Raw genomic sequence first — 72,089 nt, 5'->3', positions numbered from 1 at the left:
CAGTAATACCCATTAAGAAAATGTTGAGAGACATGCATGCATGACACTGGCCTCTTAATGTGATCAGATGAACAAACTCTCCAGTTCAAGCTTAAACAAATTCATATTATGGAAATACTCGAATAGAGAGATGGCCTCCAGAAATCAATGAAACATGTGACTTCAATTTCGGAAAACTGAACTACGGTATCCACGAAAGTAAGACTTTGCTATAATTATTTGTTGTACAAGTCTCTCTAACACAAGATCTCCTCCTGTGCAACTCTGGAGTTTAATAATGGTCAAAATGGGGCAGGTTTTGCTCTTTATGAACATTACACAAGCTACAACGAGAAGGCTAAGCTCCAAGACCAACCTATCAATCAAAAATGTAGTTCTTTTACGTGCACAAAAATCTTTGTAAGCTAAGACAAACTCAAGTTCAGCCTACCGGAATATGAATTGTTGGTGCTCCTCCAAAAAAATTTGAAAATAGCTCAGCATTCAGAGTAGCACTCATTAAAATCAATCTCAAATCTTGACGTCGTGGAAGAAGATCCTTCAACACAATCAATAAGAAGTCTGGTAGATAAGAGAAAAGGCAGAAATGTTAATAATTGAAACAGAATGATTCTCTACAAAAGCCCAAATGTTCAAGTAAATCAATTTAAAACTGCACCTTCGTTCATGCCTCTCTCATGAATTTCATCAACAAAAACATGCGTAATACCATTCAGGTTGCGGTCACTCAAGAGTCGTCGAAGCAATATACCACTAGTACAAAAAAGCAGATGGGTATTTTTCCCTTTCATACCCTCCAATCGAACTTTATAGCCAACCTATCAAAAAATCTCTGTTGTTGAATGGCAACTAGAAAAAAGAAGTTACAAACGGGCCAGTGGCCTAGCGGTATCAGCCTCTTACTTCCCAAAGGGAGGTCAGAGGTTCAAGTCTCAGAAGAGACAAGTGTGTGTGAGTACCAACTAGGAAAAAAACCTAGAAAAAAGAAGTTCTGAATTTGAAACTAGTTTTCAGCAAAGAAGAAATCCATTGCTCCAATGACTAATTAAAAACACAGAAAGTAAATGAATGAAACACGGAAACAGGCTCACAGATTCCCCAAGAGGCTCTCCCCTCTCTGTAGACACTCTTTCTGCAACAGCCATGGCAGATATTCTTCGAGGCTGAGTACAAATTATGCTACAGAATGCTCCACGACCAGATTCTATTTCTGACTCCAATATATATTGAGGAAGTTGGGTGGTCTTACCACAACCAGTCTCCCCGGAAATTACTACAACCTATCATTGTAAAAACTGATTAGAAATGCTGGAAATAAACATTAACATACATACAGCTTACTTGAAAGTCGATAATTTATTTACATAAATTAACAGAAAAAATAATCATTTCACAAGACATGAGGTTCACAATATACATAAAACTACATATAAACTTAGGCATGCGTGTAAGCATTTCAGAAATTACACTACAAAGGTACACACCTTGCAAATAATACACAGATCAAACCAGTGGTTTCTTAAATCCCAGCCACTTCAGGTTGTCCAAGCACTGGGCATTATGGCACAAAATAAAAGCACTACAAAGAAATGAAATCATATAACTTGTAGGAAGGCAGTTGCAGGCCTTCAAAAGTAGCACTCAGATCAGACCAGAATTTTCAGAAGGGGTTACATGTTGTTAGTTCTCCTCCTGTGAGCACTCCACACAGAGTCTTAGTTTAATAAGTTAAGCTCATTCTAAAAGTAACTTACCTTTAAGATATGGTTTAAGAACACTGCATATGGTTCTTCATAAGCTTGTCAGGCCGAGTTAAAAACCATTAGATATGGGTGAATAACCAATACCAGTTTTGGTCTTACCCATGCAGATGCTAAGATGGTAAACTATATTTTTTCCTAACCTTTAGCATTATTTTTCAAAAAGTGGCCAAGCCCGAGAGTTTACCATTTCAATGTTAGACAAGGGATGTGCAATTAAGAGAGAGAGAGTATGTTCCCTGGGAAGTAATGAGTGCGATTTTGATGTCAATAAAATCCACATGAATTGAAAGAAATGTGACAAGACTCTGATAAAGGATGTGGTCTATGTAATGTAATACCAAGAAGAACTTCCTTTCAATTGAGCTTTTATGTGCTTTGATCTCTACGAAAGATAAAGGTTCAAACTTCAAAAATGTATAAAGAACTCAAGTATAGACTAGATCTCAGTTTTAAACCAGGACCACTTGATATACAACTAATCCAACACTTGACTCTATTATATCCTTAATGACTAAGGTGTTGTTTGATAACTCAATTCAACACTTAATTCTGAATAAATTAAGCACTTATTCAATTAAGTGTGTTTGATAACGCAATTTGAATATCGCTGAAAACAATAAGCGGCACTTAAAATGGGGTAAAATTTTAAGTGACAAGGACATCACTTATCACTAAATGTTGAACGCTGAACGCTAAAAATTCAAAAAAATATCAATAAAAATATTTAATTTTTAATTACCACTTAAACACTTTAGTACTTAAAATTCAGCTCTTAAAATTTTCAGTACTTAATTTTCAATTTTATGCACCTGAATCCATGAGGATTCTTCCCCTTCCAATTCTGAAAATCTGTGGCTTAAGATAAATTTTATCCCTAGGTTTTGAAGTAGTTTAACCTGCTCAAACACAAGGGTTCATCGAGTGTGAGTTTCTATTTCATTTCAAAACTTGAATCCTAAAAGGAAAATTGGAACAAACACATTTCGGAGATGAGCATATTGGAGGAAATATCATCGCTTCTTAGAAACAAATAAATGGGAAGGTAAAGAAAGAGCGAAAAATGGGAAGGCAAAGAAAGAGAGAGAGAAAAAAAAAACTATAAGAGAATTCCTTAAAGGATTACAAGTTCTGTGCCAAAGCACAATAATCAGAAGATGAAAATTTAGAAGAAAGGAGGGGGAAGAGAAGAAATTCCTGAGGGTTATTTTTTGTGTTCAAGGCTCAAAAACGATTGGGAGGAGGGAGGAAGGGAGAAGGAAAAGGAAACAAACAAGGTGAGTTGAAGTAGATTTCCAAGCCTCGCGATCAAAACCCGAGGGAGAGAGAGCATGCTCTTTCAATAATTTATCAGTGAAAATAAAATATCATCTCAGAAGTGCATAAACTTTTCCCAAGAGACCTATATATAGGTTTAACAAAACACTAGAAACTAAAAATTTATGAAGGTAACAACTTCTTTGTAGGTAATGCAAAATTAATGCTATCCCCCATAATAACATATCAAATCTTTTGGCTCAAGTGGTATCCCCTCCTCCTTCCAAGTGAAAGGTTGAGGAATCAAGACCCCTTAGGGGCAATAGTGGATGCGTGTGAGTTGGGTCTGTGAGTGCTTACTTACCCAAAATAAGGACTAATACCTTATCCCAAAACCTATAAGATCTGAACATAAGAAAAATAGAAATTCCAAATTTAAAAAGGAAAAAGACCCACCCTCATTACAACTGAAACTTTTTTTTTTTTTTATAAGTAAAATGTATTAGAAAGCGTTCAAAAGGGGAACGCGTCCCGAGATATACACAAAAAGAATCTATGAACTCAAAGAACCCAAAAAGTCCACAATGTCCTCTAAAGAAGAATAATCCCTCCCCCAACCCCAACAAAAAAGGGTACAAATAATAGAAAATTTCAGCTCTCCAATAGAGGACTCCTTCCCATCAAAAGATCTTTTGTTCCGCTCTTTCCAAAGACTCCACCAAACGTGACTTTTCCACCCTTGGAGAGATATTGCTTTTTCCAACCAGCCAATCTTCTCTCGACCCGCTCAATCACCAAGTCCCAACTTCCCACCCTCCTTGCCGAGTCCCCCAGCGGTAGACCCAAATAAGAAATAGGGAAGCGTTGCGTCCCACAGCCTAAAACAGCAGCCAGAGAATCCACATCCTGCACCTCCCCCACAGGGACAAGCACACTTTTACCCACATTGACTTTCAGACCAGAGACAGCCTGAAAACAAACCAAAACACATCTCAAATACTGCAACTGGGACACCTTTGCCTCACAGAAAACAATAGTATCATCCGCAAAAAGAAGGTGAGAAATCTCCATCTGCTGAACCAATTCAGGGCCGAGCTTGAAACCCCTAATAAACCCCAAATCCACATCCCTTCTCATCAACCAACTAAGGGCCTCCATAACAATAATAAACAAAAATGGGGAAAGAGGTCCCCCTGCCTCAGACCTCGAGAACTACCAAAGAATCCCGTAGGAGACCCATTAACCAAAATCGAAAATCTGACAGTGGAAACACATGTAGTAATCCATTTCCTCCATTTCGCACCAAAACCCATCCTCTCCAACAGATACAACAGGAAATTCCAACTGACATGATCGTAGGCTTTTTCGATATCCAGCTTACAAAGAACACCAGGAACACCACTACTAAGTCTAGAATCCACGCATTCACTGGTAATGAGAGCCGAGTCCAGAATCTGTCTACCCCCAATAAAGGCATTTTGGGACTCAGAAACAACTCCATCAAGCACCTCCCTCAGCCTAAGCGCAAGGACTTTTGCAATGATCTTATAGATACACCCAATCAGACTAATTGGTCTAAAATCCTTGACATTAGAAGCACCACCCTTCTTAGGAATAAGGGCAATAAAGGATGCGTTCAGTGATTTCTCAAATCTCCCCGTGGAATGAAACTCATGAAAAGTGCTCATAATCTCAAGCCTAACCACCTCCCAACTTTCCAGCAAAAATTTCATAGTAAAACCATCGGGGCCTGGAGCCTTATCGCCATTACAACTCTTGAGAGCCTTCAACACCTCCTCCTCCGAAAAAGGAACCTCCAGCCCATCCCTTTCCAAAATAGAAATAGAGTCAAAATGAAGGTCATCAAGCCTTGGCCTCCATCGAAGAGGCTCGATAAAGCCTTTGGTAGAAAGAGACAATACCATTTCGCACCTCAACCTCTGTAGACAGGACCGTACCATCCACACACAGTCGCCCAATATGGTTGCCCCTCCTATGAGCATTAGCAGTTCTATGAAAAAACTTGGAATTACGATCCCCCTCTTTGAGCCATAAGGCCCGAGATTTCTGGCGCCACGAGATTTCCTCCAATAGAGCAATTTCTACACATTTTGCCTGACAAGCTGCTCTCCTAATGCGATGAGACTCAGAAAGAACACCCTCCCCTTCCATTCTATCGATCTCGGCAATATCAGCCAAAGCCCTATTCTTCCTCCACTCCAAATTCCCAAACTCCTCCTTATTCCACCTTTTGAGCTTATTCTTCAGGGGTCGAAGCTTGCTTGCAAGAATGAAACTGGACGTACCCACCACCGGGTTCTCCTCCCACCAAGAAAGCAAAGAAACCTGGAAATTATCCGCTCGAAGCCAAATGTTCTCAAATCTAAAAGGAGTGCAACGAGATCTCAAACCTCCACAATCCAAAACCAAGGGGATATGGTCCGAGGTAAACCTAGCAAGCACAGCTAGAACAACATCCAGGAACTTCTCCTCCCAGTCACCGGAAATCAGAAATCTATCAAGCCGAGAAAAAGTTGGCTATTCCCTCCCGTTGGACCAAGTAAAAGAAGCTCCCTCAAGAGGAAGATCAATAAGCTGATGACCATCAATAAAATCAGAAAAATGCATCATAGCTTTAGTCCACGAACCACCTGTAGATCACTCTGCCGGTGACCTAACCACATTAAAATCACCGGCAACACACCAAGGAAGAGACCACCTCCCCTTCACCCCACTCAACTCCTCCCACAACCCATCCCTCACACCATCATCAACCGGCCCATACACCCCAGAAAAACCCCAAGAGAACCCATCCTCCTCCAACTGAAACTACTGATAACAACATAACTTATATGACCTTCATGCCACAAAACTTCAGGATATGTACTTAGGGTTGTGTCCACCATTATCAGAAAGTTATGATACAAGCAATCGTCAATACATCACAAGATGAGAACCATAATCCATCTCCTTTACAGGGAAAAATTATGAGCTGCTCCCTGTAAAATTACAAAATAAACAGTGTGCCCTCCTGTCAGCAAATGGCATGGGTAGACTTTGTAGAAGACAAGATCCTAGGGAGTAACTTTGAGAATCAATGACTTACTACTATTGATTGCCAAAAAAAGAAGAAGATTAGGTATGTGTCGTATTACTTTAACAACACAAAATATTTTGGGGCTGTCATTAACCAACTAAAAAGGTAATTGCAGTTGTCTTTGCCTTCGGCAACAATTCCGTAACAACATGGCAAGTTTCTCAACCAACGCTTCTGCTAAAACTCTACCATAAAGCGCTATAGGATTATCTTTTCATTGTGAGAGAGAGAAAGAGAGATTGCATGTTTCCAAAATTCTAATAGAAGTTGGTATTACTTATTAGACAGTGCATAATAATCCTAAAAATCACAAATAGTAATTAAACAGTGCTAAATCCAAACCATAAATGAGTTTGAAAAAAAATAAACAGGTACACTTATGTTAAATCTTTTTCAAATAGCACAATGAGAATGCACTTCGTTTGTTAAATAAATACTTAAAGATGTAGTGGGTAGAAGTAGGGCTGCAAAGGAGCCAAGCTTTCGACAAACAGCTCGAGCTCGGCTCGTTAAGAGGTCGGTTCATGTACATTTGTTTAGTAAACGAACCAAGCTCAAACAAAATTTATAGGCTCGTTTATTAAACGAGCCAAGCTCAAACACCTCCATACTCGACTCATTTGTTCATGAACACGTTCTTGAAAAAACTCATTTAAGATCTCATTTTAGGCTCGGTAAAAGGTGTTATATATAAGTGTATATATATTATTGAATATATATATATATATATATATATATATATATATATATATATATATATATTCAGCCCCATACAAAACCTCAAAACTTTTAATCTCTTAGACATATATGAAGCCAAACCCAAACCAAATAACTTTTAATCTCTTACATATATATGAAGACCAACCCAGGGTTAAAAAAAAAAAACACAACCCAAATGATTTGGTCCCTTTTAAGAACAAAACCCCTACTAATTTAAGCCCATCATATATATATACATGGGTGTATCTAACCCTAATCACTTTCTAGATTCCACTGCCTTTACACAATTAAACGATTCAAACTCTAGCCGCAGTGAGTCTATGACACTTTCGTCGCTGATGGCCACCGGTGATTGCCCATTCATTTTGTTCACTTCTCTCTCTATCTCCCTCTTTCAAGAATTTCCAGGTACTGAGATTACAATTTATTTTTTGCCTTTCATTCAATCACCTTTTTATTCAATCTGGATATGGGGTTTCATTTAAAGTGATTATGGGGCTTCCTTCAAAATTTTGTGCAGTGTAAAGATTTGTTCTCTATGTCTATCAACTCTCAGTTGTGTCAGCATCGGCGTCAGTGTCTTTCATCCAAGTTGGTTATGAGCCAGATTAATCCTTTCTGTCTGTTCCATTTCTCTGTCAAAAATTTCTCCCTCTCTTACTGTTCAGCGTCCACCAATTTTATGGAGCTGTTGAGCCGAGCTCAAGCTCCGCGAAACATAGACAGGCCGAGCTCGGACATTACTTTTAAGGTTCAATCCGATCTCGAGCCGAGCTTAATCACCTTTGCCGCCTGACCGACCCGAGCTCGAACACATCACTATTCGACTTGGCTCGTTTACAGCCCTAGGTAGAAGTGAACCTAAAAACAACTAACCATTGTTTTCTTCTTTGGATAAGGTAAGATTTTTGAAGATGTGCAAGGATAGGATCAAGTAAGTTACCCAATGGCCTTAGTAGAAACAACTTAAGAAATAACAATCCACAAAGCAAGACGGTGTGCTATAAGAAAAGTACAAATTGATCTTCTAACCCAAATCTAAACAGGCATAATTGGATCAAGCTTTGAAATAGTCTTGTCGCTTCCAGACACACCCACCCACACACAAACAAACACACACACACACACACACACAAAAACCCATAATTCACCACTCAAAAACAAATCAGAAGATTAAACCCCAAGGAACTCCCCACCAGGAAAAATAAAAAGGCCATAACTTCCAAGCAGGACCATAACCTATATAAGTGGGGAAATTAAACAAAGGTCAGGAAAGTACTAAGCCCAAAAAAAAAAAAGAAGTCCCTGAAGTACAAATATCCATACTAGATTAAGTTCATTTGCAAGGCTGAAAAGCTTGATAGGAAAGGGTGTGATTCCTAAGTGAAACCTGATTCCGTGCAATTGATTGAAGCAGCCTTTCCTTCTCACTGAATGCAGGGAGAGATTTCCGGAAATCTAGCATCTTCTTGCCTTCAGGTGATTCCTGTGGATAAAAGGGCACATTCAATTCAAAAGCAAGCATATCAAGTGAAGCAAACACAAGCTGCAAAAACTACACAACTAAGTAGTGGTTTGTTATTGAAGAAAAGCAATCACCAAGACTCTCAATTATTATCTATATTGAAAAGAATAATAATAAAAATAGTATTAATCAAGTCTGTCTTTATTTCATGTACTCGTACACATATTGCAGGTGATTTTAAACTGTTGGACCTTCTTGAACTCCAAATCCTTAGAAGCTCATGGGGATCGTTTAGAACAGAAGATAAAACTGAAAGTAAAAACACAGTCAATGGATCCAATCGATATTCTTCTAATCTCTAATAAACAAATCACCATATTTTCTTCACTAATCTTCGGAGGTGAATTACATATGAATTTTCCTCCATTCCTATCCACATTCAAATAGTTAGTGACACTCCTTTTTTGGTATACCTAATCCAGGTGAATTTTTGAAGTTAAAATCATGACATGAGCCTAGTTAAAATTCCAATCTAACCCAACCTGAATCGAATATGATAAGCTTGTGATATACCCACAGTAGGTCATGCATCACGACAAGGCATACGTGGAACAATTAGCTTTACTTGGATGAGGCGAACCTAAGCCCCAATGGACTAGCCCAAATCTCAAACTGAGTTGCCAAAAACTAGTGAAAACATCTCAAAACTAGACCCCTAAATCTTGCTTGGGTTAAATGGATTATGACAACTTAACAAGAATAATAACTCCAACGAATATTTTCGTAGTGTCGAACTATAATTCCACAACTCTGGACAATTAAAGGGCTTTTAATAAATCCAAGAAATTAACAGCACAAAAAGAATAAATATAATAATTTTGAGAGTTTAGTAGGACGGGGGCCAAGATGTTATTTATTTATTTATTTGATAAGTAAGATTTTATTGAAAACGCTCAAAAGGGAAGCGGAACCCAAAGTAAACAAGGGCCAAAGGGTGCCTTAGACCTTCAAAGAGGCCAAAAAAACAATAATCTCCTCCATAGATCTATATTCTCTCCCTAAGACCCAACAAAAAAGAGTGAGACTTGAACTCAAGCATTTAGACAGGGGACAAGATGTTGTTCAACCTTCTTTTGAGACTTGAACTCAAGCATTTAGTTCTGCGACCAATATGCTTATGACTATATTAATAGGCGTATTCTGTACTCACTTTATTTCACAGTTGCAGCAAAGTGGATGTCAAAACGAGGTTGATGACTCAGAAGATGAATTTGTTTTTGTGTTGCCTAGACCAAGTCAAAGACATGATGCCATATTCGTTGTTGTGGATCATTTTTCGAAAGTGGCGCACTTCATCTATTATTCTAAGACTTTCGTTGCTGTCCACATTGCCAAACTTCTTTTTCAAGAAGTTGTCCGGATTCATGGGTGGCACAACACCATTGTTTTTGATCGAGATATAAAAATTTGGAGTTATTTTTGGCGGACAATATGAAAGTTGCTGAATACAAGGCTGGAAATTTCTTCTTCTCATCCACAAACTGATGGACAAACCTATGTCATTAATCATATCTTGGGTGACTTGCTTCATTCTCTTGTTGGTGACCATATTACTAGTTGGGACCAGATTTTTCCTATTGCTGAATTTGCGTACAACAGTTCTGTAAACAGGACCATTGGGAGCAACCCCTTTGAGATTGTGATAGGCTTACATCCTAGGCAGCCAATTGACTTAGTACCTTTACCAATTGAGGAACAACCTAGTGCTGAAACTGATGCTTTAAGTAAGCATATCCAAGATATTCATGCTGAAGTTCAAAGGAAGATTGCAATAAGCAATGACAGTCACAAAGCACAAGCTAATTTTCAGCATGGTTATCAAAAGTTCCTTGTTACATGGAGGGACCACCCATTTTTTTTATTGTACTTTGATTGCTGATAGTGAGTTCCAATATCTAGCTCCCAACCTTTATGAGCAATTTCATCCCTTAAACTCGTCGGAGTCGAGTTTTTCCAAGCCGGAGAGAACTGATGGAGATCAATGGCAAAAATATGTAAAGGTGTATAAAAGGAGCCAAAAGGAGGATTCGAAGATTCGAGCTGGCATAGGCTAGATAATATGGGTCCACATGGAGTTTGAATAATTGGGAAATTTGGTCAACTTTTAGTTACTTTAATTATGCTATTAGGTAAGTATTTATTACCTTCATTATGGGGTAATCCAAGGGTCAATTGATTGCCTCAATTATGGGGTAATCCTAGAGTCAAATATTGATTACCCTAATTATGGGGTGATTACTTTTATTATGTTAGAGTCAAGTATTGATTGCCTCAATTTGGGGTAATCTCAGGGTCATAAGTTGCTATAAGAAGGGTATGATGTAAACTTAGTGAGGCAGTTAATGAATGAATACCAACAGGCCTGTGGCCTAGCGGTACCAAGCCCCTACTTCCCAAAGGAAGGTCAAGGGTTCGAACCTCAGTGGAGGCATGTGTGTGTGAGTACCAACTAGGGGAAAAAAAAAAGTTAATGAATGAATAAAAATATCTTTGAGATTTCTTTGTGAGTGATTCACAAGATATGAGGGTGTGAGGCCTTCTCTAGGTATGAGGCCTTCTAGGTTCTTATTTTCTATTGGTGTGATGCCAATAGGCTTTTTTTTATTTTCAAATCCTTTCTCTCTCTTGAACCATAATTTGTTTCTCTGACCCTGTTGGTGTGATGCCAAGAGGCAACTCTTATTCACTTCTCCTTTGTTTTTCTACATTTCTACTATCAAACCTCCAATTTTCAGCCCTAGTTCTTTGGACTTTCAGCCTCTGAACTCTTTAGTTCTTAGCTATTTAAGGCTACTCTCTTGTCCTAAATCATGGCCTCCCCAAATTGAATTTCTGAAAAATAAAATAAAGGAATGCCCAAAAAAAAAAAAAAAAAAAAAAAAGGAGTTTGCTGAAGCCATTGTTTTTTAATTTGCCAATGCATCCACCAATACACCCAAAACTTAGTAAGTATCAAACAAAATCCAAATAAAATAAAGTATATCAATATAATGCTAATATCCTTCATATCATAGATATGGTGAGAGCAAAATCAATAATACTCGCACTATATTTCAATTCATAAATTCCAGAAATTATGTTTTCCCTTTGTTGAGATTGTTATTGTTTCTTTGTATTTGGTTTACCATGCATGTATTTCTTGTTCGTTTTAATGCCCATTGATTCCTTCTTTTCTAATTTAATACTATCTCTACTTCAGCACTTGAGTCAATCTTTGGTCTTTAATGTTGTAAGGTTCTTTGTCATGGATGCTAGTGTCGATAGTTCTCTCTCTGATTTAAATTAAACTTATTCTTATATTTTTGCCTATGTATTTCTTATTTAATGTTTTACCTTTCATTGTTTTGTTCAAATTGCAGATTTCTTATTGATACATTTTTGCTAAAAGGTTGGAGAGATGTGAGATCCAATTAAGAAATCAAAGGTAGTGGCAACGGCTTCAATCAAAATATTGCTATTGACGGTGCTAATGATGATGCTTAACACCTTGGAACGTCAGGTTTGGAACTTGGCCTTTCCTATCTGCCAACAACCTCTTTGTGTGGTTGGAAACCACTCATTGTGCAGTTCTATGCATCCTAAGCTGACACATCACAACAAACATTTGAAAGCTTAAACATTGGTGAAAATTAGGAAGTGTGCAGCAAGCTAGCACCTACAAAGGGCTCGTTCTAGAGATCACAGAGCATTTAATCAAGAACCAATCCTTACATAAACTCTTCGATGAGCATGAAGTGCACGCATTAAATATACAAAAAATCGTTATGAGGATGAAAAGTGTGTAAATGTCTAGATAGCAAGACGTATATAATAATCCAAGTTTACTTTAGAATTCAATTTGACATCTCTTATGCCTCTTTAATCTCATGTTTGCTTCAGATGAGTAAAGTGTTCCAAGTTGAACAACTAATATTGCATAAAAACATCATTTTACCCAAATAATGAAAAGAAAATATTAAAAAATATGAATTTTTAGCTATGTCCCGGAGCCCGGATCTCCTATTCAAGTCTTGATTCAGTGAGAGATGCTGCACTCGTCCTTCATTTGGGCCAAGTCCTCCTTGGACTGAACACTTACAAATTCTTTATATACCACTGACGGGACCTCAACTTCAACAACAAAAGAGAATTCAGACCTAACCCTTAGATTTGTTCACAACCAACCCAACACACGTATCCAAGTTCATGTATAAGCACCCCAAGGCACCATGAGTAGTTTCATGCCGTAGTAGGTTCTGAAAGGGAACAAACATGTGATTAAGATTCCGTAGTGGTAAAGAAAATTCAAATAGACTTAAATGACTATAGTGATAAGATTAAATCAAAGCTAAGCATTAGTCAGGAGGCCTAAATCAAGCCAGGAAGACAACAGCTTGCAAAAATGGAATTGGGTAAACCTTGTGGCACAAAATTCTATCATGAGAAGAACTATAAGCCAAGTGGGTCAAAAATCATCTCACGTTGTTGATCGAAAGAAGAAGGGAGTTACATGAACTGGAAAGGGAATTGCTATTTGATCTAGAAGTAATCTCTTACTGAAGAAGGGAGTTATATCAACGGGAAAGGGAATTGCTATTTGATCTAGAAATAATCGCTTACTAACAACCAAGTCATTATTAGATTTTTTAAAAATGACGCTTCCACGGCTTTGTGGAACATGATTAGTATTATGTCATTCCTACAAGTGACCCTCCATTTAGGAAAAGGACAGCATCAATACTTTTTTCAGGTATGGCGGCAAGGGTCATAAAGATTTCCAACACCATTGCCACAAAGGGATTTAGGAGAGCATTATTTAATAAGATGATGATGCATCTGAATGTGAACACATAGAATACAGTAATAATGAGTAGCGAGCTAGATGATATGGAGTTTGAGTACCACTTCCATCAACAAAGGCCGAAATTGAAGATGTATCATGTTTAGCATGTTAAGAGGGGCAAAAAGTAGTGCAAGGTTATGATTGATAGAGGTCGCAGGATTAACCTGATCTCTCAAAATGGCAAGCTAAAATTGAATGTGAAGCATGACATTCAATTTAATTGCACGGGTGGCCAAGACCACCATTGCCTCGGCATCATCTAGTTCCAATTCTATATGATAGTCACAGACAATGTTTTGCATGACAAATGCCTAAGAGTATTATACGCATTCACCCATTCTACTTGGCTTTTCTTGACTTTATGATCAAGATGTACACCACTGTGACCAGGCCATAGATATTACTGGTTATTCAAAGAGAATAGAATTATTTTAAGGCCTAAGCCAGCTGATTACTAAAAAGGTGCAGCAAACAGAAGTCCGAGGTTGCTAATTCTAATAAAAGTTTGAATTAGCTTTCTGAAAGAGCAATTTGAAACCGTGACCGAGGAAACAGGTGCAGTGTATATTGAGGTATCAAAAAAATAAAGCCATCAGTATATATAATTTCTGGTGTCCATAGAGGTCCAAGAGGTGCTGGCCAATTTCTCTTTTGTACCTCCTGATAAATTTACCTAGTCAATAATTGCCCCTGCACAATGTCTAGGATGCACAACACTTAATCCCGCAACTCAACGTCTGACTCTGCCAAACAATACAATGAAATCAGTGGATCATGTTAATCTAAAGCACCACGTGGATGAGTTCCTAAGTAAGCGTATATTATCCAAGAAAGTTGTGCAATGCCCGCCTTCTTGGACTTGCACTTGAAAGGGATAGGAGTTGGATGGCGTGCACTGAGAGCAGATCCATTTACTTGTTACTATGAAAATATCATTTCTCAACCCAGAAATTTAGTGGATTGCTTAACACGGGACTGATCTATCTTCTCATATATATATGCATAACATGTCTCATCAAATAATGACTTAGACCTAGACATGAATGGAAGACGGCCTTCAAAACTAAATATGACTCAAACCTGTCAATGAATGGAATAAAGCCTTCAAAAATAAAATTGGCTTGCTAAGCCATTTTGTCACACTAATACTCCCACAAGCTTCATGATAGGTGTGAAGCAGGTATTTAATCCCTTTACAGAATGTTTCTAGTTCATGACTGTGTGAAATTCTTGTGTGCAAACTCCACAAGGAGCATATATCTCATCTAGTACAAGTCATAAGACTTTTATGACTGGAAAGCTATATAAGGGTCATTACCCTCTGTGGTCCTTATTAACCAAGATGTTAGGAGGTGGACGAGATACAAACCTAACATTTGGCATTAATTGCATAAAATGGATGCTCTTACAATTCAAACCCACATTCTCACACTTAACAACCACAGAATTTTACCAGTGCAGCAAAGAATGGCCCCTTTATGACCAATAAAATAAATGCTTCTTTACGACTTCTAGTGTTGTCTTTCTTGAGTATGTATAATCATCCAGGGGAGTAGATCCAAGATTTGATGTGTGTATGTCCTTTTAATTAAAAGTTTCTGGATCGAGTCACATTATCCATCAAAGCCTTTCACTAAAATTCCAAACTATACTACTTCTTTTCTATATGATTTTCACAATGTTGTCATACCAAATAGGCACTTGTATCTCTCTTCAACAAATTCAGTTCAGTTAAGTCTCGATTTTTCCTCTAATCAAACCTATCCAATGTTTAAAAGGCTTCCACATCATTTCTGCAATAACTTTTCATCTAAGCAGCCTAATATATGATTAAAAGTGCTTCCATGGCATTTCTGAAGTATAAAATTCATTGTCTTCAGGCCAACAAAGACTCACTCCGACTCACTCCCAAGTCCCAATATTAAATTTCAAGCCACATTCAAATTTCCCTGTGATTTATGAATGAAAAAATAATGTTAGTGAGCCACCATGACCTTTGGCCCAATCTTGGGACATATGTGAATCTTATTAATGGTAAAAAGGAGAAGATTCACAATAAGGAGTAGAATAGTAGTATTTGAATCTTATAACCCCAAGAAGAGTAGCATTGACAGAGTGCAAATCAACTTCATTCAATATTGGCCAGTAAGAAAGAAAACACTAGACGCTTGTTGTAACAGGTTGGGTGTTTGCCATCCGACCCAAAGCTTAAGTGGGGTAGTGCTGCATACCCACCCTTTTGAACTCGCAATGCCCTTGTTGCGGTCGGACCACCCTGCTTACCTTTCCCCCCTAATGGCCCGAGAACTACTAACAACCTATACCCAGACGCCACCTAGGTGGGTGCTTGGCGTGACTGCGGATCAAAGACTGGGCTCTGATACCACTTGTAACGGGCCAGGTGCTTGCCCACCCAACCCAAAAGCTTAATTTGTTGGGTAGTGTTGCATACCCACCCTTATAAACCCAAGACATTTTCCATCTGGATCTAATGTCGGACAAGAACCCCTAACACTTGCCAAGATGACATAGCACTAGAATCTAGTAAAGGAGAAAACTATCATCTGACATTGACTAAAAATAGTCAAAATGTGAAAACACCAAACAAGTCAAAGCTGCAAAGTTAATGTACCTAATGTTTAAGAGATGTGCCTGACAACTAATAAATATTCATAATAGCATCGTAAAAAGATAATAGCAAAACATACCTGCCATGATCTCTGCATATTGCGCATTCGCAAGCTCTGCCTCTGAAGAACTTTTTCCATAACGGACCTATCTAATAAAGAATCTGGATTTTCATCCGGATTTACATCTTCTACAGGATCAGTAGCTGAAGTCTTGCCAACATTTTCAGAACTTAACTGCATTCTGTCAAGGTGTTCCTGAAGTAAACCCTCTACTCTCCTTTGTAAGCTTAGTGGAATAACCACCTGCCAAATGGAGGATAAAAGTGTCAGAATTTTCATACAATGACAAAATTCCTACAGGTGACATAGAATGAAAAGGCAATGGAAGGCAGGAGTTATTACCTCCCTTTGAGGCCGCTTGTCATCAAGATCTGGCCGGTAGTTGGGAAGAGGAACCTTGCTCGCGACTACCACTTTTCCATACAGTTCACTGAACATGGAATAAACAGTGTGTAAGGTGCATCATATCATCTAAATAATGATCAGACACAATAAATTTAAAGGCATGTTGATTGAGTGCTTACCAGTAGAGCCCCATCCTTTTGGCAAGGTTAGAAATTTGCTCATAGTCTCTCCTGTCTCTTTTATCTCTTGACACGATTTCTTGGTCATTTTCATTGCGCAATAGCATGCTGAGTTTCCATTTCCACTCATCAATGTTGGCAATGGAGGATGACGCCTACCATTGTCACATACTCTTATAAGTTAAAATTTTGCCACATTTTATCCTAATATCTGAATTCAGAACTGATACATGTTTAGATATATAAAGTAACATTATCTGCAGACATAAATAAATGCATGTGTCCGTTAGTGTGGGTGTGTGAGGGTGTGAAAAGATCCAAGCAACTTTCGTGGGTTTATGAATGCCTGATCTATTTATTTTGTTGCTATAACCCTTTGTTTCAAAGACAACCCACTGACACTCTCACATCAAACATCATAAATTCAAATAACTCCTTTACAATTTCAATTTCTATAGATTATTTTCATCTCATTCCCTGAATAGGAAAATATGTATTACAGAAATAGATATAATCCTCTTGTTTTGTAAGTTTCCATCATCTGAAACGCCAGAAAACATAAAACCTTAACTGAACCTAAAACAATTGATTCACTCAATTACGTTGAGCTTCCCATTTCCAAAAAAAAAAAAAACCAAAACCCTTATCAATGGACCAACATCTTTCACACCCCATTTCCCAAAACAACAAAACCATAGCATTCAAAATCTCACTTTCTCAGCAACCAACCAGTAGACCCGAATTATCCTATTATTTGGCTTAGTTCAACTGAGTAATTCAGAAACAGCAACAACCACAATGACCCAAAAACCCAATTTTTCTTCTCTTTTTCAACATTTTCTCAAGAAACTAAATTCACACCTCGACTTTCAAGTGTTAGAAAAAATAAATATTGTAAAGAACAGATGAAAAGCATTTTGTCGAACACCTTGTGGTTATCGTAGTCACATTCGTACTCGTCATCCGAGAACTGCTCAACAGCATATCCACAAAAGCTCCGGTGTCCCAATCGTACGAAATTCGACAAAATTCGGCCTGAAAACCCACCGCTAGATATCAAAATCCTCCGGCGTAACCTAGACAAATCATTATCTGCGGTTGTAAATCCTTGATTCGACGAAATAGTGTGAATTTTCCGGCCACATGCCAGAAGAAACCTTGTCTTAGAATGCATTGCAGCGATGGAGCTTCGAGCATTGAAAGGGTTTGATTGAATAAACCAGAGAAGAATGTTCGATTCGATTTGACAGCAACAAGAGCACTGTAGAATCTATTTTGTGGTTTTTGTATTGTAAGGTTTGAATTGAATTGACGTCATAAAAGTTTGTGAATTGTGATCAGCGAGTGTAGTTCATGGAAGGAACTGGAGAGAAGAGTGATGGTCTAGAGGTGCTTATAATAGAGCTGTTGATGCACACCACACGCAGAACTGAAAATGAAGGGAAGAAGAAAGACTCGAAATGTGGGGGTACGGGCGCCGTCTGATACTGGACCAATGTTGAAACCCGACCCAATTTTTTATCCGATCGGTCAAGTCCATGATTCTTCCCGATGAATACTAAAATATATAAAAATACAATAATAATAAAGAATAAAGTACACCAACACTCCTAAAATTTGGTACAGGGACAGCTAAATGAAATGAAAGTTGTCTTACTTTTAAACAATTACACCACTCAAGTTTGATAAAAATGAACAAAGACATTCTGATAATGATGAATTGACTTTATTAGCCTTTGATATAAAATTGACAAATACAATTACTTAAATACTCTTGAATCAGATAAGTTAAATGGGTTATTAGACAAAACCCATATGATAAATTCAAATTTTATGTATCCTTGTTCTTCTCTTTCCCCTCTCTCAAACAAGTAATATATATATATATATATATATATATATATATATATATATATATATATATATATTATCTGTATAGACACGCGCGCACATATATCATCACCCGCACTGCCGCATCGTCATCGTCCCTCAACATCATCATCATCGATTCATCACGGTGACGAGCAAGGGGAAAGAATTCAGAGGATGAAGGCTTGCAACTCTAAATTAGTGTTATTTTTAAGAGAGAGAAAGAGAGTGATATATATATATATATATATAAACCTATATATATACATTTATAAAATTTTAGGGAATTATAGAGGGAGAAATGTTGGCAGTGGTTGGGGGTGAAAGAGGAGGAGCAGTTGATATGGAGAAGGATTTTGATTCAAAGCTTAGGATTCAGAATGATTCATCCAATGTTGGGAAAGTACAGATATCTAGGAGCTTTACATTCAGGGCACCACCGGAGAATTTTACCTTCCATGACTTTGAATTGGGCAAAGTATATTGGGTTGGTTCTTATTCCAAGGTTAGGTTTTCTATCTCTCTCTTTCTTTTTGGTCTTCTTATTATTTATATTTTGTATATAGTGATTCTCTTTTGATTTTGATTGTATTAATCTGATTTTTGCTCATTATAGATTAATGGTTTGTTCTGATTTGAGAAGATTTACCTTTTAGTATTTGGGGAACTTCGAATCTGTGCAGTGGAGGTTTGAGGTAAAATTAGAATAAATGATAGAGAAGATTTGTTGTTGAAGATGGTGAGCCGTTCGACGGCCAGTGGTTAGAAGGTGTGGAGGTGGTGTCGTGGCCGAAGCTTTCGGGTCTAACTTGGGAGTGGTGGTGACTATTGTGTGGTTGTGTGTGTATATATATATATCTATATAGAGAGAGAGATGAAAAGGGTAATTTGGTTATTTAAGTATTTTAATATTTTATAATTAAAATTAATAAAATAGTGAAGGGTAAAATAAACTTTTCACATGCTTTAAGGCTCTGATTGGATGGCAAATTTCATAAAGAGTGTGGTGGTCCAAAAATAGGTAAACTTTCATCTGGTGTTCTTTTACAAACCTCAGAGGATGTCTTTCTACTTTATCCAAAATTTAGTTATAGTCTCTTTTTTTCCTTTCATTTTTTTTTATAATAATTTTAAATTTTAACAATATTTTTGTTATTATGATGATAAATTTTTTGTCCATGCTTAAATTACTTAACAAAATTTATCCTAAATGTTATATATATATATATATATATATATATATATATATATATATATATGGTGTCCACTAGTATTGAATTAATGGTGCAATAAATAAGAGTTAAATGCAGTGCAATAAATAAGAGTTAAATGCACTTGGTTAACGGTGCATTAAGGATGTTGACTAAAGTTTGGCTATAAATATGGATTGTTCATTGTTATATCGATGTACTTGGATTTAAGATAAAGTAATAAGATCTCTCTCCCTTCTCTCCATTATTCTCTCAATATTGAAGATATAATTTTATGTTCTATATTTTCTTTTAGATTCACAACAGATTCATAACACGTTATTAGTACAAGTCTATAACCAACTGAGATTTGAAAGAGAAGCTCTCATTCCCTCTCTTTATATCAACTCATATATCTCACTTGTAATATTAATTTTGATAATTTTTTTTGTTCCTAAATAATTTTGATAAATTATTGGGTTTGTTTGCTTCTCTAAACACAATAGAAAATTTTTTATTCTCTTCCTTACCTTAAAGAATAGCCGATAGAGTAGAGACGAGAGAGGTCAACAGAGATCGGAAATAGAGTAAAGATAATAGAGGTCAAAGGTACTTAGTGCCATGGTTGATCATGAAACTTCTTCAATATGGATTACCATTACTCCATCAGGTATTAATTGCTTCTCATTAATAACAGCAATTGATAGTATATATTAAGATAAATTATATCAATAATTGTGCTTTTATCTTTACATATTGGATTCACCAAATTTTCATAATTTGAAAGATTTGTTGATATTGAATCAATTCTTATTCTCGCACAAATAGATTTATGTATATATTATTATATTGTTATGAGGGGATGTATATGTATAGTTGAGAGAAAGACAGAAATGGAGTGATTGGTCAAGAAGAGTTGAAAGTGCAACTAGTGTTCATGAATTTAGTAGCCTTGTTTGATTGGTGATGGTGACAAAAGTAATATGCCATTAATGACCTAAACCATTGTAGTTCTATCTCCCAAAATGGACAAATTAAACCTTCAAATTTAAATCCCATTTTTCTTTCCCACGAAAATAAATTAAATCCAACTTTATGTTATAGTTGTTATAGATATATATGGGATTCACTCCGTATTAATGTGTTTAGTGCATTGTCCATATAATTGTATGAAGCATGTATAAGTAGAGTTATTTTTACTGGGCATAAATTATATATGTATACGTTTCATATGTGATATATAAAGTAATTTAAGTGGCTAACATAAAGACTCACCTTATCATATATATTTATATATATATATCAATGTGCGTATATTGCGGGTGATGTTTACTCAGACAATTCATTTATATATTGATCTTTAATGGATAATATTTTAGTTATCCCTAATGAATCATATATTGTTTGATCAATTATAACGTTTTTATTATTAACAGATTATTTATATAATATAACAATCAACTAAGCATATATATATATATATATACTATTTGTGTACATAATCAATAAGGTTGGTTTTTACTGTCTTATTGCTCTATGACAAGTGATGTGTCTCTCGTAATCGAACGATATCGTGTAGGATAGTTCTACGTAGAGAGGATGTCTAACCCACAGGGAGATCAGATTGGTACTCAGTTTTCAATTTAGTTTTATTGGTTTACAGGTAACTGGTTGGGAAAATTGTTGGTTGTCACGATTTAACAAACTAAAATTATAATGCAGTATTTAAATAGCACGAATTAAACTAATTTAAATGATAGAGAGAGAAAGTCTTAGGGCTTTGACTTCACCACAATCATCATATTATAGTTAATTATACTAACTCTGGGAATTTAACAATGATATTTTCTAAAAGAATTGAACTCAATAACATTCGTTCAATTCGGGTTTTAAAGAAAGATGTTTTACAAGATTAGCTAACTATAACCTATCTGCGGTTAGCATGGACTATCCACCTACCTTATCTACCTATTTTAACTACTTTGCGAATGAACCACCTTTCCTAAGTGTAGATTATGAAAACATTCTTTTGTAAAAAAACATTAACGTACCATTATATGACCTCTATTCTTGTGTCCGGCAGGGCTCCGCCAGATACCGTACAACAAAGTAGGTTGAGAATAGAGAACAAACTATTACATCCAAGACAAGGTAGTAATAGTTTATAATCTACTAAAGCATGAGAGCCACTTGAGTTGTCTCAAGTGCTCATAGTCATATAATCAAGAAAATACATCTATTAAAATTAATCCCAGAGTTAAAACAATCAAACCGTAATAGTAGGTTGGGTTACATCAGTGCCCTAAGAAAGGGTTTAGCTACTCATGGCAAGACTGGATAGCATCTGTGTTGAGTTTATCTCCATCATCACGGACTGCACTTTTCTTCTCAGGATCTGCATTTCTAAGGTTATAGGAACCCTAAAAGCCACCACACCTTCAGCCTTCTGAATAACGCCGTAAAAGAGATTGAAATTTTGGACCCCTTCTATCAAGGCTTGCGCCTTCTTTTATAGAAGAAAATAATATTTGGTGGGCTTTAGGTCTTTCGGCCCAACTGGGATGAGATACAGCTGATAAAGAGAACAATCCCGTACTTTAAATGTGACATGTCATGGAAGGCTCGAGCTTCAGGAACGGATGTTTGAGCTTTAGGGCTCATACTCAAGCATAAGGAACAATGCTAGAGCTTTTCTGGATAGATGCTCGAGCTTCAGTAAATGGTGCTTGATCATCACATTGACACTTAGCTAATTTTCTTCAACTATTTTCTGAAACGTCTTTGTCTTTAACACTGAATATTTTCGGGGTTGAACTTCATTAACATTGCTCGATCCAAGCTTCATAGGCACGAGCACTGGCTACCGGGCTCGAGCATCTGGGGCAAATTGTAATACCCCTAATTTTACAAATGATAGTCCTGTAATTTCATTAATTATTTAAGTGCAATTTTTAATGGTTATCTGTTTAATTGCTTAATTCGTTGGAATTACTTGTTTTGTTTGAATGTTATGTCAGTTTACTTGATTATTTGTGTAATTATTTTTAATTGCATTCATTGTTTAAGTTAATTAATTAATTGTTCTGTTCTAATTAATTGTCGTAATTATAGATTTAATTGTTTTATTTAATTATTTTAATTGGATTAATTTTGTGGGATTTAATACTTTAATTGTTTTAAAATTAATTGGTTTAAATGACTGGATTTAGTTAAATTTAGTTAGTTCTCAACGTGACTGTTATATAGCTTTTCATTGGGTTTATAGTTTTCATAGGTAGCCGTCATTGATTGTAACCTAGGTTTACATAGGGGCCCAGTTATATATGGATTAGGGTTTAATGTTTAAACCTATATATATGTATATTACGATGGATTAGGGTTTAAAACAACACAAAACAAAATGTAGGTTTTCGGTAGAACAGAGATACAACGAGGTATTGAGAAACACAGAGGAAGATAAAGAGAGGAGGTCTAAGTTTTGGTCTAGACCGAGGTTGGACCAAGAAAGAGGAAGGAGAGGTGTTTCTGGGTTGAACCAAGGCACTGGAGGAGCAGATTTGCAATTTAGGACACAAACATATCATACAGAGACGGTGAATTAGAATTTCAAATCTGAAATTCAATAGCAAGTTTCTGGTCTATTCTATCCCTTGAGTCTGTGTTATGTGCATGCTTAGATAGGCTCTAGGGATTTAATTAAGTCTTGAATACAACGCTTATGCATGTTTAATCTGTGTTTAAAAATCATTGAATGAATCTGTTCTTCAGTTGATTAAAAGTTTAGTTTTAAATTTACTGCCGATGCTTAACAACTTGTGTTGCAACTTAGGTTTTTGCTTGTATATTCTTGTCTTACAATCAATCTAGAACATAAATTGAGCCTTAGAATAGGTATTTAACAAACTATATAGACCTGGGTATCACCGGATGTGAGGAGGATGGAGTAGGAAAATTGCAGAGAGCCTCGGAGAGAGAGGGAGAAAGCTCCCTCACCAAGGAGCCGGCTCCAAGGAGCATTGAGCTGGCTCCATGCTATCAAGAGCAGGCTCTCTAGTTTAGGGAGCCGGCTCTCACATTAAAAGAGCAGGCTCTCAATTTTGAGAGAGCCTGCTCTCACCCAAAATGTCCGTTTTTGGTTTTTAGGCTGTGTTTGGGGCTGTACACAGTTTTGATACTTTGTCTAAGTGGTTTTAAATGATGCATGCTATTAGTTTAGACCTGTAAGAACATGTTTAAACAAGAATTCATAAAAGGATTAAGGAGGAGGCAGTGTACAGTTAGGGAAAGAACTTACAGGTTGCGTTTTGAATGTTGATCAGTTTAATTTCTGGAACTTGGAGGATTATGTATATGTGATTTAATTTTGATTAATCATGTTTAAATGGGCTTATAAGTAACATGGATTACTTAAATTTAACCATGCTTGTGTTGAACTAAATTAATGTTCATTTTGTTAATCAACTGCATCAGTTTAGGGACTAGTTGGAGAATGTGAATGCTTCTGTTACTTATTGTTTTTGAAGTTTTGATGACTCTGCAAAATCTTAAATTGAGAATCATATTTTCAGCTATGTTTTAAGCATATAGTAATTTAAATATGTGTGTGCTTAAATGGAATTAACTGGTGTTTAAATCTGTTATACAATGCATTAGTATGGTACTGTTTGGAGAGATAGATTGTGTAATTTTGTTTTACCAATTTAAAGGACTAGAATTGGGATTCTAAATCTGTTATTGGATGCATGATTTAGTTTTATACATGTGGAATTGTGTTGGTGCTTATTCTGGAATGTAGTTGATAACTATTTATACTATTTTTGTTAACTATGGTAAATAGAGGATAGTATGCACCGATATGGGATGGTGGCATACTAGGTACGGATTGGTTCAGAAACTAAGCCTACCTAAACTGGATTAAGGTTCGGATTAACAATAAAGGTTAAGTCCGATTTCGGTTAGTGTCAGGTCAGTAAATAACTGAATGACCTATTTGGATTTATGGGATGAATTGTTATATAGATATCCAGCCTCTATATCAGATGGATGATATTCTGTATTAGGAGGATACGGACTTTATATATTTATGTTATGATGCCATGGTATGAGCTTGATTCTCATAACCATGGTTAGGGTGCGTATATCGCCTAGGATGGATAGCTGGACAGTAGTTGTTGTTCCCTGGTAGGTCTAGGTACACATGACCACATTATGTGCGATTTGCATGGTATCTTTACTCAGGCTGAGACAGACCTATTGGACTAGTGAGCGTCCTATAGTGTGTAATTATACATATATGGACTACTCTAGATATTGTTGAGTCTATCTAAGATGTATCTGCGTATCGGATTCCTGTTTGGATCGTAGTAGATCAGGACTTGCATGTGGGTCTGACCCACTCTTTTATTATTTTCAGGTGCTCGTCAGTTCCAGGGTTAGAGCTTTGTTGTGCAGAGCAGATACATACTTCTATTCCACCGACTACGTAGGACTGCTTACTTATTAGCTTTGGATCTTATTTCAGTTATTTTATTTATAGTTGGGATTTTTATTAGGGGTCCACTAGATGGATTCCCAAGTTGTTAATTAAATTGGAGGTTTTGGAGTTTGGATTTTAATAATTATATTTTAAGGATTCTCATTAGAATTTAATTCAGCTATTTTTATTTACTTCTTATTATTACATCTTGTATTCTGTGTTCGGTTACATATTGATTGTTGGATATTTCCTCGGTGGGCCTGGGCCTGATCAACCCGTGTCTCGGATCCAAGGGGTATCACAGTTGGTATCAGAGCACTCCAGGTTCAAGTGTCCCTAGGATTCTATCGTATAAGACTTCCGCGTAGCGTTCTCTATTGTTTAGAGCTTTAGTTTAGGATTCTTTGTATTCTTTACGGTTCGGTTTAGTCGTACTGATGTCTGTCTTTCTGTGTTGACAGAATGGCTAACGCAAAAACCAGACGGAACAATTGGCAACGAAAGGGAAGCGGCCCGTAGGCAGTGTCAGGAGGATGAGGGTCAGTTTTATGAGGAGCAGGAGGAAGTTCAACAGACTCGAGATCAGGGAGGAGATCTAGTGTATCCTCCTTACCTCAATGATCTTATTGCTCGGGCTATAGAAGCGGGGGTAACCGCTGCACTTCAGAATCAGCCTCAGGTACGGCCGGTACCGTTACTAGCACCGGTTGTTTAGACTGATACTTGGGAGAAGGCCAGGAGTTATTTCACAAAGGGGAGCCCACCTGAGTTCACAGGTTCCACCGATGCGAGAGCAGCTCACCAGTGGAAACAGGACATCGAACGACATCTTCGTTTGGTCACGGAGGTTCAGAAACAGATGCTTGCTACTTTCAAGCTAGTTGGGGATGCACTGCAGTGGTGGGAGTCAGTTACCACCATATAAGAAAGGATGGCATTAACTTATGATGAGTTCAGTGCACGTTTTGAAGAGAAATACTTCCCTTATGCAGTCAGGGCAGCCATGAAGATTGAGTTTCTTAATCTACAACAGAGAAACATGACAGTAGCAGAGTATGAGCAGCAGTTTACACACTTGTCTCTCTTTGCACCGGAGGAGGTGGATATAGAGGAGAAGAAGCGCAACAGTTTCGTCAAGGGACTGATGTGGTCTATCAGGAGAGCTATTACAGGTAGCCCAACCTATACTACCTATGCTCAGGTGGTAGACACCGCTCTACAGCAGTACTAGTTGACCGTGGACGTCAGACAGGCCAAGGGTGAGAAGCAGGGTGACAGAAACTCTGCTAATCAGTCAGCTGAGAAAAGGAAATGGGAATGGACACCGACAGAATGACAAAGGCAAATTCCAGGGACAGCAGCCTTGGAAGAAGCACAAGGGTGGTTCAGATGCTCCCAGGGATGTGGCACCTGTACAGCGACAGCAGAATGAGGGACCACAGATAGGACAGGGTCAGCCACAGGCTAACCGACAGATGAGGCCATTTGGTACTTTCCAGGGTAGTTGCTACACTTGTGGAGAGTATAGTCACACTTCCAGGCAGTGTCCTACAGTAAGACAGGGACAGAGGTAGGGACAGGGACAACATGTGCAGCAGGGGCAGAGGGTGCCAGTGCCTTTACCAACTCCACAGGTTCTACGGAGTCAGGGACAGACTTATCCGGCTTTACCAGCGCCGTCGTAGCCTCAGGGACAGGCACCCCAGTAATTACATTATAGCAGGGTGTACAACCCTATGCCACAGGATATGAAAGCACCTCAGGCTGTTGAGGGTAAGTTTCCTATTCATGGTTTACTTGAACGTGTTTTAGTTGATACGGGTGCTACACACTCATTTGTAGCTAGGACTTTTGTTGCTTTAGCTGGGATGATGACTCGGGTATGCAATAGACCTCAGGGTATTTCTACACCATTGGGTGATACAGCCATTCTTCATGAGAGTGATAGGTCTGTGACACTAGATATTGGTGGACTCAGATTTCTAGCTAATCTATTGGTTCTGGACATGCACACTTATGATGTGATACTTGGGATGGATTGGTTGTCTCACTACCATGCCCAAATTAATTATTTTAAAAGGTCTATTGTGTTTACCATACCTGGTCTGGACATGGATGTCATCGCTATGCCGCGTTCTAGCGGAGTCACTAGCACCTATTTATTTCATGTGGAGGAGGAAATAGATGAGGGAACTACTGTATCATTGGATAGCATACCGATTGTACATGATTTCCCGGATGTATTTCAAAAGATTCCAGGGTTGCCACCTAGTCGCGAGATCGATTTTGTGATAGACTTAGCTCCAGGCACTACGCCTATTGTTAGGGCACCTTATAGGATGGCACCGGTGGAGATGCGAGAGCTGAGGGATCAGATTCAGTAATTACTCAGCCAGGGTTTTATTCGTATGAGTACTTCATCCTGGGGAACACCAGTTCTGTTTGTGAAGAAGAAGGATGGCTCACTTTGGCTGTGTATAGATTACAGGGAGTTGAACAAGGTTACAATTCGTAACAAATATCCTTTGCCCAGGATTGATGACTTGTTTGATCAGTTAAAGGGAACTACCTATTTCTCTAAGATTGATCTGCGGTCTGGGTATCATCAACTTCGGGTTCAGGAGCAGGATGTTCCAAGGACAACATTTCTCACTAGATATGGATCTTATGAGTTTCGTGTGATGCTGTTCGGGTTGACTAATGCACCAGCAGTTTTCATGGATTTGATAAACAGAGTCTTTAGAGCTTACTTTGATCAATTTGTCATTGTCTTCATAAATGACATTTTGATTTACTCGAGGTCAGAGGATGACCATGTTAGACATCTACGGATTGTGTTGCAGACACTTCGTGACCACCAATTGTATGCCAAGTTCGAGAAGTGTGAATTTTGGCAACGGGAGGTGAAGTTTCTGGGTCACGTGGTGTCAGAAAGGGGAATAGCGGTGGATCCGGCTAAGGTTTCAGCGGTGGTTGAGTAGGGACAGCCTACTTCACCTACTGAGATTCAGAGTTTCCTCGGTCTGGCAGGATATTACATGAGGTTCATTCAGGGGTTCTCAAAGATAGCGGGACCACTCACTCATCTGACTAAGAAGGGTGTATGGTTCTGTGGGATGAACATTGTCAGAAAGCTTTTGATGAGCTGCACCGGTTTTGTCTACCTCACAGAGTGGAATAGAGTATTTGGTCTACACAGATGCTTCGTTGCATGGTCTCGGATGTGTTTTGATGCAGGAGGAGCGACCGATTTTGTATGGATCTCGGAAGCTTAAGCCTCGCGAGCTTAATTATCCAATACATGATTTGGAGTTGGCAGCTGTGGTCTTTGCCTTACGGATTTGGAGGCATTATCTATTGGGTGAGTCCTTCAGGTTGTTTAGCTATCACAAGAGTCTGCAGTACTTATTGACTCAGCGGGAGCTGAATATGAGACAACGCAAATGGTTAGAATTTGTGAAAGACTATCATTTCTCTATACAGTACCATCCAGGGAAAGCGAATGTGGTGGCGGATGCACTCAGTCGTCGACCTGTTGATAGTCTTTTTGCTCTATTTGCTACTGAATGGAATGCGTTGAGGATGGTGGATGAGTTATCGGATGCTTTCATGGCTTGTATGGTAGTTACACCTTCTATCATTCACAAGGTTTTAAAGACACAATTCGCGGATTAGCAGTGCATTGACAAAGTTGCAGAGATAGCTTCCGGAGAGGTTCTATTCTACTATGTTGGGGTTGATGGAGGTTTGAGGTATAAGGGACGGTTAGTGGTACCTTTTGCTGATGATTTGAGGAAGGATGTGATGACTGAGACTCACCACTCTGAGTTTTCTGTTCATCCAGGAGGCGACAAGATGTATCAGGATATAAAGCGGCAGTTTTGGTGGGCAGGTATGAAGAGGGACATTGCTCTTTTTGTCTCGCGATGTAGTACTTGTCAGATGGTCAAGATTGATCATCAGAGGCCGCCAGGAGCTCTATAGCCACTATCGATACCAGAGTGGAAATGGGAGAGCATTTTTATGGACTTTGTGGAAAGGTTGCCAAATTCTTTCAAGGATCACAACTCCATTTGGGTTATTGTGGATAGATTGACGAAATCAGCTCACTTTTTGAATATTCGCATTGACTTCACTTCGGAGCAGTTGGCGAGGCTTTACATTTCAGAGATTGTGAAGTTACATGGCATTCCATTATCTATCATATCGGACAGGTATTCAAGCTTTGTGTCAGGATTCTGGAAGAGTTTTCAGCAAGCTTTGGGTACAGAGTTGCATCTTAGCACTGCTTATCATCCTCAGACTGATGGACAGACTGAGCGGGTGAATCAAATCATGGAGGATATGCTTCGGTCATGTGTGCTTGATTTCAAGGGCTACTGGGAGGATTACTTACCGTTTGTGGAGTTTGCTTATAACAATAGTTTTCAAAAGACTATTGGGATGGCACCATTTGAGGCGTTATATGGCCGACCGTGTCAATCGCCTGTTTGTTGGGTGGAAGTTGGCGAGAGTAGATTCTTGGGTCCTGAGTTCATCAAGGATACTTTAGAGAAGGTAGCTTTTATTAGGGATCGCATGCGTACTGCTCAGAGTCGGCAAAAGAGCTATGCTGATCGTTGCACTCGCGCTTTGGAGTTTCAGGTTGGGGATCAGGTTTTACTCAAAGTGTCTCCTATGAAAGGAGTCATGCGCTTTGGGAAGAAAGGGAAGTTGTCACCACGATTTGTCGGTCCATTTATGATTACGGATCGCGTTGGAGCAGTTGCTTATCGGTTAGCACTTCCGAATAATTTGGATCGCGTCCATAATGTGTTTCATGTTGCAGAAATTTCTACGAGATGAGGATCGGTATCAGCATATCGATGTTGGGGAGATTGAGTTGCAGCCAAATGCAATTTATTTGGAGCCACCGTGTCGTATTGTCGACCGTTGGGATCAAATCCTTCGTAACAAGGTTATTCCTTTAGTTCGTGTTCAGTGGAGTCACCACAATGAGGCAAAATCCACTTGGGAACGGGAGGATGTTATTCGCTCGCAGTTTCCTGATATTTTGGAAGAAGGTAAGAGCAAATTCCGAGGACGGAATTCCTTTTGTTAGGGGGGAAGAATGTAATACCCCTAATTTTACAAAGGATGGTCCTGGAATTTCATTAATTATTTAAGTGCAATTTTTAATGGTTATTTGTTTAATTGCTTAATTCGTTGGAATTACTTGTTTTGTTTGAATGTTGTGTCAGTTTACTTGATTATTTGTGTAATTGTTTTTAATTGCATTCATTATTTAAGTTAATTAATTAATTGTTCTGTTCTAATTAATTGTCGTAATTATAGATTTAATTGTTTTATTTAATTATTTTAATTGGATTAATTTTGTGGGATTTAATACTTTAATTGTTTTAAAATTAATTGGTTTAAATGACTAGATTTAGTTAAATTTAGTTAGTTCTCAACGTGACTGTTATATAGCTTTTCATTGGGTTTATAGTTTTCATAGGTAGCCGTCATTGATTGTAACCTAGGTTTACATAGGGGCCGAGTTATATATGGATTAGGGTTTAATGTCTAAACCTATATATATGTATGTTACGGTTGATTAGGGTTTAAAACAACACAAAACAAAACGTAGGCTTTCTGTAGAACAGAGATACAACGAGGTATTAAGAAACACAGAGGAAGATAAAGAGAGGAGGTCTAGGTTTTGGTCTAGACCGAGGTTGGACCAAGAAGGAGATAGGAGAGGTGTTTTTGGGTTGAACCAAGGCATTGGAGGAGCAGACTTGCAGTTTAGGACACAAACATATCATACAGAGACGGTAAATTAGAATTTCAAATCTGAAATTCAAAGACAAGTTTCTGGTCTATTCTATCCCTTGAGTTTGTGTTCTGTGCATGCTTAGATAGGCTCTAGGGATTTAATTAAGTCTTGAATACAACATTTATGCATGTTTAATCTGTGTTTAAAAATCAGTTAATGAATCTGTTCTTCAGTTGATTAAAAGTTCAGTTTTAAATTTACTGTCGATGCTTAACAACTTGTGTTGCAACGTAGGTTTTTGCTTGTATATTCTTGTCTTACAATCAATCTAGAACATAAATTGAGCCTTAGAATAGGTATTTAACAAACTATATAGACCTGGGTATCACCGGATGTGAGGAGGATGGAGTAGGAAAATTGCAAAGAGCCTCGGAGAGAGAGGGAGAAGGCTCCCTCACCAAGGAGCCGACTCCAAGGAGCATTGAGCTGGCTCCATGCTATGAAGAGCAGGCTCCCTGGTTTAGGGAGCCAGCTCTCACATTAAAAGAGCAGGCTCTCAATTTTAAGAGAGCCTGTTCTCACCCAAAATGTCCGTTTTTAGTTTTTTGGCTGTGTTTGGGGCTATACAGAGTTTTGATACTTTGTCTAAGTGGTTTTAAATGATGCATGCTATTAGTTTAGACCTGTAAGAACATGTTTAAACAAGAATTCATAAAGGGGTTAAGGAGGAGGCAGTGTACAGTTAGGGAAAAAACTTACTGGTTGCGTTTTGAATGTTGATCAGTTTAATTTCTGGAACTTGGAGGATTATGTATATGTGATTTAATTTTGATTAATCATGTTTAAATGGGATTATAAGTAACATGGATTACTTGAATTTAACCATGCTTGTGTTGAACTAAATTAATGTTCATTTTGTTAATCAACTGCATCAGTTTAGGGACTAGTTGGAGAATATGAACGCTTTTGTTACTTACTGTTTTTGAAGTTTTGATGTCTCTGCAAAATCTTAAATTGAGAATCATATTTTTAGCTATGTTTTAAGTATATAGTAATTTAAATATGTGTGTGCTTAAATGGAATTAACTGGTGTTTAAATCTGTTATACATTGCATTAGTATGGTACTGTTTGGAGAGATAGATTGTGTAATTTTATTTTACCAATTTAAAGAACTGGAATTGGGATTCTAAATCTGTTTTTGGATGCATGATTTAGTTTTACACATGTGGAATTGTGTTGGTGCTTATTTTGGAATGTAGTTGATAACTATTTATACTATTTTTGTCAACTGTGGTAAATGGAGGATAGTATGCACCGGTATGGGACGGTGGCATACTAGGTACGGATTGGTTCAGAAACTAAGCTACCTAAACTGGATTAAGGTTCGGATTAACAATAAAGGTTAAGTCCGATTTCGGTTAGTGTCAGGTCAATAAATAACTGAATGACCTATTTGGATTTCTGGGATGAATTGTTATATAGATATCCACCCACTATATCAGATGGATGATATTCTGTATTAGGAGGATACGGACTTTATATATTTATGTTATGATGCCATGGTATGAGCTTGAGTCTCATAACCATGGTTAGGGTGCGTATATCGCCTAGGATAGATAGCTGGACAGTAGTTGCTATTCCCCGGTAGGTCTAGGTACACATGACTACATTATGTGCGATTTGCATGGTATCTTTACTCAGGCTGAGACAGACCTATTGGACTAGTGAGCGTCCTATAGTGTGTACTTATACGTATATGGACTACTCTAGATATTGTTGAGTCTATCTAAGATATATCTGCGTATCGGATTCCTGTTTGGTTTGTAGTAGATTAGGACTTGCATGTGGGCCTGACCCATTCTTTTATAATTTTCAGGTGCTCGTCAGTTCCAAGGTTAGAGCTTGGTTGTGCAGAGCAGATACATACTTCTATTGCACCGACTACGTAGGACTGCTTACTTATTAGCTTTGGATCTTATTTCAGTTATTTTATTTACAGTTGGGATTTTTATTAGGGGTCCACTAGATGGATTCCCGAGTTGTTAATTAAATTGGAGGTTTTGGAGTTTGGATTTTAATAATTATATTTTGAGGATTTTCATTAAAATTCAATTCAGCTATTTTTATTTACTTCTTATCATTACATCTTGTATTATGTGTTCGGTTACATATTGATTGTTGGATATTTCCTCGAGTTTGGGCCTAGGCCTGATCAATCCGTGTCTCAGATCGGAGGGGTATCACACCAATGCTCGAGCATCAGTGGATGATGTTCGATCCTTTGTGAATGGTGCTTGATCCTGGAAGTGAGGCCCAAGATCTGGGAGTATAGCCTTTTAATTAAATCAACTCTTCGTATTTCTGACGCCTCATGCTCGAGCGTCAGGGTCAAGGCTCGAGCACCCTTGGTTAAGGCTCGAGCACCCTGAAATAAGGCTCGAGCATCATGGTACGAGGCTCGAGCATTTGGGCCTTGTTGATTCTTCTTCTCTTCTTTGTTGTAATGCTCGAGCCTCAACACTTGAACTCAAGCTCTAGGGCTTGAATTGCTTCAAACTTCACCAATTCAGCTCTCGGCTTGCTCTGAATGACCGGCAATGACTCTGTAAGCTTCGATATCATTATTAAGTCCCGATTTTAACAATTTATCTGGGAAAGTACCTAAAAATTCAAGTAAGGTTTTACCACATTTTGTTTAATAATTTTTTGAGTGTTTTTTTTTGTGATTTATTCAAATTTGGAAAATGTTTTGTTACATGAGAAAGACTTGATAATATTGTAGGCATAATTATTTTTGATGAGATATATTTTATGATATTGAGATTACAAATAAATTGAGAAATCAAGAGTCCTTACAAGACTACACAAAAGTAATGATTCATGATAACTTGAAAATTGAATATCTCATGGTATAAGACCTACTTATCTTATGGTAAAAATCACAAAGTATTGTGATCTTTATAAAAAAAGCTCAGTATAAATGGATACAACTGTGGTTGCATGATTATGAAATTATTGACGAATATAATTCGGCCTTGTTAATAATCAGCTCTATTGAGATAATATGGAGAAATAATTACTCATGAGTATATGTTGAAAAGAATATATCATCCACTTATCACGCCAAGGGTGTAGATTTATGAAATACTTGATGTGGAGTAAATATTACTGAAAGTCATATATTAACAAAGAGATACTCCACTGATCACGTTGAATGCATGGATTTATGTGAAGCTGATATCATTGTGACAGAATAAAATAATGAGCTTTTATTGAGATATTACCAGTACCACTAGATCAAAAACGATTTCTAAAGCGAAATGTACTCATTTCACGGTGTTCATGGTCGTGAGTACAGTCATGGTAGAATTAACTACCAACGCTATGGATGTTATCACTATAATTTCATATTATATCCCTAAAGGTGAGACCATAATAATATGAAACAAGCAAAGGGGGAGAATTTGCCTCAACCTTTCTAGCACGTGTTGTTTGTTATCAATGTGAAATTGATCAGTGTATCGATGCAATTTTGATCAACATGAAATTACTTATTATTAGTGTAACATCGAAGAGGAAAATGTTGCACAATCTACTTCTAAAGTATCTATCTGATTCTTACCGTATGCTTTAAAGCATCTAATTGATCTTTACCAAGTCACAATCTAAGAAAATAGGACAAAGATAGAAATGAATTTTATATAATGCTTGTGGATATTCCAGCTTTTATGAGGTAACTAATCTTTTGATTAGTAATATTCACCCTGCTTATTTATACTTCCTTTTATTATCTATTTTATGAAGCATGTTTTATTTTTTTTATGTCAAAGTTAAAATGAAGTTTGCAGGTAAGAACCTACACAAAATTACATTAATTCAAGGTAAGGATATATGTCTTGTGGACAGTAAGACAATCAATACTTCATCATTGAAAATATTTTCCGTAACAAAATAAAGGTAATGTAGAATATATCTGTCTCACTTCCATTAAAAAATATATATTAGAAATTTTTTATTTTCTTATGCATATTATTATATCACCAAAAACATGTTTATTTATTTTATATTCACAGTAACTTCTTCTATTATTTGCTTATGAAATATATTGATCCACAGACATAAGTTGTCTTTATTGCACGATGTGTTGATTATCATTTAAATAAGATTATTTTCCCACCTTAAGGGGGAGAAAGGGTAAGATCGGAAATGCTAAATGATATTACTTAGAATACTTTTGAAATTATATATTTGATCATTGTACAAAGAAATATGAATAAAAAGTTTAAATGATCATTTTCAAAAAAGTGAGAGAAAGGGTAAGATCAGAAATGCCAAATGATATTACTTAGAATTCTTTTGAAATTATATATTTGATCATTGTACAAAGAAATATGAACAAGAAGTTTAAAGGATAATTTAAAAAAATGTTGCAAACGTTCACTGACATAGAGAAATATTATTATGTGTGCCAGTTGATAAAATGTCAAGAAGAATTAAAGTTCTAATGGGATATATTGTCAGTATTGCAAATGCATCAAAAGTATGCGTGACATACCAGTCGGTGCAAAAGATTCTGTTCTACGAAAGTAAAAAGTACTAGAAAGAGTGCATAATAAAATATGTGCTCCTGATGAGGCCAGTTAGCTAACAATGCTAAAGTAGCCATTGATGAGGCAGAGACACTTAATATGGTATATGCAAAAGAGTATGATGAAATGGGTGCTTTTATAGAGACCCATTTAGCTAAAAGTGATACAATAAGGCAAATGTCAAATAACATAATGAATAATGAAAATGGTACTCTTGAAGAGACCCAATTAGCTAACAATGATAAAGTTGTCGTTAATAAAACACATGCCTTTGATGTGCAAAGGGACCTGACGAGGTCAAGTTAGTTAACTATGATAATATTGCAAAGGTACCTGAAAATCAATGAGATCTCAATAAATTATAAGAAGGGATGGAACAAAAATGAAATTGTCAGGGACAACATATTCTGATATACAATTGCTCTTCATATAAACAACGAGGATCCGAAACCTAAAAATAAAAATGTCAAAGAAAGTCGATTGACAAATGATTGGCCAAAATGGAAAAAAGCAATACAGGCAGAGCTAAATTTATTAGTTAAACGTGAAGTATTTGGACCTGTAATCCAAACACCTGAGGGAGTAAAGCCTGTTGAGTACAAATGGGTTTTTATATGAAAACATAATGAGAAAAATAAAATTATAAGATATAAAGCCCGGCAGGTAGCTCAAGGTTTCTCACAAAGACCTGGCATTGATTATAATGAAACATACTCTCCTGTAATGAATGCAATTACATTTCGATTCATATTACATTTGGCAATCATAGAAAGATTGCATATGCATCTAATGGACGTGGTAACGACATATTTATATGGATCACTGGAAAGTAATGTTTATATGAAAATCCCAGAAGGATTTCAAATGCCTGAAACAAAGCCACGTAGTATGTACTCGATCAAATTACAATGATCCTTATATGGATTTAAACAATGTGGGCGCATGTGGTACAATCATCTTAGCGAGTACTTGATAAGAGAAGGGTATGTGAATAATCATATTTGTCCATGCATTTTTATTAACAAGCCAAGATATGGTTTTACTATTATTGCAGTATATATTGATGATCTGAATATTGTGGGAACATTGGACGAAATCGAAAAGGCAACCACTTATTTAGAGAACGAATTTGAGATGAAAGATTTCAGAAAAACAAAAATTTGTCTTGATCTGCAGATTGAACATTTATCAAGTGGAATCCTCGTCCACTTGTCAACATATACAAAAAAGATTTTGGAATGATTCTATATGGATAAAGCGCACTCATTGAGCCTCCCCAATGGTTGTCCGATCACTTGACATCAATAGAGATCATTTTCGTCCTTCGTTCTTGAGAGGACGATGAAGCACTCTTTGGTCCTGAAGTGCTATATCTCAGTGCAATTGGTGCTCTTATATATCTTGCAAATTGCACACAGTCGGACATAACATTTTTAGTCAATTTATTAGCAAGATACAGTTCTGCACCAACCTGCAGACATTGGAATGGAATCAAGCATATATTACGATATATTCGTAGTACAATTAATATGGGATTATTTTATTCAAAAGAATCTGATGAGGAGTCTTCAGCCAGGAAGTTTGACCGTCACATAAAGCTGTAAATCAAGATAAACTCCATTATCTTTGATAATAATAAGAATACGTTCTCCCTTTCATGTTGGAAAAGCATGAGGAATACTACTCTTTCTTCAATACAACTTGACACCCCTATAAAGAGGGCTTTTGGGTTAACATAAAAGGTACGACACAAATCCCTAAGTGAGTCTTTTTAACTTTCTTTCCAACCTCCTGATCTAACACTGACTTGATCGTCGGAGGCTCTTAGACCGGTACCACTCCGGTACTCAATCATCTTTCTTTTTATTTTTCAGGTACGACGTCGCTTCGGGTCACTGTGGAATCCTACATCAACAATTGGCGCCGTTTGTAGGAAACGATACTAGTTTCCTAGAATAACAATGATGTTACGATTCGGAGTCCATCTTAGAGAAGGAAGTCAGCACCCCTCGTGTCTTGATGGAGGAAGCCACCAAGACCAATCACATGATAATAGCAGCGACCATCAACCTGATGGCGGAAATCAATCGCATGGTGATGACAATCATCATCATGAGCATGGTGAGAACTAATCGCATCATGATAGTGATCGTTAATTACACCATGACGACAACCAACCCCGCCTTGGGGATGATCGGCCTCGCCTAAGGGGAGAACATTCCGAGCACACATCCCATCATGAGAGCATGTCAAGGTGTGCTCCAGAAGAGGGGGAGCGTGTTGCAGCATTAGAACAGCATGTTCAGAACCTTAGTCAAGGTATGAACCAACTGGTCCAGCAAAATGCAGCAATCATGCGCCACTTAGTTATCCCTATAGCACCCGTCGTGGAGGGTGACGATGATGATGACAGAGCTAGGCACAACCATACGGGAGGTTGACAAAGAAACTGTCGTGCTTCCATAGCTCATTCTCCACGACAGAATATTTTCGGTACACAGACACCTCGTCGCAAAAAAGATGCCTCCGAGGCTGAAAAACGCACCGAAGCTACTCATGTTGATTAGCAGATCCAGGATCTCAAATTAAAAATAGAAGGGATGGCCTAAACCTTGAAAGGAAAAGGTCCTGCCACAGTTGATGACCTTGTTCAAAAGATGAATCTACCTTTCAATCCTCGAGTGATGGCTCTCCCATTGCCAAGGAAGTTTAAGATACTCTATCTCGAGAGTTTCAACGGAACTCGTGACCCCCTTGATCATTTGGAAACTTTCAAGTCACTGATGAACTTGCAAGCAGTCCCAGATGAGATCATGTGCAGGGCGTTCCCTACCACCCTCAAAGGATTAGCCCGCGTCTGGTTTAGTAAATTGAAGTCGGGATCAATTTTGAAGAACTCAGTAAGTAGTTCATAGGGCACTTCATTGCAGGGAGACGACACCGAAAACTGGTTACCTATTTACTGAATGTTAAGCAAGATAAAGGGGAGGCATTGTGTGATTATATTAGCCGATTTAATACAGAGATGTTGCAAGTCGATGAGGTGGATGATAAGGTTGCTCTTACAGCCTTCATGGGAGGACTACAATCCTCCAAATTCCTTTTTTCTTAATCAAATGACCCATCAAACACTATGGCAAAATTATTCATTAAAACTCAGAAACATTTGAATGCTGATGATGCTATGAATTCCATGAAGGGCAAAGAAGATGACGATAAAAAATGAGATAAGAAGAGGTTAGCCCCTCTCTCGAAAGACGAAAGAGACTCCAAGTTCAGGAATCCTGATAGGTCCTCGAGAATCCCTAGAGGGCAAGATAGCTACACCAACTTCACTCCCTTGTATGCTCCTATTAGTCAAATCTTGATGTAGCTCCAAGACGACCATACCTTGAACTGGCCCTCTAAGTTGAAGTTTGATTTGATAAGAAGGTTTAAAGACAAGTATTGTCAGTTCCACAGAGACCATGGGCACAATACCGATGATTGTTTCAACTTGAAAAGCCAGATTGAGAGCCTAATTCATCTGGGCAAGTTACACGGGTATGCAGCTGATCGTGAGAAGGGAACGGGTCGACCTATTCGCGAGAATAGGGAGAACAACCCTCCTGGGCACCAATTAGGTGAAATAAGGGTGATCTTCGGTGGACTTGTGTAATAGCCCTAGTTTCAAAAGGATATAATTGACAATTAATTATTTTATTTTATTGTGTTTTAGTTATTCATGGGTGCTTAAGTGTTTTTTTCAATTAATTGTTTAAAGGTTTTAAATTACAATTTTGACTATTTGCTTGATTGTTTAAATGTTTATTTGGTTAATTATATTGTTTGTTTTAATTGAATTATATGCTTATGTGGCATTTGAATGTGTAATTAAATGTGTTATGTTATTTATTTATCTTTAAAACAAGGTTGGGCTTGGATATGATTAATGGACTGTTTGTATAATGTAAATGGGTACAGTTTTTACCCATGGAGGTATATCCATGTATATATATGGGTATATATGTATTTAGAGTTAGTTTTAATTATTGGTATATATTAATAATTAAACTTGTTTTACAAGATAACTTAGATGCCTCAATGTGGTGATTCACATTTTGCATTAAGTTCTGTCCGGGGGAAAGGACTAGGGAGGTGGATGCTCTATTTTGCGATTCATTATTGAGTTCACAGTGGCAGTTTCGCTTGTATAACAATAACACGGGTTGTTATCACAGGAAATCAGGAAGCCAATTGCACATATTGGGATTGATCTTCGTGGAGGGGTACCTTACTCAGTTAGAGCTTAAGGTACTGACGGGCAATTTGTAGTTTTGTTAGTGCTGTCAGAATGAATGCCATTTCACAATCGACATTTCTTCTCAGTGCACTCAGATGATTATCAGGAACATCATGCCATCAAATGTCAGTTCTAGTGATCAGGTTTGGGGATAGACATGTATATAGCTGTCTATAAGAGTAACATTTGTTAGAAAGGTGGACGATGGATAACCGGAGATTGTTGGAGATCTTTTCCACTGCCTAAATCAATATGGGAGTGGGAAACAGTTGATTTGGGAATGTTTTCAATATCGGAAGCAAGGTGCGTTGTGGAGGAAGGTCAGTTTTTTTTATATATTGCATTGCCTTTCATAGGGGTTATTTATCCATTTAGGGGTCGCCTATCGATTTGTGTATTTAACACGTTTGGATGGGATACATAGACATTTTACACATTTATGCTATGGAACTTGGAGGAATGTGGATCTTTACCCTGTATAAACAATTTGGGTAAGGATAAGTAATTGCTAAATACGACTTGCGTGTTGAATAACTTTTATGGTTCCTTGATATTGGACTCATAAATTTTCGTGGAGGATTTGGAATTCAGTGGAGCTCCTGCATGGATCCACAAATGGAATTGAAATGAATTTTAATGAAAATAATTCAGAGTTTCGTGAATTATGAGGACGGAATTCCTTTTGTTAGGGGAAAAGAATGTAATACCCCTAGTTTCAAAAGGATATAATTGGCAATTAATTATTTTATTTTATTGTGTTTTAGTTGTTTATGCGTGCTTAGGTGTGTTTTTTTAATTAATTGTTTAAAGGTTTTAAATTACAATTTTGACTATTTGTTTGATTGTTTAAATGTTTATTTGGTTAATTGTATTGTTTGTTTTAATTGAATTATATGCTTAGATGGCATTTGAATGTATAATTAAATGTGTTATGTTATTTATTTATCTTTAAAATGAGGTTGGGCTTGGATAGGATTAACGGAGTGTTTGAATAATGCAAATGGGTACAGTTTTTACCCATGGAGGTATATCCATGTATATATATCGGTATATATGTATTTAGAGTTAGTTTTAATTATTGGTATATATTAATAATTAAACTTGTTTTATTAATCATAATTTAATATATGTTATACTTTTAGGGTTACGTATATTCTCATGTGTTTAGCCGACTGAGAATATAACTTGTGTGGTTGTTCTTTTCTTTCTCGAATTAAACTTAGAATTAGGGTTTTAGTTTTCTAAACCTATAAATACATTATTATGTCAGCTTAGGGTTGGAAAGATAGGTAAATCCTTTTTACGTACAATTAATAGAGAGAAAACAGAAAGGAACAGAGAGAGGTTGTGAGAAACAAACAGAGCCACTTTGGTGAGGGTTTGGCCGTGGCTTGAAGGATGGACGCAGGAGAAGGGAAGATGGAACAATAGGAAGTTTAACAGTGAGTTGGATCACCGAAAAAACTTAGAACGACGGCAACAGAGTTTTGCAACTAAAACTGTAAAGGCAAGTTCTTTCATTTCTCTCTCTTGTTGCCTGTGTTCTGTGCATCCTTAGACTGTCTCTAGGGTTTTAATTGATCATTAATTAAAGTTTACACGCTTGTTATATGTTAAATCAGATATTTTTATGCATGGAATTGTTTTGTTATAGTTCTTGTATCTCTGTGTTTTAGTCTGCGTTAAAAACATGTTAAATCGGTAACGATTTTAACCACTGTAATTGATTTAAACTGTTGTGAACAAGTCATGGGGATGATATTAGGTGTAAATAGGTCTCTTAAACTCAATATTAAAGATGAACCGAAGGTTGGGAATGGCCGGAGACGAAGTTGATAGTCGAGACGGAGCAACAGAGCAAAAAAACGGACGGAGAAGGCTCTCGGAGAGGGAGAGCCGGCTTTGGGAAGCAAAGAGCCGGCTACCACTCTATTAGAGTCGGCTCCAAGGGTATTGGAGCCGGCTCTAGGCTGATTGGAGCCTGCTCCCAAAGTTTTGGAGCAGGCTCTACCTCAAAACTTCTTCCTGATGTTGTTTTTGACTCACTGTTTTGAATTGGGCGAGGTTTGAACTGTTCTGAAAATTTTGGGACTTCACAAAGGGATTAAAGGGTTTATTTTGGGTGTTATTAAGATCTTAGATTAATCGTGGTTGGCCTCTGAGTCAGTGGGACGAATAATATTAAATTGATAAACTTTCTATACTGTTAACGAATGGAAGACGAATTAATTGCTTAACTAAAATTTAGCAATTTAATGGATTTAGGATGGTTATAAAATCTATTTTTAGATGTATAATAGGGTCATGTATCGATTAGACCTTATCTGTGCATAGGTTGGATCTTAATTAAGGAACTAGTAAATTCAGTTTCATTAATTAAATGGGGGTTGTTATTTTAGTTGTTAAACTGTTCTGTCTGTTTTAGCAACTATGGATTAGAGCTGTGAATTTTCTAAGTTATATTTTATCTTGTCTCAGATGTGCAAATTGACACTTTACTATTATTGAGATTGTTATCTGCTGGACTGTAATAGGGGTTGATTGAACTTTAAGTTAGATGAACTAAAGTATCAATGACAGGGATGGTTTCTGGATTTTAACTTGATGAAATATTAAACTTTGTCTCGTTAATTACATGGATGGATTCTGGGTGTTTAGTTGATGAATTGTTTAAATTCTGAATTTATCAACTATATGGATTATGTGGATTTATTTGATGTACTGCTTAAAATGTTGCATCATTTACGGATCATATGCATGGTATATACCGGTATGGGACGGTGACATACGGAGGGACGGATTAGATCAAAAAGCTAATTCTAACCCATTCATACATACGGAATGGATTAACTACAACAGTTAAATCCTACATAGTATCATGTCCTGTCAACTAAAACAGTTGAACGACATATTGGATGGTTGTTTATATTTTCTGTTAGTAGGATGGATAAGGATTTAATTAAACATTTAAATCCTAATTTTATGTCGTGTCATGGCAACGAACGGTTGAGCGGCACTACATTGGTTTGGATGGGAATTTATATATATAAATTATGGTACCACGATCTGAGCTTGAGTCTCATAATCGACGGTTAGGGAGCGAATATGCAGTAGGATGCGTAGCTAGCTATATTGGTTGAGGTATACCCTGTTAGGCTTAGGTAGTCATGCCCACTCAGGTGCGTTTTTGCATGTTGCCTTCTATTCAGGTTGAGACCTTCAGCATAGCCTAGTGAAAGTCCTGTAGTGTGGTTATATGTATATATCTATTTACGAACTATATAGATATGGTTGAGACATCTAGGATGTATCTGCGTATCGGGTCTCTGTTTGGATTGTAGTTAGGATAGAATTTGTTCGTGGGTCTGACCCACTATTATTTTTCATGTAACGGACGGTTCCAGGTCTCAGAGCTTGTTCGTACTAAGTAGAGACGGCTTCTCATCCTTCCGACGACGTAGGAGTTTCTTTGGGATTTAGCATTGGAGTTCTTCAGTTGTTGATTTTAGTGTTGGAGTTTTTAGGGGTCCACCAGATAGATTCCCGAGTTTTATTAGAAATGGAGAGTTGGATGTATCAGAATATTTCTTTATTTATAAAATTTTATTATGAGGTTTTAACATTTGGATTATTGTTCTAGTTTCTTTCAACAATTTATTTATTCCTGTTTTTTTAATTGGTGTTCGTTTATTGCTAATTGGTTTGATATCTTCGGGTAATCGGGTGTGGGCCTGGCCAACCCGCAACCGGAAATCCAGGAGTATCACAACTTGCAGGTAGGGGAGAGTAGAGCTCGGTAGGAAATTTCTACGTCAAGAGAGCCCGAAGCTCCATAGGAGTCAACAAGGTTGGGATATCCGAACCCCAAACGAAGTCCCGAGACGAGAAAGTGAGGTCATCACCTTTTCTGAGGAAGATGCCAAAGGAATTCAGCAGCAGCATGACGATCCATTAGTAGTGATAGTAGTCGTGGCCAACTACATAATTCATCGAGTATTAATCAACAATGGTAGTTCAGCTGACTCGTTATTCATTAATGTTTTCGACAAAATGTGTATTGGCAGGGGAAGGTTAAGGCCGACAAAATCCCCCCTCGTTGGTTTTTCTGGAGAAAAAGTCTTTCCCTTGGGAGTGGTTACACTTCCATTGACAGTAGGGACATGACCAAAAAAAATATCTGTAATAGTGGATTTTCTAGTGGTGGATTGTCCGTCTACTTACAATATAATATTGGGGAGAACGGCTCTAAATACTATGAGAATCGTTACTTCCACATACCATTTATTGATACACTTTCCTACAGAGTAGGGCATTGGTGAATTAAGAGGTGACCAAGCAACAACGATGGAATGCTACGCAGCCGCGTTGAAAACAAAACAGTTAGGGGAAACATTGGCCATTGAGACACCAGAAGGGTTAATAGAGAAGGAACCCACTCAAAGGGTAGAACCAATAGAAGACCTTATGGAGATAGATTTGGATGAAGAGGGAATCGGGAAAAAGGTGAGTATAGGGTCACTACTTGACCCACTCATCCGGGATCCATTCGTCTAACTTCTCAAAAACAATAAAGATGTGTTTGCATGGACACATGACGACATGCCTGGCATCGACCCCTTTATTATGTAGCATCGGCTTAATGAGGATCCATCTTTCAAACCAATTAGACAGAAAAGGCGAGTGTTTACCCCAGAGAGGAACCGCGCAATATCACAAGAGGTCGAGAAGCTCCTGAAGGCTGACTTTATCCGAGAGGTACAATGCCCCCACTGGCTATCAAACGTGGTCTTGGTTAAGAAGACAAATGGCAAATGGAGGCTTTGTGTGGATTTCACAAATCTAAATAAAGCCTGCCCAAATGATAGTTTTCTTTTACTGAGGATTGACATGTTGGTTGAAGGGACAACAGGACATGAGTTATTGAGTTTTATAGACGCTTACTCTGGATACAATCAGATCCCCATGTATGCTCCTGATAGTGAAAAAACTTCTTTTATCACTGATAAAGGTCTGTATTGCTACAAGGTAATGCCGTTCGGGTTAAAGAATGCCGGTGTCACCTATCAGAGGCTAGTTAACACAATGTTCAAGCAACAGGTGGGCAGAAACATAAAGGTTTATATGGATGACATGTTGGTAAAGAGCCTTAAGGCTAAAGACCATTTTGTTGATTTACATGAATCTTTTGATGTGCTTAGGGCATATAAGATGCAGTTGAATCCAAACAAAAAGTGCCTTTGGGGTATCCTAGGGAAAATTTATGGGGTATATGGTAAGTCAACGAGGAATTGAAGTAAACCCTGAGAAGATTCGAGCAATACTAGATATGAGATCGCCTAAATCAACCAAAGAAGTCCAGAGGCTGGCAAGAAAGGTGGCAGCATTGAACAGATTAATCTCCCGAGCCACCGACAAGTGCCTTCCTTTCTTTAGGATACTAAAGAAAGCTTTCGAGTAGACCTCAGAGTGCGAGCAGGCATTCATTGGGCTAAAAAACTATCTTAGTTCACCACTGTTGTTGTCCCGAGCAATTTTTGGGGAAGAATTGTACCTTTACCTAGCAGTTTCCCCTATGGCGGTAAGCTCGGCTTTAGTTAGGGAAGAAAGCGGTATATAAAAGCCAGTGTATTATGCTAGCCGAATACTTCGGGGAGCAGAAGAAAGGTACCCGGCAATAGAAAAACTAGCGTTTGCGCTGGTTGTGGCAGCAAGGAAACTCAGACCATACTTCCAGGCACAAACCATGATAGTGCTGACAGACCAACCACTGAGGCAGATCCTTTACAAGCCAGAGACATCAGGACGCCTTATGAAGTGGTCAGTAGAATTTGGTGAGTTCGACATCAGGTACTAGCCAAGGGTAGCAATAAAAGGTCAGACACTTGCTGATTTTGTGGCAGAGCTTTCTTTCCCTCAAAAAGAAGATGAGGTCATAACCTCTGAAATGAATCATGAGACCCAGTTAGGCGATACTTGGTCACTTTATGTGGACGGGTCATCAACTGCCCGAGCCTGTGGGGCAGGATTAGTGCTTATATCACCAGAAGGAGAGAATCTGAAGTATGCACTTCGATTTGGATTCAAGGCTACCAATAATGAAGCAGAGTATGAAGCTTTAATAGCAGGACTGAAGCTGGCAAAAGCTTTCAGAGTGCAACACTTGAAGGTGTTTACTGATTCTCAATTAGTTACAGGGCAAGTTCTTGAAGAGTACGAAGCCAAAGATGACAAAATGAAATTATATCTTCAGAAGGTAAGAGACCTAGTTGGTTACTTTAAGAAGTTCATGATCCAGTAAATACCCAGAATAGAGAACGAGAATACAGATGCATTAGCTCGACTAGCAACTACAGTTGAGCTTAAGAATACTAAGGCTATACCACTTGAGTACTTGGAAAAGCCTAGTATATTGGAAGAATATGAAGAAATAAACCAGTTAGAACCAGGGCTAGAGTGGGCAAACTCAATAATAAAGTACATCATGTACGGGGAACTACCACAGGACCTTGTGGAAGCTCAGAAGGTCAGGATCCGAGCACCCAGGTATACGTTCATGAATGGAGTTCTCTACAAAAGAGGATTTTTTTTGCCTTTTCTACGTTATGTGTCAACTGAAGAAGCTCATTATACTATGAAGGAGATACACGAAGGAGTTTGCGGGAACTATGCAGGGGGCAGATCTTTGGCCAACAAAGCAATCCGCCAGGGCTATTATTGGCTTACCATGCAGAAGGATGCATTATAATACGTGTGAAAGTGTGATAAATGTCAACGATTCGCCAATGTTCCTAGATAACCCCCAGAGCAGCTAGTACAGATGTCCAGCCCATGGCCTTTCGCCCAATGGGGAATGGACTTGATTGGCTCCTTAGCTACAGGAAAAGGGCAAACCAAGCATGCTGTCGTGGCAATCAACTATTTTACCAAATGGGTAGAACCCCAACCACTGGCCACAATCATAGCAAACAATGTCAAGGATTTCACGTGGAAATCGATAATATGCAGGTTCGGTATTCCCCATGTTATTATTTTGGACAACGGGAAGCAATTTGATAGGGCTACTTTCAAGGATTTCTGTTCTCATCTAGGAATAAGAAATCATTATTCTTCTCCCGGCCATCCGCAGGCTAACGAGCAGGCCGAAGTCGCCAATAAGTCAATACTAAGCTTAATAAAAAAACGATTGGCAAAAGGCAAAGGGGTTATGGCCAGAAGAACTTCCAAACGTGTTGTGGGTTTATAGAACCACCTCAAAAACCCCAACAGGAGAAACTTCTTTTCTCCTGGCTTTCAGAAGTGAAGCTATAATTCCAGTAGAAACTGGTCTACCAAGTTTTAGAACCACTAACTACGACCCTCTCCAGAATGAAGAAAAGCTGTTAATCAACTTGGATCTAGTTGAAGAAAGAAGAGAGCAAGCCCAAGTTAGGGTGGCATCATACCAGTAAACGATGTCCCGATATTACAATTCTCGGGTGAAAGAAAGGAGGTTCAAGCTCGGGGATTTTATATACGCAGGGTCACCCAAGCCACTAAGGAACCGAACGAGGGCAAGCTTGATGCCAACTAGGAAGGCCCTTATAGAGTTGTTCAAACAAAGAGACAAGGCACCTACTGGCTGGAAACGCTAGGAGGGAAGTAACTTGGCCATCTTTGGAATGCTGAGCACCTCAGAAAATACTATCAGTAGAATTAGACATTAGTACGTGCCCTTAGTTTCATATTGTCTAGTGCTACTTATAGTTAGTACTGCTTTTAGTTTCGCTTTAATATCGTGTCATGTAGATTATTTCTATTCATTACCATAAGTATATCTTCGGTTTGACTCTCAATAAAATCGATATTTATCACATTAATTGTGCAAATTTATATTTTCATCTATCTTGTAGATGTAAAGTTGTCCCCGTATAATAAGGGACTAGCATTAATGTGCCCCGTATTATAAGGGTCCGAACTAAATGAATCCCGTAATTCTTATCCCTGTACTATAAGGGACTTACATTAAATGCCCCGTATTATAAGGGCTCAGGTTGAATGAATCCCGTGATTAATGTCCCTGTATTATAAGGGATTGTCACACAAAGGAAAAAGTGCACTGCACTTAAGGACTCGGGATAAATGAATCCCGTAGCCCTTATCCCTGTACTACAAGGGGTTATACTAAAATAAGCTGCATTAAAAGGGGAGGCAAGTTATAGAGTTCAAAAAAGAACAAATAAATAGTAGCGCCCAACCCAAGTCGGCAAAACTACAGAGTCGTACTCAGAGCAATAATAAACATTGTTCTTAAGGAAATGCAATAAAGACAATTACACATTAAAAATGTAAAATGCCCACTGCTTTGGGACTCCAGGGCTGGATTCTACTGATCTCATCCTTAATGGCTCGGTTCTCCTTCTTTTGATCCTCCTTGGCATAGTCCACTTTGAAGAAAACTGCCTGGACTTTGGTCTCCAGAAGCAAATGGCTGAAAATGCTGGAAATCCAGGTCTTCATAGGTGGCCATAGCTTGTTGTCTAAACTCCTCAAAACCATCAAAAAAATAATTTGCGTTGACCTGATCAGATTCGGCTGAGGCCTTATACTCCTCCACGGTAGAAGATTTTTTAATCACTAGCCTAGCTTGGAAGTGTTTTTCGATCCTTTCTTTCTCTCTAGTGCAGCTGATTTCAACCTCTTTGTGAATTACCCTTTCAGCTGTCAGCTCCGCATCTAATGCTAGTATAGACTATTCGGAGACCTTGGTACGTCAAGATAACTCTTTAGCGAATGCTCCCATCTACGTGCACAAGTAAAATTATTAGTTATCGACAAGGAATATACATTACTCAAGAGTAAAAGGAGGTAAGACGACCTTACCTTGCAAACATTCCGGGCATGAAAGGCTAAAAACTGCTCGGAGGGAAGCCCCTTGAGCTTTTCAGAGTCATATGGAGGCACCAGCATGTTCTCAACTATGTCATTCGCATAATTCACATCATTTAAAATAGATGCACCAGCTTGATGAGTAAAGGCGTTTTCAGGGAGATGCATTTATGTATCAAAAATCTGTTCGTGAACAGCTACAAGGGGAGTGTCGTCAACAGGATTAGGATTCCCTTGATTTTGAAGCGGTTGGGTTCTCTTAGGATAGCGGGGAGGTGTAGTTTTCTCCTTAGAACGCTCTTCCCAAACCTAAGAAAGAACGTCACTCCCAAATCTCCTCGTCGACAGGGACGAGGAGCCCTATGACGAGGCTTTACTTTTAGCACGCTCCTCCTGAACCTGGGTAAGAATATATTTCCCAAACTTTCGCCCCGACGACATGCTGGGTGAATCTAAGTCACAAAAAGAGAGGTTAGTGTTTCAAAAGAGAAGCAACGTGAGTCATACAGAGACGCTTGACACAAAGAAGATACTACACCCCGACAAAGTCTAGCAGTGAAGAGTGACAGTGGGGTCACTAAAGAGGAAAAGGACCTTGACGAATGTTGAATGGCTCTGTTTATATTTTCCTCTGCTTCAGCTGGCGCACCCAAAGTACGAAAACCTAGAACAAAAAAATAGTACGTGTCATTCGCCATGTAATAAAATATGCATGCATAAGTAACTCACCATTAAGGTCTATTTGACCCCGTTTACGAGGAACGAAAAATCCTAGTTTGACACGGGTATCTTGGTCAGAAAATTCCCAGTTCCTTCCTGAAATGAAGAAGAACCGGCTTCTCCACTCCGAATTTGATTTGGATAGTCCCTCAATTAAGGACACTTACATCGGCTGGTTAGGTTCCACCACGATCGATCTGCCTTCTTTGGAGTATGACATAGCAAAACCTCGCTAATAGTTAAAGGAGGGTTACCGCACGCCTTCCATAGGACAACACACCCTATTAAGGCCTTTTAGGCATTTGGGGTCAGTTGTCCTGGGGTAATTCCAAGGAAGGAGAAAAATTCCCTAATAAATGGGGGAAAAGGTATGTGTAACACAGCAAGAAAGACACATTCAAAGAGACAAATTTCACCATTTTGGAGCCTTAGAGGCTCTTTCATGGAGAAAAGGGAGCTCGGATGTGGATACAAGAAGGAATATAGTATAGTAATCTAAAATTTTTCAGATCAGACTCCGAAATTGAAGATCGAACGTTGTCTCCCATGTCTACATTAACACGATCCATCATATAGAAAAAACAGAGGGAGAAAAAGACATTTACCTTGAAAGATTATGAAGGTAGAAGCTTACTCTTCTATACTCCTTAAATAAGACGAATAGGTGAAGAAGGAGTGCCATGCTTTCCCGATGAGAATAGTTGATTTTCGAACACAAAAAACAAAAAAAACAAGTAATAATGAAGGCGTGCCTAATTTCTTAGACTTTATTTGATGTTTCTGGTGATTCTTCTACGCACTTTATTTGATTCCTTTACTCGTGATTTTTCTGAAGCTGCTGCCTACTCCTACTTTACTTTTTTGACCCTGTAAGGGTAAATATATTTTGATGTGATGCCTACTGCTATACAACATACAAGTGTTGCAAGCTGTGCCACGTGGCAGCCCATCTCCTCGCCGCCACATGGCAACCTCTTACACTGCCACGTGGCAGCCATATAGCAGCCTCTCTTACAACCTCTCCTAAGTGTGCCGCGTGGCAGCCTCCTGCCACGTAAGCTACCTCTTTTAATTATAAAAAGTATTTTGGCGCTTGAAGGGAGTTTTGAACCCATGACCCCTGCCACCAAGGTGGAGGGTCTTAACCATGTGGGTTACATGAGCCCATGTGTATTTCTCCAGCAAGTAAAGTATATATGTGTTATTTTTACTTGTTGGACAAAAATAAAAAATATATAATAATAATATGTAAATATATATACGGCATGGTGAAGAATAAGTTAAAGGAATAAATCTTTACATTATCTACGTTCGACATACAAATCCGAGAATGGGGGGCAACTGATGAGGAGTCTTCAGCCAGGAAGTTTGACCGTCACACAAAGCTGTAAATCAAGATAAACTCCACTATCTTTGATAAGGATAAGAACATGTTCTCCCTTCCGTGTTGGAAAAGTATGAGGAATACTGCTCATTCTTCAATACAACTTGACATCTTTATAAAGAGGGCTTTCGGGTTAACATAAAAAGTACGACACAAATCCCTAAGAGAGTCTTTTTAACTTTCTTTCCACCTTTCTGATCTAGCACTGACTTGATCGTCGGTACTACTCCGGTACTCGATCATCTTTTTCTTCCTTTTTCAGGTACGACGTCGCTTCGGGTCACCGCGGAATCCTGCATCGATAGAATCAAACTCCCAGTTAATTGGATATGCAAATGCTAGCCATCTCTCTGATCCACACAAAGCTCATTCACAAACAGGATATGTGTTTACCTGTGGTGGCACTGCTATATCATGGCGATTTATAAAACAAACAATGATTGCAACTTCTTCAAATCATTCAGAGATACTCGCAATTCATGAAGCAAGTAGAGAATGCATTTGGTTGAGATCTATGATTTAGCATATTCGAACAACATGTGGTCTCTCATCAATAAAAGATAACCTTACAGTATTATATGAAGATAATGCTGCATATATTACACAGATGAAAGAGGGTTATATCAAAAGTGACAGGACCAAACATATCTCACCAAAATTCTTTTGTGCGTATGAACGTTAGAAGAATGGTGATATTGATATTCAGCAAATACATTCAAATGAAAATTTAGTAGACAAGTTCACTAAAGCACTACCAACTACGACGTTCAAAAGGTTGGTACACAATATTGGAATGCGTTAACTCAAGGATCTTTAGTGTTGAACTAATGCAGCAATAAGGGGGAGCTCTAAATTGAAAAGATATTGGCATACTGTACTCTTTTTCCTTCGCTCAGGTTTTGTCCCATTGGGTTTTCCTGACAAGGTTTTAATGAGGCAGTTTTAACCTATACAATACCATTTTCATATACACAGGAATATTGTACTCTTTTTCCCTTCGCTAAGTTTTTATCCCACAGGGTTTTTCTTAGCAAGGTTTTAACGAGGCATATTCTTAGTGTTGTGTAATGGACCCCAAGGGGAAGTGTTATATATATATGGTGTCCACTAGTGTTGAATTAATGGTGCAATAAATAAAAGTTAAATGCAGTGCAATAAATAAGAGTTAAATGCACTTGGTTAATGGTGCATTAAGGGCTTGTTTGGGAAGTGTTCCTAAGTGTTGTGTAATGCTCCAGCGCCGCTACAGTAGCTCATTTTGAGTCCACAACATGTTTGGCCCACCTTATTTTGTTCTCAACAGTACAGAACAACCCAACATTTCGGGCCCAATGTTGAAACAACATTTTTGTGTTCCAGTTTGTTCCAACAATAGTTGGGCTAGAAATTCATTGTAGCGGCGAGAACAATGGCACTGTAGTGGAGAAAACATTGGCCCAAACGCAACACAGGTTTATATATGACTTGCGACACTTTTCTAAGGTTTGTTACGCGATCTCTTTAGGTGATTTCAAGGCGAATCCATTGTTCTTGCGTTCTTATTGAAAACGACTACAAATCTGTTGATTTTTTCTTCAAATCGCCCAACAAAGTCTGCTATTTCACGACTTGCAACACTTTTCTAGGGTTTGTTACGCAATCTCTTCAGCCGATTCTGGAGGCGAATCCACTGTTCTTGCATTCTTACTGAAAACGACTATAAATCTGTTGATTTTTTCTTCAAATCACCCAACAAAGTTTGCTATTTCAGTGTTTTCGTCGCAGAACAACGCAAGTTTGAATCATTTTCGCTTTTCTTGTTCGATATAGTTAATGTTCGCATTTCATGTTCAATATTTTTGAGTTTTCTGCTTACAAATCCACAGATGGGGTGTAACATGGATTTTTGTACTTAAAATCCTAATTTAAAACTTTAATTTTTCAATTTTTGGTTCCAATTCCATGGATGGTCTGTAATTTGGATATTTCGATTTTTTTATTGGCAGTCGTTCAAATACCGAAAACCGATTTGTCAAAAATGAATACAAAGAGAATTTCTGAAGCTCCCATCTTGAATTCTCGTGACGAGTTTCCTCCCCAGAGACCATTACAATTGAACTGATTCATATAGAAGTGTCAAAGTATCCATGGATGATCTTGAACTCAATTCTCCTTCAGTTTGTCAAGAATCAAAGGCCAAAGCCAAGGAAGTTCAAGAAAGAGTGTTGCAAGAACAATAAATGGAACAAGAAGAGGATGAAGTGATGAGTTCTTATGTCATTGAGATTAATCCTTACATTGGGGAAAGGACAAGCGAAGAGCTTAGCGTTGATGAAGCAATTGCATGGGCCAAAGAGAAGTTTCAAACACAGTTTTTCCGAGTCTCTATTTGTGTTTATTATTTATAATCTCTACTGTTGCATGTCTGCCAAGAGAATTTATGTAAAGATTGCATATCACCGAAGCATTTTCTCAACAGTTTGAGGAGTTTTGCCTTCACAATTCACTAGTGTAGATTGAACTTGAAAATCTGATTTATTTACATTTTCAGATCCTGTGATACAACTTTGAAAGTCGAAAATCATAGAATTGGTCCCCTCTACTGCAATATAATTTACTATAAATTTTAATGGAGTGCAAGTTAATTTATGTTCCTCAATTTTTCAAGTTAATATTTGTTCTCATATTTTTTGAAACAAAACACCTTGCCAAACATGTTCTACCATGTTTCTGTTCCAAAATTTTCACCGCAAATTTTCGTTGCTAAACATGTTTTGTTCCCATTTCAAAATATCACATTACAAAACACTTGTTCTGTTCTAGGTTAGAGCATTACACTACAAAACACAACACTTTCCAAACGGGCCCTAAGGATGTTGACTAAAGTTTGGCTATAAATACGGATTGTTCATTGTTATATCGATGTACTTGGATTTAAGAGAAAGTAATAAGATCTCTCTCCCCTCTCTCCATCATTCTCTCTCTATTGAAGATATAATTTTATGTTTCATATTTTCTTTTAGATCCACAATAGATTCACAACACTAAATTTATTTAAATTTGAATTGTTTTCTTTTTAAATATAAGGTTAATTTGAATTGTTTTCTTTTTAAATATATGGTTAATTTCACCGACATCCCTTTAAATTTGACCAAACATCACATTAAAATTGGCCAAACATCACATTAAAATATCTTTTGAAAATTACTTTCACTCACAATATGTGGTGTCAGAGATGCAAAATGACTTAAATGCCCTTTGATTTTGTCAAAAAAAAACTCTTTAACCTAAGAATTAAATAAAAAGAAATACCCCTAAATATTTTATAAATTTACAAATTAAATTATATATCTATATTGCTTCTTATATACAGTACTATATACAAATTAAATTATATAGATAGATATCGCATCCTTTCTCCTCAGGTCGTTGCCAATGCAAATTAACCCCAAAATCATACAAATCAAGCCTTCTCCTCGGTCGTTGCCAATGCAAATTAACCCCAAAATCATACAAATCAAGCCTTGGCCAACACAAATCAACCCTAAGCTCGAGGAATCATCCTGCCTTTAGAATCCCATTAGCATAATAGCAGATAAGAAGAATCATCCTGCCTTCAGAATCATTTACCCATTGGTTTGAGGAATAAGGCACAACTTACGTGAATAATGATGTTTCTTCAATTCAAGCTTTTTATGAATTTTTGTAGAGCACTGCAATAGTTATATATATTACACTCTGATAGTAAAAGTCACGATGGCAATAAAGTTGAGTATAATAAAATAATTATCAACAGAAAATAAACATATGAATAATGAGACTTGAACCAGATTACCCAGCACCACATTTCTCCTGGCTCAATCAAATATTTTCCGAAAAGTGATGAATGTAAAAAATTAATAAATCTATGCTATTATTTGCTCCATATTTAGAGCTCATTTGGATGACATTAGTTATATAGGATATCAATGATTTCTGATTTTTTTTTTTAATTAGTTCCAAATAAACTTTAATTTCTTTTTATTAGTTACCCAAAATAATTGTGAACTATATATATATGAAAAAGTGTTTATCTATTGAGTGTGTAAGGTTGTGTGCGTTGAGAAGGGGGGGGGGGGGTGTAGGTGAGAGTGATGAGGGCAAAATAGTCATTTTAAATTGTTGATATTTTGAAATAAAAATTAATAAAAATTTAGGGTTAAATTTGTCTTTTTGTATATTTTTAACGGTGTTAATGACGAAAAAATAAAATTGAACCAAAGTGATAATAATTTTCGAAAGATGTTTCAATGAGATATTTGGCCAAACTTGAAGGGTTGTTAGTGAAATTAACCCATAAATATATGTATAGGAGGAGTCTAGGAGAGTCTCGACTTCAATGCGGAATGAAACAAGTTTAAAAAATGCTTTTTATTTTGTAGAACGGATTTGGAATAAAATTGCTGCATTAGACCAATTTTATATTTTTCAATGTACAAAATTAATCACCTCACTTATGTGTTATTTTTCAGGTTTAGTTATAATTGTATTTCTTCTATTTTTAAGATTTAGTTTCATTTCTGTGGTATTTAGTCAAAAGTAATAATTAACAAATACCTTATTCATTTTTCCATCATTGGTTAATAGAGGTTAATAGACACTACCACCTTGTCTTCAACTTATATAAAGGATTCTTTTTAGGCAAATGTTTTAGGAATAATAATGAATGTTTGAGAGCAAATATAAATTGTCAAAACATGATTTGCATACAAATGCGTAAAACAAATTATTAATAAAAATAACTTATATGCATGAGTTTTTATCACTAATGATGTAATGTAGTAGTATCTTTTTACCTTCTATTGTTATGAAAAGTTGAGAATTCAAGCGTTATAGATTTTTTTTTTGTTAGAAAATTTGTAAAATTATATATACACACACTTGTTAAAATGGTAAACAAAAAATAACAAAATGACTTATTTTTTTCTAATTTTTTCTCTTTTCATTTGAGTGATTGTATTAAGTCACCTCATTTTGAGAGAAAAAGGAGATGAAAATTGAAAAAAGCAAGAGTTTAAAAGGAATCCACATCCTCTCTCGTACGGTTTCATTTTTGTTTTGTATCCGTGCTTCCTATGATTCAATACTATCAGGTCACCTCCTTTCAAGAGAGAAATGAGGAGAAAATAAGAAAAAGCTAGAATTTGAAGGAATCCACATCCACTCTTGTGCGGTTTTATCCCGTGCTTTTATTAGGTGTGCAAAATTTTTTTAGAGAAACCAAAAAACTGAACTAGACGGATCTAGTATGGTGCTTCCAGAGTTGTTCTCTATCGGCATGACAATGGTCTGAGCAATAATTGAACTATTTTGAAGGCTAAAATCGAGAACCAAATCGGTCTCTTATGGTTCGGTTCCATTAGCCATACAATTCGATTTGGTTCAAATTTTTATGCAATCATTAAAACTGATTTGATTTCAAAATACTCTTAATCGGAATCATAATCGTGTGCCCCCTAGCCTTAAAATAACTTATGTAATAAATTATATTTGCTTAAGCAACAACTCCATTACACTTTTGCAAGAATTATATTATAGACAATTCTTAGATTCTCAGCGAGGACATGTTAACCAATACCAAATAGGCATATACAATTTAAATTATTCTTTTTACTGAATTATAAATAATAATTAATTCACCATTAGTAATTAAACATTAACATCAATCTGTAATACATTAAATTTGTAATATGTTATTGATCTACATCAATAGTAGAATGGTGTACCCGTGAGGATCTAAGGGTGTGTTTGGTAGGGTTGATTTGGAGGGATATGGAGAGGAAAAAAAAAAAAAAAAGATAGTGTGAGAGTGTGTTTGGGTAACTTAGTTGGAGAGAAAAAAGAGAATAGGGAGAGATAGGTATCCCTCCCCATCCCTTATAAACATTCTCTCCTAATTTGAGAAGATAGAAAGAGAAAGGATAGCGGAGTAAATTGTAAACTCTTAATACTAAAAATACCATCCACAAATCAATATAAATACAAGTTATTTCATTTATGTCCTAATTTTGTTTTCATCCATTTTCTTTATTTTTTTTTTATTTATTTTTTTTGTTTCTCTCCTAATTTGAGAAGATAGAGAGAGAAAGGATTGTGGAGTAAGTTGTAAACTCTTAATACTAAAAATACCATCCACAAATCAATATAAATACAAGTTATTTCATTTATGTCCTAATTTTGTTTTCATCCATTTTCTTCATTTTTTATTTTTATTTTTTTCTTTTGTTTTTATCCATTGCATTAAACTATCACAAAGAAACATTCCAAATATCCTATGTGAAATTTTAGAAATGCATAATGTGAAGTAGTTATAAAAGGGTAGGATAGTAATTTGGTCACTATCATTTTCTTTTCTCCCTTTTATCTTATACAACCAAAAATAACTACCATCTTTTCTTTTCTCTCTTAACTAATACTGTCATTTCTTTTCTTTTCCCTCTTGCCTATCCAAAAACACCCTAAGTTTCATAGCTATCTCTTTCACTAAGCGACAAACTATTTTAAAGTGAAACGATAGATGGCAAAACATTTTAAAATTCCAATGCAGGTGCACCAAGTGGACCAATAGAAATCGTTTACAAACAAACGGGTTTAGTTAATCAGAGTCCACATATCTCGCCCAATGTTACTCCGACCCCACAGAACCATCGATCTCTACTGATCTAACCGTTCATTGTGCAGTCACAAGATGACTGGCCAACCATCGGACCGACCAGATCGACATCAACATGGTCTCCACTACGCCTCACACACAGTCAAAAGGACGAGGTTTTCACGGGTCGCAATCACGTTCTCGAATCTAATACTCTAATTCACTTACGTGTATGTACTTCAAAGTCAAAAACACACAGCAAACACGCACTCACTATGTGAAAAGCTCTAAAAACAAAACTCGCATCTCCTACAGTCACCACCGTAGGACCACCTCTTTACTCCACTTTCAGACTACTCACAATGTATCATCACTCGTCGGCTCTCTCTGTATAGATATATATATCTGTGTGTTTGTGTGTGTGAACGTCATTTCTAGATAGCTCATAAAGTTGTGACATTGATTTAGTTACTGTGTATAAGTATGATTTTGTAGTCAATAAAACTTGGTTTCTTAATTAGGGTTTTAATTAGTGCTTTAATATCATCACTCGTCGGCTCTCTCTGTATAGATATATATATCTGTGTGTTTGTGTGTGTGAACGTCATTTCTAGATAGCTCATAAAGTTGTGACATTGATTTAGTTACTGTGTATAAGTATGATTTTGTAGTCAATAAAACTTGGTTTCTTAATTAGGGTTTTAATTAGTGCTTTAATACTACAAGTCCACAATGCATCACTTTTTACTTATCATATCATTTTGTGTGTATCTCTCTCTATATATACTGGTAGTATTTAAGTCGTTGATGCCATATGAAAAATATTCTTTTGCAGTTTTTTTCTTTACCCGCTGATTGGTGGCCTAGAAAAACTAAGAGATAGTAGAAATCTAAATATCATGCTTTAGGGTACTGGTTAATCAAAAAGTAAGAAAGTTTGTTTCTTGAGGCTAATTTTGCGATTGCACTATTCAAATTGTTGATTTCTACTTTTTTCCTGCACTTTCTCATTAACCAAACAAGGGTATCAATTTAGCTTCTATTTAAGTGGATGCCACATGGAAATTGATCTCTTGCACTTTTTTCTTTACCCACTGCTTGGTTGCTTAGAAAAACATAGTTGATAGAAATCGAATCTCATGCTTTATTGTATTGTTTAGTAAAAAAAAAAAAAAAAGTTAGAATAGGAATTCCGTTAGGCTCAGTAAGTTCTTGGGCCAATTCCTGCCATTGCAATATTCAAAATTTCCATTTATATAATTTTCCTGTATTTTCTCATTAACCAAACATGGACATCGATTGACGGTTGGGTTTGATTTGTGAAATGATGTGTCTTTTGCAACAGGAGAGACACTTTTACAGTGAAGATGGTGAAGATATCAATTCCATTGGTTTTGGTTACGATGTTATGGTGGTATTGGACTGCAACGGCGGAGGCAGAGTACATGAAGTACAAAGATCCAAAACAGCCGGTGAAGGTTCGAATCATGGATCTTATGAGTCGAATGACTTTGGAAGAGAAGATTGGTCAAATGGTGCAGATTGACAGAACTGTTGCCACTGCTGAGCTAATGAAGGACTACTCCATTGGTAATAAATCTATATATGCATGAATTTATATAAATTTTTACTGTATTCTTCATTATAGACAAGGAAATGCAAAAATTCCTTTTCTTACATTCAAAATGCATTTGGGAATTCAATGGGGACATCTCACTCTCTTTAATATGCTCCTTTGACAATAATAAAGTGTCTAAAAAGCTATAAGCTTTACTCATTTATTAAATTTTATATTATCTTCTTCTTTAAATGTGAAAGAGTAAGTTAATTTATTAATGAAATGGTGGGACTACTCCATTGGTAGTAAAAGTATATTATATGTATAAATGCATGAATTTATATGAATTTTAACTGCTTTCTTCATTTTAACAAGGAAATGCAAAAATTCCATTTTTTTTTTGGTTCGCACACACTTTTGATTAGCACTTCTAAAATGTGTTTAGGAATTCTGTGGGAGAATCTTAGGGCCTGCATGGTTTGTAACTCTGAAAATAGTTCTCAAAAATTCAAAAAACGGAACAGCTTTGAAAACAAACTTTTTATAACTGAGTTTTCAGAAAACAGCTATTGCACAATGCAGAATTTTTTGTACAGTTTTCAGTTTTCAGTTTTCGAAGAACAGAAAATTGTTTTGATAGTTACAAACCAAGTAAACTCTTACTTTCTTTAATATGCTCATTTGACCACAATACTAGTTTCTAAAAAACTAGAAGCTTTACTCCTATATTATTTTTTCTCTTATCTTGTTTATATTTGCACGAGTAAGTTAACTTATTTATGAAATGGACTTATTCCTAAAAGTCAATTGAAGTAACAGTTCAGAATGATTGAATTTTCGTTTGAATTTAATAGAATAAGAAACAAAACAAGAGCTATGAATCATGGAGGACATTATGGATTGAAGATACACTTGGTGTTAGTGCAGGGAGCATATTGAGTGGAGGTGGGAGTACACCACTACTAAATGCTAGTGTTGCAGATTGGGTTAATATGGTGAATGGTTTTCAGAAAGGGTCATTATCTAGCCGCTTGGGGATCCCAATGATATATGGAATCGATGCTGTTCACGGGCACAACAATGTCTATAAAGCTACAATATTTCCACATAATATTGGGCTCGGAGCTACAAGGTAAGTGAAAATGTTAAGTTCTTTGGGGGAACATTGTTCTAATTATCTTAAGGGAAAAAAAACATGCTGGTCGTTCATAGAATTCTAATTTTTTGCTTTATTTATATTATTATTTATGATTATAATCTAAAATCAAGTTATAAGAAGTACAAACACTTTTATGAAGATGTTTCATCAACGTCGGATCAATTTTAGATGCTTCACTGACACTTTTCAACACGTGTCTGGTATCTCATAAACGTGTCCATGATTTTGATTTTAAACAGCTGGTGGAGACATTTTAGACACTCTAACAGGACGTATGTTGCACAAACATGTTATAATAGGAACAGTGTTCAATAATCTTAGAAACAAGATGAACGGACCCTGTAATGTCCAATCTCTCTCTTTTAAGAAAATTTAACATTGTTCATATGACCCCGACAAATCAAACATTCAGTATTTCAGCGGGGGGAGAATAGCAGTGGTGTATTTAACGTATAATTTTTATGGACATTAAAGAGTATATATATATATTTTTTTGATAAGTAAACATTAAAGAGTATATAAATTAGAAAATTAATCAAAGTTCTAAAATTGTTAATTTACTAGGAAAAATAAAAGCGAAGTTCTACAATTGTCTTCCATAATAAATGTATACAATAAAAATTCATAATTATATGTCGCCATATCCACGCCTTATTATGTTCTATTCTTTTAGGATTGGGTCAGTGTCATACTGTGTCCATGCCCCATGTCTGTGTTTATGCTACTTAAACCAAGGTTTCATTCTTGCATCTCCTCCTACTTATTTTTGTGTTTCCAAACGAAAACATGATATTGTTTGTCAAAAGATGTCATCTATTCATTCTTTTAACACATTTGGTTAAGTGCGGACTACCGAGCAACTCTGTCAATTCAATCAAAGCTTGTAAAAATTGCAATATATTAATTATCTATTATATTTCTGCAGTTAGCATTGCATATTTTAATTCTTAAGCTTCTCTTGGACAATGAAATGTATATTTTCTTTAATTGGGTTGCATACTTTGACTAAATTATAAACCTTTCATGACAAGGAAGTTTCTGCTCACCTAAACACCATCTATTAGTGCTTTATTTTGTGGAAAAAGTATGCTGTATGATCAGTCTAATACAAATTTGCAATACAACTAAATATTAAAATTTCTAATAAATTTCACTACCTCAGGGATCCTGAACTTGTGAGGAGGATAGGAGCTGCAACTGCAGTTGAAGTCCGAGCTACGGGAATTCCCTATGCATTTGCTCCTTGCATTGCTGTAAGTAACAATATGGTTAAAATCTTTTAGTGGACTTGCAGATATTTTCATTTGTCAAGTGAGTTCCTTGTTTTCCTAGTTTCTTTTTTATTTTTTGCGTTATGAGGTTTGACAAATTTTGTGGTATCTTTTGTATAGGTCTGTAGAGATCCCAGATGGGGTCGGTGCTATGAAAGCTACAGTGAGGATCCTAAGATTGTTCAAGATATGACAGACATTATATTTGGGTTACAAGGCGAAATTCCAAATGGTTTACCGATGGGAGTTCCATATGTTGGCGGAAAGTATGGACTCGATAAAAGTCAAAGCATATATTACTTTATAGTATAAGCTTCAATTTTTGAAGTTGTCAATTGAATTCCTTAATTATTATTCATGCTGAACTTCTTGTCAACTTGTAGACTCGAAATAAATTAATAGGTATAGCTCCTCTGATTTTCAATTTATATCAATTAAATAAAGCTACACAATTCTTAAACCCAAGCAAATGAGAAACCTGAGCTTCTTTTTTTATTTATTTTATTTATATAGTTACCATTTAACCTGTTGATTTCATCACAAATTCACAGTTAATACATGGGTGATCTGATCTGATCTTATCATTTTGGTTATGTGATCAAATGTTTAACATTAAATATCCTGGGTGTCATCTTTGTTAGACCAAACTTTGATTATGTACTTGGGTACAATTACTCAATAGCTAAGAAATCCGCAATTACATGAACCACATTGCTCGACTTTTCCTCTTTTCCTTCCTGATGAGCTCATCTATTTACATATATTTATTATCATTTTGGCAGGAAGAAGGTTGCAGCTTGCGCAAAGCACTTTGTGGGCGATGGTGGGACAACGAAGGGCATCGATGAGAACAACACATTGATTGACAAGAATGGATTGTTTAGCATCCACATGCCCGCATACAATGACTCCATCAATAAAGGTGTTTCAACAATTATGGTTTCCTACTCTAGCTGGAACGGTGAAAAGATGCATGCCAATCGCACTCTAATTACTGGATTCCTCAAGGGTACACTTAAGTTTAAGGTAAAGTTCACTTGGTAACATCCACACTGAAATTATCTCTCAATTATTTGATATAGGGGCTTGTTACGTGGACCAATACTACGGCTGAACTGTGTCCTTTTAGGGAAACTCATATTAGCACAGATTTGCACTCAAACAACTATGTGCTTGGAGACCATTGCTTTCCATAAATGAGAGAAAACTTTTAGCTCCCTTTTAAAATTGGAATTTGAAAAAATGGTTTTCGATATGTGATGTTATGTTAGTTTATTTTCTTTTGTTGTCTCTTAGTGTGTCTTGGATGCCCTTTAGATTTGAAGGTCCCATTTTACTTTCAGTGGCATTTAAAGTAGAAATTCAGTCTAAGAAAGGGAAAAAGGAATTTTATCCTAGTTCATGGAATGTGATCATTCTTAGCTCTTCTTGAAACAGCAACATTCAAAACTTCTAGCATTATTTGTGAGAGGACTTCTGTCTTGTTAAATGTCTCTTCCAAGATAATGGCTTTTCAAATTGAAATGCTATATAAAATCAACATGTCAATGGCGCCACTCAAATTAATGAATGTTCAAACAAACCCCTAAATTATTAATGTATATGGAGTGAACTTTATTAGGCTATCTCCAAAAAATTGAAAAGGAAAAAGGACATATTTTACACATTCATGATCTTCAAATTCCCTTATTTTATTTTTATTTTTATTTTTTTATGTATGCCAAATCTAATATGTACCTTTGATTGTTACTTGTTCCTAATTCTATGTCAGATAGACCTGAAGTATCTCTGGCAACTGTACTAATTTGAATGAATTATCAGGGTTTAGTTATCTCAGATTGGGAGGGCATTGACAGGATTACTTCTCCACCACATTCAAACTACACTTACTCCGTCCAGGCTAGTATTCTAGCTGGCATCGACATGGTTAGTGACTCTCTTTATGGACTAATGTCAGTTTAAAACTTAATTGAAGATAAAACTGGCTCTCCCTGTATAGTTGATGCAACCGTATGGGAGTGCGATTTAAAAGTGAGTCGCTTCTCTTGGTGTTTTACAGATCATGCTGCCATTCAAATATACAGAGTTCATTGATGATCTCATCTTCCTGGTCAAAAACAAAGTTATCCCAATGGACCGTATTGATGATGCTGTGGAGAGGATTTTGCTAGTGAAGTTCAACGTTGATCTCTTTGAGAACCCTCTAGCTGATCTTAGCCTAGTTGATGAGGTTGGAAGCCAGGTTAGTAGATCGTTCCATTATTGGGTTTGAAATTTCTCACCTTTCGGATTGTTTGGCTATTAGTTGTTGGATGAGTATAAATGAGGGGAAAAAAATAAAACTCTTTGACTAAGATGGCATACTTTATATTGGCCATTCTATTTCTTTGGGTAAAGCTACTCAGTCTTGCCAGGTTCCATGATCTTTTTTCTGTCTATTTTTTTTGCCGAGACGGCATAGCAAAAATAAAATTAGATACTGTGATAAGTGGATTCCTGTTGTTTAAATAGGCACACAGAAACTTGGCCAGGGAAGCTGTGAGGAAATCGCTTGTGCTTCTGAAGAATGGAAAAGAGGAAGATGGTCCATTGTTACCCCTTCCCACCAATGCATCCAAAATTCTAGTTGCTGGTAGCCATGCTGATAATTTGGGTTATCAATGTGGTGGGTGGACGATCACATGGCAGGGATTTAGTGGCAATAATTACACAACTGGTATGGATTTTTAATGATTTTACTATATTAACTATTCTTAAATATGTTCAATTTTAGTATTTATATAGTGAAGATGATGCCGCCTTACCAAGAGAGGACAAACAATTGTTTCCCAAAGCAAACAATAGCAAATTCATTAAGAATGATAAACGAAGAAGTAAAAGAATGCTAGAACAAGGTGGAAAAAATGAGCAAACAATAGTTGCTCTAATTCTTTTAAGAATGATAATAATCACCCTCCCTCCAATACCCTAGCCACCCTTTGTATGGAGTCTCCTAACAGTCTTACTATAATTGGCTTTTTACAACACTAAAGGACAGTCAATAAAAATAAAATAAAAAATACATAAAATCAGGAAGTTTCCAAAAATCAGAACATGTAAAATTTTAAAAAAATCAGAATATGAAAAGTTTTCAAAACTCAAAAAGTCGATAAAATCACTGACTGCATCAGTCTTCCCTTGTTCCTGCAAATATGAAGTTCACATCTTCTCCACCTTTAAGTGGACAATCAAGCCATTTCTCCAAATCTCAAGATGCATGATATCATTCTCAAAGCATTTAGCAAGAGGAACAAGTTATGTCTGGTTGCATTGTTCCTGCAAATACGAAGTTCACATTTTCTCCACCTTTAAGTGGACAATCAAGCCATTTCTCCAAACCTCAAGATGCATGATATCATTCTCAAAACATTTAGCAAGAGGAGCAAGAAACTTTGCACCAAAATCAATCCTAACCAAACAAGTTTTGCCTGCCACAGAAAGCATATTGTTCATTGCAATGAGAACCTCCACGACACAACACCAAAATATCTACACTAGAACTGTCCGAAATAAAATTTTCTTCATTCGCAATCTGCTCGCATGGTGATCCTTCATCAACTTGATGCCCTAATTCTTCCATACCGTCTTGGACATGTAATTTGGAATTTTCATTGACCCGTTAACTAATCCATGCTGCTCACTTTCAGTAGCAAATTTCTTGTCATCATTCTCTTCTTTTGCTGTGTTGAATTCCTTAGTTTTATCATCCTCATGTTTCGGAAGCAATGGTGATTTTTACATAACCAAAGATTCGCCTACATCACCATATAAGATATTATCCTCTTCCTCCAGGACATCATCTTATTTTGGTTTGACCTCCAAGGTGGTATCATTTTCCTCCATCAAAAGTTGTTTTCCCCCATCAAAATGTTTTTTGCACTCCGCCGATCTATGTCCGGGCTCTACACACTTATAATACCTCATCCCAAGGTCTCCCTCAATTTTGGCTTCCTGTCCTTCCATAATTTTGGTAGGTTCCAGCATTGGCAACCTGCTCTTTAACTCCACCAACATGTGGCAGCTACTGTCCCACATTTTGAGCCTCGTTCTGCACTGTTATAGGGGCTGATTCTCCATTAAAAGTGAACTGCAACCTTGTGGCTGTTGCCGAAGCGTGAAACCTGCTCGTTTTGTTGCTTCTCCACCACCAAAGCGAGACTAGCCAAAATGAATGCAAGAGTAGAACTTCTTGTATGTTGGGCCTTAGTCCGCTAATAGTGTGCCACCATATATTCTTCACTCTCTGATAGGTCATTGTGCGCTATCAACTGATAAAATTCTTCAGTGTAATCTTCCACACTACGTCTTCCTTGCCTTACATTATGCAAATGTTGGTACATCATTTGGACATAATTAAAAGGCAAAAATTGTTCCTTCAAATTTTCCTTTATCTTTTCCCATTCTACAATCTTTGGTACCTTGATTGTACTGCCAAGTAATCCGTAGTTGCTCCCACCATGCCAATGCTCTACCTTTTAAATGAATAGCTACGAGCTTGACCTTCTTGCAATTGGTATCTCGTGGTATTAAAAAATACAGCCAAGCGATAAACTCCTGTAAAACTCTGGAATCTCAATTTTGATATTCACCTCCCAACGATAGCTGGTCCAGTTTTCGAGTGATCTATGGCGATGCAGAACATAAAACGAATTTCCAGCAAAAGTTCTTATCCTGGACAGGTCATCCTCCAACGGGAAGTTGTTATTAACCGGCGGGTTGATAACATGTTGAGCAAATTGCTGGTTCCACATCTCAACTTGTCTCCACAGATTATTGACTTCGTTTTGGACTTGCTGGGATAAGGGCTTGGCTGGACCGCATCCTATGATGTTCTCCTCTCAATTGTTGTCGTAGAGGCATGCTTGAGTCGTTGGAAAGTCGAAACCTGAGCTGTGATACCAACTGATGCCCCCTTAACAAGAGAGGACAAACAATTGTAGTCTAAAGCAAGAGAGAGGTCAACGAAGAAGGAAAAGAATGCTAGAACAAGGAGAAAAAACGAGCAAACAATAGTTGCTGCAATTCTATTAAGAATGATATTAATCACCATCTCTCCAATACCCTAGCCACCCTTTATATATATAGTCTCCTCACAGTCTTACTATAATTGGCTTTATTTTAATATGGAAAAGTTACTAAAAATCAGAAATTTACATAAAATCAGGAAGTTTTCAAAAACAGAAACAGGGAAAGTTTTCAAAAATTAGGATATGAAGAGTTTCCAAAAATCACAAAGTTGATAAAATCACTAGTGCATCAGTAAAACTCAGGATATGCGAAGACTACAGGTAATGTGAAAATCTGGTGGGAATTGGGAAGATATTGTAGATTCATAGTATAATAACATGGTGGAATGGGCTGAAAACAAGGAAATAGGGGCAACTACTTTTTATCTTTTTTGAGATTAATCAAAATTATTTTTTGTTGTCATCTCGTCGTCCCCCCTCCCTCCATTTGGGCAGTTCTGCAACTCTTGATATTTGTATTCGTAGATTTATATTCATTCAAGTTGAAACCTTTCAATGAAAACAAATGGACATTATTGAGGAGATTCTTCGGAAGAGAATCTTGTTTCCACGAAGTAGACTCGTGAGCCTCCTTGGATAGTTGGATGATTTAGCTATTCCTATAGGGCACCTTAGCTTGTATTAAGAAAAGATGAGAGACTTGATAATTTAATCTCTACACAGACAAAACATGTATTACTACCATGATCTTATCATTTCTAGTTTTACTATTACTTTTAAGTAGTATTTCCGATCCTGACATCTCCTCTGAATGTCCTATAAACACTATTCAATTGACATGTTTCTCTTTTTTCTTTCATCAACAGGAACTACTATTCTTAATGCCATAAAATCTACGCTTCACAAAAGCACAGAATATGTTTACCTTGAGAACCCTGATAGCGACTATGTGAAGTCCAGCAACTTCAATTATGCTATTGTGGTTGTTGGCGAGCATCCTTACACTGAGAGTGAAGGGGACAGCCTAAAACTCACAATAGCAGATCCTGGACCAAGTGTCATCAACAATGTCTGCAGGGCTGTCAAGTGTGTTGTTGTTGTCATATCTGGTCGACCTCTTGTGATTGAACCATATATTTCCTCAATTGATGCACTGGTAGCAGCCTGGTTACCAGGCAGTGAAGGCCGAGGCATAACTGATGTCCTTTTTGGGGACTATGAGTTCACCGGAAAACTTTCACGAACTTGGTTCAAAACTGTAGATCAACTCCCGATGAACATTGGGGATCCGCACTATGATCCCCTCTTCCCCCTTGGATTTGGACTCACCACTAAGTTAGTAGTGGGAAGGTAAATATCCATTTGTTAGATAATATCTTCCGTAGTCTATAATGTTTTTCACTTTGTGTTTATACAGTCATAAAAGAAAGGTGGTTGGACATACTCTATGAAAAGAATCTCTTCTATTCTGTTGCATGGAATTTGATAAGAATCCATATGTATTTCACTCCATTTGAAAGTTCAAAACAAAATCATTCATTGTTTTACGATTGTTTTTTAATTTACTTTTTGATCAAATTCAAGAAATGACATAACTTACGAATTTTTTACCCTTTCCTTGCGTGTCACTGCTAATTTTTCAAGTTGAATCTTTCTTAGATGATGCCTATTCTCTCTGTGTATACTTTGTACTTCACATGCTTGGATAAAAGTGAATTGTGGTTATGAGTATGTATTCCATTGTGCAAAATTTTCATACTATATATTGATAACTAGTTACTTCAATTACTATTTTTTTGATGAAGAACTTAATTATGGACATTATTTGACTGCTGATTTTGTTTTCTGTAGGTCTATCTCAGCTGGTGTTGATGGAAGGCCGCACATACTTATCAGTATTGTTTGTATATTTATCAGTTTTGTATTTTACAAGACAAATAAATTATTTTTAGGATGAATTAACCTCAATTTTTTTTCTTTTTTCTTTATATGCATTTCCCTTTTCATGAATAATCCAGAAGATGGCTAGCTTCGATCCGTTGAGCAGCTGGCTATAGAAAAAGTAATTGGATTTAATTGAACAATAGTTTTTATATTTAATTTTCAAGCTTTTTCTTAGCAAAAGAAACAAGATTTCCAGCATCTAATAAAAAAAACATTAATTTGAAGTGCTCAGTATTCTTTGTCCAGTGATTGTGTTACAGTTCACTATGGTAACAGATGATGCTTATAACTGTTTCATAGTGTTCTCAATTGCTTTGGACAATATTGTCTTGTCTCCCTTACAAATTAAGTACATTTATATATATGTATAGATGTATAACAAGGAGATCTTAAAAAAAGGTATAACAGCACCACCTATAAGAGAGACCAAGAAGCCATTCCATTCAACTAAGCAAACCCATATGCAGGTCAATTCTTCTGCAACAACACTTAATCAGACAAACACCATTCATTGATAAGCCATTTATTAACTGGATCACCTTTAAACACTCCAAGAGTGGCTTTGAAGTCTAATGACCTCCATGAATCTCTATCGGGAGAGTAGTTTCATCCCTGTATACAGACTAATTCACCTTCACTGAAAATATACACATAAATACAGATGAAGATGACACAAATTGTTCAACGGCAATCAACATTCAAATTCAAATTTCCATTACTCAATGAACCGCACATACTCTGAATCCACAATACAGAATTACAACTCTTAAGCAAGGAGTATTATATTATTTAATGTGTTATATTTTTTAAAAAACATAATATACAACATATACACACACTGATAATTCGATATAAAGAACGAAACCATTTCAAGAAAACCTTCTTTGAAAATACATTATACTTTTGTTGCTACAAAAGGAACCTTCCTTGGAAATTAAACCTCAACTTAGGTAACAAATTCAACTCTGAACAACTAATGAAATCATCAGTAGCATTTTGTTGCATCTCATTCTCATCACTACAAAACTCACAAGATTCATTTGGAGGTCTCAAGTGCAAGCAGTGGTCAATTCTATCTTCCAGCCAAGCCAGTCTCCTTTCGAAACTCAAAACTCCGGCATGCATACTCCAAAGGTCAACTTGGGCTACCTTTGCAAAATAAGGAAGCAAAATGTAATAATCGCCCAATAATCAGAATGCAACCCCCCACCCCCCCCCCGCGGGGCGGGTCGCCAAAGGGGAGGTCCCCCTCGCGGGTCGTCAAAGGGGGAGGTGAGGGGTTTGAGTTCCGTAGTGGACAATTCGCGAAATGTGTGAGTACTTGCAACCAAAAATAATAAATAATAAATAATAAATAAATACATAAACAAAAAAATAGATAAAAATCAACCTTCAAAAAGCACCAAAAGAGATAACTGTGCATCCAACAAGTGAAAATGTTTTCTTGAAAGTGCTCAAAAACTGATCAAATAAACATCAAACCTCTCCTGGCAACATTTTAACGTTTCAAAGTAAAACCTTGAGAAATTTCCAATTAAACCATCTGCTAAATTTTCTTTTCCCAAGATAAGTAATGAGTTATACAAATACATAAAAGCACAATATCTCATTCGTAGGAATGTTTTGCCAATACATAAAACAAATAAATAATTAACATATGCAATTGAGCAATATAATTACCTTTTGATTCTGATAAAAATGCCAAAATTCATTAATTAATTTCGCTTCCTCATGACCGCAATAAGTAGAAAGCACTATATATTTAAAACTATAAAACAACAGAAAAATACAAAACCATGACAAGCTATTACCAAAACTTGGTATAACATACATATAAATAAATAATTACATTATGTGTCACCCAGCTCATCATATATTGCTTCAAGGTTGTGCAGAAGCAATTTCAAAATATACAGAAAAATACAAAACCATGACAAGCTATTAGGAGAAAATAATAAATGTTTTACCAAAACTTGGTAAAACATATATATATAAATAAATAACTACCAGATGTGTCACCCAGCTCATCATATTTTGCTTCAAGGTTGTGCAGAAGCTCTGCAGCATCAGAGATGGTAAGAAATTTTATGGGTATAGCTTTTTCTTCTTATTTGTCTGTGTTAGTAATGGTAGAATAGCTCTCACCTATGTAACGTCAGTCAATAAATTATTATAAATCATCCCAAGATTAGCCCACGACTTATAGTGCTACCACCCCATAAAGAAACAGAAAAGTTACAGATTTACCATTACTAAAACAAAACAAATAAGAACTTAAAATCTAGACACAAAAAATATCTTACCATCTCTCGAAAAACATGTATATATATATATCCAAACTATCAAAAGAGAAGCAATCATCATACGATTTTCCTGCTTAGTAGTGGGTGGTTTGAGATCCGAAATCAAAAATATATAGTGAAATCCAAAAGTAGTACAAAAGTTCTTTGATTTTATTTCTTTTAGAAAACGTTGAACAAGAAGTTCTTAAAGAAATAAAAATCAAAGAACTTTCGTAGTTCTTTTGTATGTGGAGCGGGGAGGGAAGAACAAGCGGAGCAAGGAGGGTATGGGTAAGAAGCAGAAGAAGGGTTGGAGGAGGCAAAATAGGTATGGGTTTATATAGATGGTCATTGACCCTAAAACATAACGAGGGCAAAAGAATTTAAAAGAAATAATACAACCCAATCAAGAAGAATTACTCAGAAAAAATGGTCGATGATCATTATTGGAGGTGTAGGCCTCTATTTATATACAAAAAGATGGTAGAATTATGGTAGGACTTGCCTTACTTGTTCTCAAATTCATTCCATATATCATTATTTACGTGTAGAGTTCTTTCCTTTTATAATTCTTTCTATGCCAGACTTTCCTTCTGTTTAACTTTCCTTTCACGTAGGTTCCTTCGTTTAGTAGGACTCTCTAAATATGTTTGGGCCGAATGCACCTTGGGCCGGCTGAGCTTGCTTGATGGGCTGAGCGTTTGAGTTTAGCATTAACGATATTGGACCGAATGGAGACCTAATTTGGGCTTGACCAAGATTGGGCTTCTGTAATTCAGCAAAAGATTAAAAGCATAATTTCGTATTATAGTGATGTAGACTATTTTTACTGAAAGGGGATTTTTCTCTCCACCGATCTATATCTATATCTATATTTATATTTATACTATTATTAGATGTGCAAAGTGTTTAGTATTTCACTATTTAATTATTAATATAAAAAATATTTATTAATTGATATAAAACTCTAAAAATTAACTAATAAAATTCAAATTACCTATTTATTCTAAATCTATACTATTATTAAAAGAGTTTTTATAAATTCAAAGTACAAATTTTCTAATAAATCAATACTATTATTAAAAGAATTTCTATAAAATTGTAACACAAAATTTATATATATATCTGTACTATTATTGTTGGGCTAAGAAGAAACTCATATCTATAATTTCATTTATATTTAAATGAATATTTGGACTTATTGGGGATCCGCACTATGATCCCCTCTTCCCCTTTGGATTTGGACTCACCACTAAGTTAGTCGTGGGAAGGTAAATATCCATTTGTTAGAGGAGTTCTAATAACATCTTCCATAGTCTATAATGTTTTCACTTTGTGTTTATACAGTCATAAAAGAAAGGTGGTTGGACATACTCAATGAATGAATCTCTTCTATTCTGTTGCATGGAATTTGATTAACAAAATCATTCATTGTTATACGATTTTTTTTAATTTACTTTTTGATCAAAATTCAAGAAATGACATAACTTACAATTTTTACCCTTTCCTTGCCTGTCACTGCTAATTTTTCAAGTTGAATCTTTCTTAGATGATGCCTGTCTCTGCTGGTGTTGATGGAAGGCCACGCATACTTATCAGTATTGTTTGTATATTTATCAGTTTTGTATTTTACAAGACAAATAAATTATTTTTAGGATGAATTAACCTCAATTTTTTTTTTTTTTTATATGCATTTCCCTTTTCATGAATAATCCAGAAGATGGCCGGCT

General features: G+C 36.7%; 3 protein-coding genes and 1 long non-coding RNA gene across 9 annotated transcripts in view; 3 read left to right on the top strand and 1 right to left on the bottom strand.

The window, feature by feature from the left end:
- The window catches only part of LOC132299956 (DExH-box ATP-dependent RNA helicase DExH3), a 48,292-nt gene extending 30,409 nt beyond the window's left edge, over positions 1 to 17,883 (bottom strand). The window contains exons 1-8 of the mRNA XM_059796857.1: positions 17,324 to 17,883; positions 16,396 to 16,550; positions 16,214 to 16,301; positions 15,890 to 16,114; positions 8,225 to 8,320; positions 1,092 to 1,280; positions 659 to 818; positions 431 to 561 (exon numbers count right to left, since the gene is read on the bottom strand). Of these exons, the coding sequence (XP_059652840.1) occupies positions 431 to 561; positions 659 to 818; positions 1,092 to 1,280; positions 8,225 to 8,320; positions 15,890 to 16,114; positions 16,214 to 16,301; positions 16,396 to 16,550; positions 17,324 to 17,569 (1,290 nt within the window). The 5' untranslated portion in view covers positions 17,570 to 17,883. The remainder of the gene's footprint in view (positions 1 to 430; positions 562 to 658; positions 819 to 1,091; positions 1,281 to 8,224; positions 8,321 to 15,889; positions 16,115 to 16,213; positions 16,302 to 16,395; positions 16,551 to 17,323) is intronic.
- A 26,021-nt stretch (positions 17,884 to 43,904) lies between these two features.
- Positions 43,905 to 46,305, top strand: LOC132301284 (uncharacterized). The gene is made up of 5 exons (XM_059798551.1): positions 43,905 to 44,063; positions 44,190 to 44,832; positions 45,218 to 45,391; positions 45,461 to 45,755; positions 45,867 to 46,305. The coding sequence occupies exons 1-5, from the start codon at positions 43,905 to 43,907 to the stop codon at positions 46,303 to 46,305; spliced, it is 1,710 nt and encodes a 569-aa protein (XP_059654534.1).
- Positions 46,306 to 52,017: 5,712 nt separating this feature from the next.
- Positions 52,018 to 53,132, top strand: LOC132298701 (uncharacterized). The gene is made up of 2 exons (XR_009479931.1): positions 52,018 to 52,155; positions 52,515 to 53,132. It is a non-coding gene; the product is annotated as an uncharacterized LOC132298701 (long non-coding RNA).
- Positions 53,133 to 57,419: 4,287 nt separating this feature from the next.
- LOC132299954 (uncharacterized) lies at positions 57,420 to 68,308 on the top strand. Of its 6 annotated transcripts, none has more exons than XM_059796850.1 (11): positions 57,420 to 57,503; positions 58,485 to 58,729; positions 59,625 to 59,829; positions 61,019 to 61,109; positions 61,248 to 61,393; positions 61,910 to 62,153; positions 62,949 to 63,053; positions 63,187 to 63,369; positions 63,639 to 63,843; positions 67,000 to 67,483; positions 67,985 to 68,308. In XM_059796850.1, coding segments are annotated over exons 1-11 (2,016 nt in total). In that variant the 5' UTR covers positions 57,420 to 57,501; the 3' UTR covers positions 68,091 to 68,308. The 6 variants fall into 6 exon arrangements, with proteins under 6 accessions (XP_059652833.1, XP_059652837.1, XP_059652834.1 ...); XM_059796854.1 differs by lacking the exon at positions 57,420 to 57,503 and adding an exon at positions 57,520 to 57,796; XM_059796851.1 differs by lacking the exon at positions 57,420 to 57,503 and adding an exon at positions 57,520 to 58,066.
- The last annotated feature ends 3,781 nt before the right edge of the window (positions 68,309 to 72,089 follow it).

The sequence above is a fragment of the Cornus florida genome, unplaced genomic scaffold, assembly GCF_030987335.1.
Source record: "Cornus florida cultivar Cherokee Brave unplaced genomic scaffold, ASM3098733v1 CherokeeBrave_3.0.0_Hap2_Chr03, whole genome shotgun sequence".
NCBI classification, from domain to species: domain Eukaryota; kingdom Viridiplantae; phylum Streptophyta; class Magnoliopsida; order Cornales; family Cornaceae; genus Cornus; species Cornus florida.
The sequence above is the reverse complement of the archived record's forward strand: the minus strand, read 5'-3'. Positions and strand labels throughout refer to the sequence as shown.

What these genes read in the sequence shown, in the direction of transcription:
- LOC132299954 (XM_059796850.1), top strand. An exon ending in CATTTGCTCCTTGCATTGCT is followed by an intron (nt 61,110 to 61,247) that starts GTAAGTAACAAT and finishes TCTTTTGTATAG; the next exon opens with GTCTGTAGAGATCCCAGATG. An exon ending in TTCTAGCTGGCATCGACATG is followed by an intron (nt 63,054 to 63,186) that starts GTTAGTGACTCT and finishes GGTGTTTTACAG; the next exon opens with ATCATGCTGCCATTCAAATA.
- LOC132301284 (XM_059798551.1), top strand. Translation starts at nt 43,905, where the DNA reads ATGGAATGCTACGCAGCCGCGTTGAAAACAAAACAGTTAGGGGAAACA. An exon ending in AAGAGGGAATCGGGAAAAAG is followed by an intron (nt 44,064 to 44,189) that starts GTGAGTATAGGG and finishes TTTATTATGTAG; the next exon opens with CATCGGCTTAATGAGGATCC. An exon ending in GATTCTCAATTAGTTACAGG is followed by an intron (nt 45,756 to 45,866) that starts GCAAGTTCTTGA and finishes GTAAATACCCAG; the next exon opens with AATAGAGAACGAGAATACAG.